Source organism: Jatropha curcas, chromosome 11 (genome assembly GCF_041381405.1).
Source record: "Jatropha curcas cultivar XTBG-Jc1 chromosome 11, XTBG_Jcur_1.0, whole genome shotgun sequence".
NCBI lineage: Eukaryota > Viridiplantae > Streptophyta > Magnoliopsida > Malpighiales > Euphorbiaceae > Jatropha > Jatropha curcas.
In genome coordinates this window covers 18874639-18946727 of record NC_143161.1, presented here as the reverse complement: position 1 = coordinate 18946727, position 72089 = coordinate 18874639, and the positions used below count along the sequence as shown (strand labels likewise).

The following is a 72089-nucleotide window of genomic DNA, read 5'->3' as shown; positions in this document are numbered from 1 at the left end:
GCGCGCGCCTGTGCAACGGCCTGCACTGTTTGTATAGATACGTGGCAACTGTACGAAAAGTAAGCTGCGTCACGCAGCTTACGGTTGTGTTACGCGGGTTTAACCTGCGTGACGCGACTATGTTCTGTTGCCCTACCCATATAAATACAACATTTTACACTAAAAACGAGACTTTTGACAATTTTCTCTGATTTTCTCTAAGAAATATAACGTTCTGAGTTTAAGTTTTTCGATTAACGGCTAGAGTTCTTCCTCAAGAACTCAAGTGAGTAAACTTGAGGAAGATCAAGTCATAGATATTTTAGATTTAAAATCAAAAAAATACAAAAAGATAAGAAGAGGAAAAGAGAGGAAATAAAGAAAAAAGAAAACGATTTATTTTGTGAAAGAACTTAGTGACCACACTTCTAGGGTCGTGAAGCATTGTCTCTGAGCCAATCCAAGTGCATGCAATCCTCAAATCTGAGGACTAGGTAACCATTTCAACTTTTCTCTTTCATTTCTAGTCTTTTATTTCTTAAAAATCTTATTTTCATAGTATTTAGTTGGTCTATTATTGATTAGACGTGATTTTGCCCATTGTTGGACCTTTCTGAGTTAAGTTTAACTATTTTTGACCAAAAGAACATGTAAAAAGAGTAGTTTGAAAGATAGTTGCGGATCAGAGCAGCCGCGTCACGCAGCTATTACCTGCGTGACGCGACTGTTCATGTCCAAAAGTCCTTGATCTAGATTGGACCACCTGCGTGACGCAACCGTTCGTGTACTCAGTTTTTATTTTGTCTTCATATTTGTATTTAATGTTTTGCTTTAGATGAATAACCAATATGCCTGAGGATTTTAAATAAGTCACGAACAGTTCCGTCACGTAGCTAGGAGTTCCGTCACGCGACTGTTCTTCATAGAACAGCTGCATGACGCAACTATTCCAATTTCCAGGACAATAACTAGAGTTCTGTCACGCGACTGTTCTTCATAGAACACCCGCGTGACGCGACTGTTCTAAGTTCCAGAATAAATGGTAAAGTTCTGTCACGCGACTGCTCTTCATAGAACAGATGCGTGACGCGACTGCCTTTAAATTTCAAAATATTTTGTTCATCTCATTTTAATTTTATGTCATTAAGTAGATTTTTAATCTTAATTCGGAAAATGATCAATAATGGAGTCTTAATCAAACCAAATCAATTAATTATTTGTGATTATGAGATTTTAGGATTTATTACTTATTGTTTATTATTGATTATATTATTAAACTCGGTTTGTGGCCCGCCTTTAACCACAAGGCAAGAGCGGGTCTTTTAATTTTATTTAATATGTATTATGGATGAATGGTGGATGTGATGATTAATTTATGATGAATGCAATGAATGAATCTAGTTGGGACGATTAATTGATTTTCCACATAGGAACTCAGTTCGGTTTATTCGGGTTAGGTTTAGTTAAATAATTAGCTTTTTCTAAAATCAAATCAATTAGAAATCGTAGGTTAAAAGAGGTCGATTTTTTCGGGCGTCGGTTTCCAACGGGCCGACGTACCTAATTCCTTTACCTAGAACCTCGTTGGTTCGCCTGACCAGTTTTCTAAATAATTTGGCCTTGAATAAAAATGGGTTAATTGGAGTCATTTAATAAAATAAGAACGGTTCCATTGCCGAAAAAATGGGTGGCGACTCAAAATAATTTATAAGACCGATTTATCGGCATCGTACATCCAAAAAGATTTTTTATCACCTTTTTTCTAAATAAATATAATAAAATAAAATAGAGATGTTTTCCGAGGTCCTTCCGGGGTTTTAAGAGGATCTCCAATTGGGCGAAAACAGTTTGGCGACTTCACTGGGGATCGAACCCAGAATCTCTGGTTGTTTTTAATAAATAATTTAGTGGTTGCAATTAAGAATTGACTCTAAAAAGCCTACTTTTAAAATAAAATTGATTAGAAAAGTCGATGGAAAATCGTTAATCGTCCGTATGTGTTTAATTGCTTTCCTTTTCTTTTTAGGATTTTTGCATTCATTCGCACTTCTCTCTTCTCACCTCATTCTACCCATACTACCCTTCGGTACTGGTGTTAAGTTTGACGGTGGATCTAGCCTAAACCATGCGATTTAGGTGCATCCATCCGAGAATTAACATTACTACCAACCGCAAGCCTAGTACCTCAAAGGTGCGTCGAAAGGAGTAGGCCCAACAAAGCCTGAATCCTGTTTGCGGAACCCAAACTTTGTTAAGCCCAATAAGACTAAAGCCAATGCACATAGTTAAAAGCCTTAGTTACTTCCCCTAAGGAAACACCCGGTTCTATCTGCTGTTGCCATGCCGCATTCATTTCCGAGAGTTGATATCGCCAATCTCAAAACCCCCTGTTGGTTGTCGAGATTAGACCAATTCCTAGGAAACAGATGTCGAAATTTTATACCAATGGAATCCGTGTGTGGGAGAAATAAGGTTGGAAGGCATGCATCTCCCAACTCCCGTTCCCCTCTGTGTTATAAAACTATACATATGTTGTGACATTCATGCACCACGTAACACTTTCCTTTTCAGCCATGCATTAATAAGAGCTAATGTTCGGTATGGACATTTGACCTTGGCTTTGAGACTGGACCTCAAATTCGTTTTGAATAATATTATGCAATTGCTTATAGTGAATCAATACCCAAAAGAAAAGGGAGATATAAGGAGGTTGCGATTCCTTTGTATTTTTACATTTCTCGCATTATCTGAAAATAAGTGAGAGATTACAAAATTTTGTAACAAAATGAAATGAAAATCCTGCTTGGGGCCATATGTCCCAAGGCAAAAAGTAAGGATACAACAAAATAATAAATGGCAAAATCCCGCTCGGAAATTCTTTCATTCCGAGGCAAAAGTTAGGGACTCGAGAGAAAATAGTTGATCGTAAATCCAAAAGGAACGGTTGACGACAGATAATGCCCGAAATGTTTAAATATAAAATAAGTTATTGACGTGTTATTCATACCGAATTTTGGGTCCAGTCGTCGAAATCGAGATCTTATTTCCATGTTGGCCTTAGCACATTAGAAATGCATTTCTCATCCTATGTGCTTTCATTTTCACATGCATACATGCAGGACCTACTTTAACTCAGACATTTTTTGTCAGAATTGATCCTTCCCGGGAAACTGCTTCGAGAGCTTGGATCCGACACTCTGGTCAACGCTTAGTCAGAATATCCCCAATCCCCGAGTTTATTCCGGTCAGTTCAGTGAGCTATTCAAGTTTATCAGATTCAGAGCCCGATTCACATCCAGTAGAAATGGCAGATGATATAGGAGATGAGCCCGGATTTTCTCAAGCTCAGATAAGAACCATTGCTCAGATTGTGGCCGCTGCTCTCGCCCAAGATAGGGCTCAAAACCAAGCCACTCCCGCTTCGAGCAGTCAACCAGCGGTTGAAGAAAGGCAAATTCCAGAACCTGTGTCAGACAACTGGGCTTTTGTGGGAAATAGTGTTCCTGTTGAGAATGATGTAATCAAGCAACTTGCGGAGCTAAAAGATAAAATCGAGAAAATGTCTGTAGCAAAAGAAAAGGATCCGGTCACCAATTTCCACATAACTGAGTATGTCTTGCACCGACCAGCTCCACCTCATTCAAAACATTCAAGCATACCACATTTGAAGGAGACAATGATCCCCGTTCTCACCTGTCTGAATTTCTCCGGGTCTCTCAGATGAACCGGTACAATGAGGAAGATGTTTTGCGAGCATTCCCGCAAACAATACATAAGGACTATCGGAGGTGGTACGATGGTCTAGATGAGGAGATTCAGAAGAATTGGATCAAATTACAGACCGCTTTTCTCAAACATTTCAAGACTGATGAGAGCGATGAATTCGGTTTGCGTGATTTAGAGGGTTTGAGACAAGGGAAGGATGAAAGCTTTTCCGACTACTATAGGAGATGGAGAACCAAGCTGTATAGAGTTCAGACAAGGCCAAAAGACAAAGAGTTGATCAGAATCTTCAGCAGGAGCTTGTTGCCCTTCTTCAAGGAAAGGATGCTAACCCAGCCTCTCACTGATTTTGCTTTAGTTCAAAGCGCTAGTTTGAACATTGAGGAGTTGTACAAGGAAAAAAAGAAGAAGAATAGAGGGTTTGGCAACTACCAGACTTCTTATGGTGACAGAAGTGCCGGAAGTAGTAATTAGAACCAGTCAGGGAACAGTAATACAGTGGGGGCAGTTAATGAAAGAGCCAGAAGAGAGTTCACCGATTTAGGAAGACCCTTGAGCATAGTCCTAAGATCATGCATCAAGAATGGAGTGCTGTCAAAGCTGCCAGTCGACCCGACTAAGCCCTTGCGAGGGAGATATATGGACCGAAACTGTGATTACCATCAGTGCAAGGGACATTCGACTGACGATTGTTTCAAATTAAGGCACGATATCCAAGATCTGATTGACAGCGGGAAAATTACCAAGCCTTCGGAGAGGAACAAGCCAAGCACTAAGAACAACCCGCTTCCCCAATATCAGTACAACTATCCGTCCCGTAAGACTCAGTCGGGTGGATCGGTCAACGCGATCGGAAGTGGATTACCAAAAGAAGTGGTATTGGCAGAGGCTGAATGGGAAGAGCGGATGTGCGCAATGTTGAATATATGGGATGACTGCAGTAGTGATGAGGAAGGGAAAATGCCCGTAAAGATAGAAATTGAGAAAAGCATCACGGTGAAGGTGGGTGATGTACCAGAAGATGAGGATGAGCAACTCCAGCTTGCAATTCAAAAGAGCTTGGCCGACCAAGAAGAACAGTGGTACTATAGCAGTGAAGAGGATGTGAATGAGGTAGGCGTCCAGAGCTTAACCCGCAGTGGGCGAGTATACAATCCCGAGAGCAGTGTGCAGGCCAAGGGAAAAGAGATTACTGCTGATGGAACAAAGAAGAAAGTGACAGAAAAGGGCGGAGAGGAGCCAAAAGAGAAAAAGAAAGAGGAGGAGGTAGTGAAAGGGCAGAAGAAGACTGTCGAGGTTGGAGAAAGCAGTCAGAATAAGGTACCTAGTGGGGTGACCGCCAGTTCGGTACTGAGTCAGTTGCAAATAACAAGAGCAGACATTTCGATATGGGACTTGCTGATAGCATCTAAGGAGCATAGAGAAGCTTTACTTGAAGCCATGACTTTTGTCAGAGTGCCGGCTCGGATTCAAAGTGTTGATATGATCAACGTGCTACAGCGAAGAATAGGCGAAGTCACTTTCTTTGACTCCGACCTTCCACCAAAAGGAAGAAGCCACTGTAAGCCTTTGTACATCCAGATTGCCGTCAATGGACGTGATACCCGGAACGTGATGGTGGATAACGGATCAGCACTGTGCGTATGCCCGCTGAAAATGTTGTCTAAGTTTAAAATCGAAGAGTCAGAACTTGAGCCATCGAATATGGTGGTCAAAGCTTATGACAACACTATGCGGAATGCAAAAGGAACATTTAAAGCGAAGATATCCTCAGGGGCCTTGGAAAGCTGGGTAGACGTGGTTGTGCTTGATATCTTAGCCAACTATGCTCTTTTGTTGGGAAGACCCTGGCTCCATCCTTTAGGTGCAGTTCCGTCCACTCTGCACAGAAAAGTGAAAATTCCATGGGGTACAGATGTTGTGATGGTCAACTAATGCGACCCTAGCTAATTAACAAGTACTCTTGCAAATCAACAAGGAAATCTAGCGGAAAGCATGCAATCACGGAAGTACCCGTTAATCCCTTTAACCCCCAAGTACTCTTGAAGAGAGAAAAACAAGGAATTTAAAACAAGAATCAGAAACTTACCTTCAAGTACTCTTGAAAACAAATCTGAAATTCTTGGCGCAATTAATCTTGTAGAACTCACAAGCCTAATTACTAAGGAAGATTCGGTTCTATTCATGCAAGGATGAAGAACACGGTTTGTTCTTGAAGAACAAAGAAAACACGTTGGTTTTTGATTCAAAATTAATGTTGGCTGCTGTGCAGCTCTTTACAATACAATATAAATAACCTAAGCTAACCCTAATTTAGCTATTAACTTAAGTTAGCCCAGGCCTAAACCTAATGTGGCCCAAATGGGCTTAATTAAATACAAGTCCAAAGCTAACTAAGTAAACAAGCCTGACTTAAACATTAACTAATCTAGGACTGGCCCAACTCTGGAAAATAAGCCCAACCAGCCTTACACTTAATTAATTAAGTCCACTAATAGAATTTAAATAAAAGCAAGACAAATGGGCCAGAGGCCCTACACAGCCCATACTTAAGCTCATAATAAAATAACATCCTCCTAAATTTGCCTAAGTATAGAACCATGTAGAATGCATCAATGGGTTGTCTCTTTGCACGCCTCAAGCACCATAACAAGCTTTGGTGCTTCTTCAAGTTCAATCTCACATCTTGCATAATTATGATCTTGAAGCTCCAATGTGATTTGTTCTTGAGTAAATGCATTCAAGGCTGCTCGTAGCTTGGTTGCACGAGCTCTTGTGATTGGTCCCTTGGGTAGAGCTAAAGGATCCTTCATCTTGCTCCCTTGATCTGTATCATTCCCTCCCTCCTCAAAAAGATTTGTCCTCAAATCTGAATCATAATCAAATGGAGAAAGGTCAGAAACATTAAAGGTAGCAGACACGCCATACTCACCTGGTAGATCAATCTTGTAGGCATTGTCATTGATCCTCTCCAACACTTGAAAAGGCCCATCACCTCGGGCAGCAAGCTTTCCTTTCCTTTGGTTTGGGAATCTTTCTTTCCTCATGTGCACCCAAACCCAATCTCCAGGTTGAAATACCACACGCCTCCTTCCCTTGTTGGCACGGTCAGCATAGATTTTGTTCTTCATGTCTATATGAGCCCTGGCTTTAGCATGTATCTCCCTGACCAATTCAGCCTTCTTTTCACCATCTAAGTTAGCAATTTCACTTAAAGGCAAAGGAGATAAATCAAGTACAGTCAAAGGATTAAAACCATACACAAGCTCAAATGGACTATAACCACTAGAAGAATGTATAGACGTATTATAAGCAAATTCAATGAAAGGCAAACAATCCTCCCAGGTTTTCAGATTCTTACCAACCACCGCTCTAAGCATAGTACCTAGAGTTCTGTTAACTACCTTAGTCTGGCCATCCGTTTGGGGGTGACAAGTAGTAGAGTACAGCAACTTCGTACCAAGCTTACTCCATAAAACACGCCAAAAATGAGAAAGGAACTTGGCATCACGGTCTGAGACTATGGTCCGTGGCACCCCATGCAATCTCACAACCTCCCTGAAAAACAACTTAGCAACATGGACAGCATCATCACTCTTATGGCATGCAATGAAATGTGCCATCTTACTAAACCTGTCCACAACAACAAAAATACTATCCCTACCACCCTTTGTTCTAGGCAATCCAAGCACAAAATCCATAGAAATATCAGTCCAAGGCATAGTAGGTACAGGTAAAGGCATATAAAGGCCATGAGGCATAGATTTAGACTTAGCTTGCTTACATGCTATGCACACACCACACAATTTCTCTACATCTCTACGCATTTGTGGCCAAAAGAAATGTTCAGCAAGTATATCATATGTCTTAAGAATCCCAAAATGCCCCATAAGTCCCCCACAATGTGATTCTAACACAAGCAATTCACGCATAGAACATTTGGGTATACAAAGTTTATTTCCTTTAAATAAAAACCCCTCATGCCTAAAGAACTTGTTAAAGGCCCCATGTTCACATGCACTCCAAATAAGACCGAAGTCATCATCATCAACATACAAGGATTTTATATGCTCAAATCCTAATAACTTAGCATTAAGAGTAGTAATTAAAGCATACCTCCTAGAAAGTGCATCAGCCATAATATTTTCTTTTCCTTGCTTGTATTTAATCACAAAAGGAAACTGTTCAATGAACTCAACCCACTTACCATGTCTCTTGTTCAACTTACCTTGTCCCTTGAGGTGCTTTAAAGACTCATGGTCAGTGTGTATGACAAATTCTTTGGGTAGAAGGTAATGTTGCCACACCTCCAATGCTCTCACTAGAGCATATAGCTCCTTGTCATAGGTTGAGTAGTTGAGTTGCGCTCCGTTGAGTTTCTCACTGAAATAAGCAATAGGCTTTCTCTCCTGCATCAACACTGCACCAATACCTACACTAGAAGCGTCACACTCAATCTCAAATGTTTTGTCGAAGTTAGGTAAAACTAAAATAGGAGCAGAACAAAGAATGGATTTTAAAGTATCAAACGCCCTTTGTTGCGCTTCCCCCCATTTGAACCCAACTTCCTTCTTTACCACCTCTGTGAGTGGGGCTGCTATGGTAGAGAAGTCCTTCACAAACCTTCGGTAGAAGCTTGCTAGGCCATGGAAACTCCTCACCTCAGATATAGATTTAGGAGTTGGCCATTCTCGAATTGCTTTAACCTTCTCCTCATCAACCTCAATCCCCTGTGCACTCACAATAAAACCAAGAAAAACAAGCCTATCTATGCAAAAAGTGCATTTCTGTAGCTTAGCATATAACTTTTCAGCTCTCAAAGTTATCAATACTAACCTAACATGCTCAACATGGTCATCAATAGATTGGCTATAAATCAGTATATCATCAAAATAAACCACAACAAATTTGCCTAGAAAAGCACGTAAGACATGGTTCATTAATCTCATGAAAGTACTAGGTGCATTAGTTAGACCAAATGGCATAACCATCCACTCATATAAACCATATTTAGTCTTAAAAGCAGTTTTCCATTCATCACCTAACTTCATTCTGATTTGATGATATCCACTCATTAAGTCAATTTTAGAAAAGTACTTACTACCATGCAGTTCATCTAGCATATCATCTAGCCTAGGAATTGGATGGCGATACTTAACTGTGATTTTATTGACAGCTCGGCAGTCAACACACATCCTCCAAGAACCATCCTTCTTAGGCACAAGTAATACAGGAACTGCACATGGGCTCATACTTTCCCTCACAAATCCCTTAGACAACAGGTCATCAACTTGGCGCTGCAACTCCTTAGTCTCCATGGGGTTGCTCCTATATGCTGGCTTGTTAGGAATTGTAGCTCCAGGCACAAAGTCAATCTGATGCTCAATGCCTCTTAGGGGTGGCAGTCCGCTAGGCATTTCATCAGGAAACACATCAGAAAACTCCTGCAATAAAGAAACAAAACTAGAAGGCAAAGCAGAAGTGTCAATGTTAGTCAAATTAAGCAAAATTTCCTTAAACCGAATCATTAAGATTGGTCTACCCTCACTAACACTACTGCGAATCTCTCTCTCTTTTACATACATGTTTTGTTTCTTTCTTCCCTCTCTTGTTGTTTCACTCACCAATGGGCCATTCAATTGTTTCTTTTCACTCTTGGCCTCTTTTTCCCCTTTTTCTTTATCTTTATTTTCTCCCTCCCCCTGAATACAATTCTGCCCCTCACTTTCTAATATCCTCTTTTGGTCCATATAGACCTATGGTGGTGTCAAAGGAGCTAGAACCACATGTTTACCCAAATAGGTAAGAGAGAACCGGTTGGTGTACCCATCATGCTGGACTCGCCTGTCGTATTGCCATGGGCGGCCTAGAAGAATATGCCCAGCTAGCATAGGTACTACATCACAAGTGACCTCATCCTTGTACCATCCAATGGAGAATGGCACCTTCACCTGCTTGTTTACTCTTACAGAACCCATATCATTGAGCCATTGAAGCTTATATGGCCTTGGGTGCTGTACACATGTCAAACCCAATTTCTGCACCATGCTCAAACTAGCTACATTAGTGCAACTTCCACTATCAATAATTAAAAGACATACCTTGTTAAATACCAAGCATCTAGTATGGAAAATATTCTCCCTTTGTTTTAAGCTCTCCTCTTGAACTTGCATGTTGAGAACTCGCCTGGTAACTAGTAACTGTCCCATCTCAGGTTGTAAAACTTCTTCATCAACCTCATCATCATCATCATGGCAGTCCTCAAGTGGCGGCATTGGGTTTTCTTCATCCTCAGATTCAGAATAGGTGTAGCCATCTCGAATCACTATTACCCTCTTGTTAGGGCATTGAGAAGATATATGGCCCTTCCCAAGACATTTGAAACATTTGATGTCTCTACTAGGAGTAGTGGAACTTGATCCCTTTGAATGAGTTGGGGCATTAGGCGTGAATGCCTTAGACACTGAATCTGCCCCCTTTTGTGTAGAGCTTTGAAACTCCTTTTTCTCTTCCCTTTTAGGCCATCTAGCACCCCAAGAGTTGCTGTTGTTGTTGGCAGCCCTATATGATGTGGTGCTCTTCCCTTTTCTCTGCTTCTCTAACTTCATAGCCATATTCAGCATCTCCTCCATGGAATCATACCTGTACATTTCTAGTGCATCAGCTATGTCCTTATTAAGGCCACCTAGGAATCTAGCCATAGTCACCTCCTCACTCTCCTCGATGTGTGCTCTAGCCATGCACATCTCCATATCTTTATGGTAGTCTTCTACTAATTTGGCTCCTTGGACAAGTCTATGAAGTTTCTGATGTAACTCTCTAAAATAATGCTCAGGAAGAAAACGTTTTCTCATTACCTCCTTCATATCCTCCCAATTGTGGATAGGTCGTCGTCCCACTTTTCTTCGGCTTTGATTAAGTTGATCCCACCAAAACAGAGCATAATCTTGGAATTCTAAGGCTGCAATCTTCACCTTTTTCTCCTCAGTATACCTATTGCATTCAAATATCATCTCAACCTTCCTTTCCCATTCCAAGTACTCGTCTGCATTGTTTCGGCCTTTGAAAGGTGGCACCTTGAGTTTGATGTTACCCAAGTTACCATCTAATGGCGTATCAACCTCTTCTTCATCCTCCCTATAGTAGGTTTCATTTCTGTAAACACGGCCTCTACCAATCCCTCTTCCTCTTCCTCTGTTATTTCTACCTCCTCTTGCCCACGGGGGCTCTCTATGCCATTCATCATTCTCTTCTTCATACTCTTCATGCCAAGGTTGTCTAGAGTGCTCTTTGGAAGTGGTTGCACCCCTCCTTGTGGCATTAGGGTCATGTCTTTCTGTCCTTTGTTCTTGAAGTTCCAGTCTATCATTAAAACTCTCCATAAGCCTAGTGATTCGTCCCATTTCTCCAGAGAAAGCATCTAGAAAGGCTTGTAGTTTTGGATCTTCAACTTTGAGAGGGCTGTCATTCTTATCTCTAGATGAATCAGACATCCTGAAATAGAATAACAAACACAAAAACTAAAGGAAATGGTTAGTTTATCACTCCCTCACGTGTTTCTCTCTTTATTTGGCTTTTTCACAATATGTGGGTTTCACTCTAGCCTTTTACCACTCTTTCCACTTGAATAATTGCACTTCAGAATCCCAAAGTTGCTACAAAAGTCAAGAGAAAGTTAGGAAAGCAAAGAATATAATCAAGTAATGCACAAACTCTAACAAGAATTCACAACGTTTTGAATGGCAATACAAGAACAAGAAGGTGTATTGCTTGAAGTTAATAAACTAAAGTGAAGGAACAAGCAAATAACACTTTAGCAATGAAAAGAGGCAAAGCACGGGCGTGCTGGAACGGCACGGGCAAGTTTTGGACTTCCAGAGGCAAGCACGGGGTGTGCTATGTTTGGCACGGGTGTGCTTGGACTTCCAGAAGCAAGCACGGGCTGATTAGAGAGGTAGCACGGGCGTGCTTCTCCCAGCCTACAGAATCGCCTGGACTTCCAGAGGCGAGCACGGGCAGGCGCACGGGCGTGCTTTTGGGCGTGCTTCTCTCTGGACGTGTGAGGTCCAAAATTTCCTAACTACTAAGCTCTAATTGTTCCACACAAACAAATAATAGATTACTAGAATCAACAAATAGACAATTCTGGACAAGATGCACGAAGTTAATTCACTACAAAGTAAAATTAACTATGGACCTAATCAATCTAATTATCAAAGCTAGTATTCAAGAAAAATTTCCCAAGGACAATATGTAACTATAGCAGTGCTAGGTTATCAATTCACTTCAGTGCACAATTTCAGGTTGTCACAAGTCAATTCTCAAGCTTCATACAAGCACATAGTTTGCTAGCATATAATTCTCAGGTCAAACGAATAACAATTCTTTTTTTTTTTTTTCTTCAATGCGAATTGGCAGCAAGATATAAACAAAAATTCCTTTTTCTTTTCGTTTTTTTTTTTTTTTTTTTTTTTTTTTTTGAAGTCCCTAACCCTAGGATAGATTGAAATCCACAACCACAATGCTCTGATACCGGATAATGCGACCCTAGCTAATTAACAAGTGCTCTTGCAAATCAACAAGGAAATCTAGCGGAAAGCATGCAATCACGGAAGTACCCGTTAATCCCTTTAACCCCCAAGTACTCTTGAAGAGAGAAAAACAAGGAATTTAGAACAAGAATCAGAAACTTACCTTCAAGTACTCTTGAAAACAAATCTGAAATTCTTGGCGCAATTAATCTTGTAGAACTCACAAGCCTAATTACTAAGGAAGATTCGGTTCTATTCATGCAAGGATGAAGAACACGGTTTGTTCTTGAAGAACAAAGAAAACACGTTGGTTTTTGATTCAAAATTAATGTTGGCTGCTGTGCAGCTCTTTACAATACAATATAAATAACCTAAGCTAACCCTAATTTAGCTATTAACTTAAGTTAGCCCAGGCCTAAACCTAATGTGGCCCAAATGGGCTTAATTAAATACAAGTCCAAAGCTAACTAATTAAACAAGCCTGACTTAAACATTAACTAATCTAGGACTGGCCCAACTCTGGAAAATAAGCCCAACCAGCCTTACACTTAATTAATTAAGTCCACTAATAGAATTTAAATAAAAGCAAGACAAATGGGCCAGAGGCCCTACACAGCCCATACTTAAGCTCATAATAAAATAACATCCTCCTAAATTTGCCTAAGTATAGAACCATGTAGAATGCATCAATGGGCAGCCTCTTTGCACGCCTCAAGCACCATAACAAGCTTTGGTGCTTCTTCAAGTTCAATCTCACATCTTGCATAATTATGATCTTGAAGCTCCAATGTGATTTGTTCTTGAGTAAATGCATTCAAGGCTGCTCGTAGCTTGGTTGCACGAGCTCTTGTGATTGGTCCCTTGGGTAGAGCTAAAGGATCCTTCATCTTGCTCCCTTGATCTGTATCATCAACACGCAAGAGGATCTGAATGTGGCAACAGTGGAAGGCTTAGAGTTGGCGGTACCATTATTGGGTTTTCAAGTGGCAGTAATTGATGCGCCCACCACCAAGAGCAAGAGTGCAGTAAATAGAATGAGTCCTTTCTCAAGGAAGATGATGAAGAAGATGAATTGGCAGTACGGCAAAGGTTTGGGTTGGGAGCTGCAAGGAATGTTTGAACCTCTCTCATCGGCATTGGGACAGCAAGACAAGTGCGGATTGGGATATTCTGAAAATAGAAAGAAGGAAAGGTACGAGATTCGGTCTCCAATCAGAGGGTCAAATTTGAATCATATCTTTTTTGTTCCACAAGCCGAAGGAGAATTCCAGAGTAGGGGGAAGACCTACCCCGACTTGGAGATATTTATGACTGATTATGAGGAGAAGCTGATCAAGTCGCCCGAACCTTCCTTGGAACAGCTGGTGGATGGAAATGAGTTTATGATGTGTATGACAGAAGAAAGCACTGAATCTGAGTGGTCAAAGAAGATATCAGAGTTTGAAGACTTTTTGGGGATTGGGGATGAAGCTTCCAAGCTGGTGCAAGAGCAGAAGGCTAAGACACGGATCCTCCAGTCGGTCCTAGCTACTGAAGATGCCGAAGAGGCAAAGAGGAAGGTATTGAAGGTGAAGCTAGCCGAAGAGAAGGTGGGAGCTACCCCGGAAGAAGAAGAAGATGCAGATGCCGATGAAGTAATCCAGGCAATTAAGAACACTTGTAATGAATGTATTGAGCAGGCAATTAATCCTGTGTTTTGCTTTTCTGATGCTTGTTTTGAGAACACTACGGATGGTTTTCCTCTTTTATTTCAATCAATGGAAGTGAACTTTGACTACTTGTTTTCTTGTTTTCCTGATTGTCATGTTCATGGCATTGATTATACCACACGCATATTTGACATAAATGCATTGCATCATTTTGCATTTAATTTAAGCACCACTGAAGATCCTAAAATAATCGAAATCGGATCAGACTTTAAACCTGAGCTCAGACAGGATCTTTAAGAATGCATTAGAAAAAATTCAGAGGTATTTGCCTGGAGCTATACGGACATGCCGGGAATCGACAGATCAACAGCATAGCACTTCATTCCTACTGATCTGAGTGTTAAGCCAGTAAAACAGAAAAGGAGAAGGGTCAGACCAGAGTGGCAGGATAAGATCAAAGCTGAAGTCCAGAAGCAGTTGGATGCAGGATTCTTGGAAGTAGTTCACTATCCAGAATGGTTGGCAAATATAGTCCCGGTGCTGAAGAAAGACAGGAGGATAAGGGTCTGTGTCGACTACAGGGACCTGAATAAAGCCTCGTCTAAAGATGACTTTCCACTTTCGCACATAGATGTTTTGATCGACAGTGCTGCCGGAATGGGATGTTATTCTATCATGGACGGATTCTCCGGATACAACCAAATACTGATGGCCTTAGTGGACAAGCACAAGACAGCCTTCACCACGGATTTCGGAACGTTCTGCTATAGGGTAATGCCATTTGGATTGAAGAACGCCGGGGCAACATACCAGAGAATGGCTACAACGTTATTTCATGATATGATCCATAAAGGGTTAGAAGTATATGTGGATGACATGGTGATCATGACAAAAACACAGGAAGAACACGCAGAAATGCTGGAGAAGTTTTTTGCACGGGTCAAGCAGTATAACTTGAGACTCAATCCCAAGAAGTGCGTATTCGGAGTAACAAAAGGGAAGTTGTTAGGTTTCGTTGTAGGACCTAACGGGATTGAGGTTGACCTAGACAAAATAAAAGCCATTCAGGATATGGAACCGCCAAGAACAGAACATCAGGTGAAAAGCTTCTTGGGTAAAATTCAGTACATCAGCAGGTTTATTTCAAGGTTATCCATCACTTGTGCTCCAATTTTCAAGCTACTAAAGAAGAATCAACCAGTTAAGTGGAATGAGGACTGCTAGAAAGCCTTTGACCACATAAAGAAATACTTGATGAATCCACCGGTGCTTAGTTCACCAAGACCAAGAGAACCTTTGATCTTGTTTCTGTCTGTAGAAGATGCAGGAGTTGGAGCAATGTTGGTATAGCCAGATGCCGCTGGAGTAGAAAAGGCCATTTACTACATTAGCAAGAAACTACTGCCTATACAGGAGAAGTATAACTTGGTAGAGAAAACATGCATGGCAGTAGTATGGTCAATAAAGAAGTTGAGGCCTTACTTTGATTCCTTTAAGGTCACTTTTGTCTCCAAAATTGATCCTTTGAAGTATTTGCAGAGAACGCCTACTCTAGAAGGACGGTTGTCTAAGTGGTTAATTCAAATGTCTAGCGTGGATGCAGAATTTGTAACGAAGAAAATGATCAAAGGCCGGGCTGTAGCAGAATTCCTGGCAGAGAATCCAATTACAAGTGATGAACCTTGGGAATTGGAGTTTCCAGATGAGCACTTACTATGTGTCGAAACAGGAGCTTGGAAATTGTACTTTGATGGATCAGCCAACAGAAATGGAGCTGGAGCTGGTATTATAATAGAAGCACCTAATGGCGAGGTTACCACGATGTGCAAGAGATTGTTGTTCCCGGTCACTAACAACATGGCTAAATATGAAGCATGCATCATGGGAATGGAAGCTCTCCTTGCATCCGGTGCTAAGAAGGTCGAGGTAATAGGAGATTCGTTACTAGTTATTGAACATGCTAACGAAAGATGGAAGGTAGAGGAAGAAAGATTGAAGCCCTATGTTGAGTACTTGTTGAAAAAGGCAGCCTATTTGACAAGATCACTTTCACTCACATAGGAAGAACCTATAACAGAATTCCAAATGCCTTGGCAAACTTAGCATCGGCTTGGCAGGACTTGAGTAAAGTTTCGAAGAAGCCGTTTATCATTACCGCAGCCAATATCCCGTGCTATAAAGAACATTTTGTGAACCAGGTAGAGACAGAGGAAGAACCATGGTTTACGGATATTCTGAGGTATATGAAAGACGGTACTTTTTCTGATGATGCGACGAAAGAAGACCGTGCGGTTCTCAGAAAAATGGCTTTGAATTATGTTCTAGCCGATGGTGAACTCTACAAAAGAGCTTGGGATGGGATGTTGCTGAGATGCGTGAGTAAGAGAGAGGGAGAAGACATAATGAGGAAGGTGCATGAAGGAGTTTGCGGTACTCACCTAAGCGGCATGAGCCTAGCAAGAAAAATCATGAGGCAGGGCTATTTCTGGATGCAGATGGAAGGTGACTGTGTTCAGTATGTGCGTCATTGCAAAGCTTGCCAATATCATGACAATAAAAGCCACTTACCTGCTGTTGAACTCCATCCGACAACTCCTTCTTGGCCTTTTTCTGCATGGGGTATAGACGTCATCGGCAAAATCTCGCTAGCAGCATCGAACGGCCATTAGTATATATTGGTTGCAGTTGCTACTTCTCTAGATGGATTGAGGCTCAATCTTACAAAACCTTAACCGCCAAACATTTGGCTAGATTCATTGAACAGAACATTTTCTGTCGCTATGGTGTTCCCCATCACATAGTTACAGATAATGGTTCTCATTTTCAAGCAGATGTTGGCCAATTGCTTTATAGATATAAGGTTGAGCATCACCATTCTTCTCCTTATCGCCCTCAGGCTAATGGTGCAGTAGAAGCTGCGAATAAGGAGATCAAGAGAATCCTGTCGAAGATGTGTGAAAGGTACAGAAGCTGGGCTGAGAAACTTCCTTTCGCGCTCTAGGGGCATCGCACTACATTCAAATCAATAAATGGAGCCTCTCCTTTTGAACTTGTATACGGAATGGAGGCAGTGTTACCGATAGAGCTCGAAAAGAAGTCTCTCAGGGTTGTGGTAGAAGCTGGTCTGACCGAAGAGGAATGGATCAAGAAGAGATATGAAGATTTGGCGCTCTTAGACAGAAAAAGACTGAATGCTCGATTCCAGGATCAGATGAGAAAAAGAAGAATTGCTCGTTTCTACAATAAACGAGTACATCCAAGGGCATTAAAGAACGGAGATTTGGTTTTGATCAGATTATTAGATCACGAAGCCCAGAATCACCCTGGTGGAAAATTTAAACCCAACTGGCATGGACCGTTCAGAGTTCACAAATTATTAGCAAAAGGCGCCGCTGAATTAGTCACCATGGAAGGTGAGCCTGTCAATCGAATTGTCAATCAGGACCAAATGAAGAGATTCTATGCCTGAAATGATGATTTCGATTAAAATATATATATATATATATATTTTTTAGCTAAGTTGAAAACCCAAAAGGGCAGCTTAGGCAAAAATTAAGCTCGCTAGGTTGAAAACCCGAAAGGACGACATAAGCAAAAGTTATAGCACGAATAAAAATGAAAATAAAATAAAATTTTCGGGATTGACGTGCGGTGCTTAGTTTAAATGCAGAATCCATGCCATGCGTTCGTGATAAATTTGTGATTGGTTACTCAACACCATCAACTCGACTCGAAGGAGAACAGGAAACCGAGTAGTTAGAGCAAATGATCATTGTATTAAAATAAATTCGTTTTACTTCTGTATAACGTCGAAAAGAAGTAAGATTAATAAAGGATGTGAATTTCAAAATTTTTCTTTTTGTTCCGGGGTTTTGTTCGAAGAATGCAAGACCTTCCTCTCTGCTTATTTAAACAAAGATCGACTCATTTGGTCTAAAATGTTCCAGCTGTTGATCCTGCCTAAACTATGAATTCTTTTAAGACATTGATCAGAGGGACAAGCACCACTTTCTTAGTGATTTCCCTGCAAAGATCAATATGAAACTATGAATAAACCTTAGTACACATATAGGTTCATGCATACATAAAGAAGTTACATTTGTTATTTTTGTCAGATTTGTGCAGGTAATAAAACAGTCACCCCATTCTTAGTTATTTCCCAGTGTAAGCTTTTGTTTTTGCATGATAACCTCTTTCTTATGAGCTTTCATTTATTAACCCAAGGGCAGGAGGCCCAAATAACTAACGCAACAAATAATTTCGAAAGAAAAAGTTTGTTGTCTGTTGTTGATTCATATCTGCAGAAAACAGGAATTAATAAAGACAGAATTGTCGGGATCATTAATCAAAAGGAAAGCAGATACATTTAAATAAAAAGTTCATGACCTGAGTACAAAAGAAAAGCAACAAACAACAATTTATTCTAGTAGGGCCTATCAGCAGAGGCCAATCTTCATAGAGCATGACATCATTACGGGGTAAAGAACCAATTGGCATATGCGGGTGTCACGGTATCCTGTATCGTTCCTTCATCTAAATACATGGTGTTTCGATTTCGCCAACGATCAGCCAAATTGGTCAACAGATGTGGTGTTATCAGACCACTCTCGAAGTTATGGACTCTGGGAACACGCTGTATCATCTCATACTGACGGTTGATCCTATCGGGGAAATAGGCCATGGAACGGTCTAGACTGGCATACAACACATAGTTGAGATTCATACTTTCGGTCGTGACCAGTCTAATCCTCCACCAAGGACAAGTCCACCGAATAGTAGGGTTACCCCTAAAATCGAAGCGTCTCTGAGACCGAGATTGAAAAATGGCAGCCCCATAGGTTGGAATTAAGCGAGCTGGAACCAGAGGAATCAGGCTTAATTTGTCCAGAGCCCAGGCTTGCAATAGCAGTGGACAACCGCAATGATGAACATTGAAGTCGGTGATGTGAAGGGCAATATCCCTGACCCAACACATTGTTTCTCCCATGACCATCATAAAGACAGTATGATGGTGCAATTGCATGTCACGAACAACGGTCAGAAGTCGGAAATCTCCAATTCCGGGCTGACGATTCTTCATGGCATACACATTCAACAACAAGAAGCAGCAAGTTCGGATCCAAGGGAGATCTAGGTTGGTGGACAAAACCCTGTTCGGGAAAGGTTCAAAGGGAAGGCCTTGATCCATGTTTATGCCATCAGGGAGGTAAACCGGACACAAGGCCGCAATCTCAGCTGGATCATACCTAGGACCTGGGGGTAAAGCCGGAGTCTCGTCTTAATCAGGATGATGATCCATCACGGCACACATTTCCTCGTAGGTCGGAGTCACTTCAGAGTCTTCAAACCGAAAAACCATGGTGTTAGGATTAAAATGAGTAACGAGCCAAGACAAGAAACCATAGTCAGGTTTTAAATCTTTGAAATATTTCAGCCAAATGAGTTGGTTCATAAGAGGAACTTGCCATAAATCGTCCCGGATGGATTGGACGAAAGATGAGACTTGGTTTCTAAAGGCCATGAAAAAAGATTATTCAGGAAACTGATTTGCTTTGAATGCTGGATGTGAAGGAGATGTGAAGTGAAACCCCCATTTATAGAAGGGTAAAAGCACCGATGAACGAAGCATCGTCTTTATCCGACATGATGTCCGCTGTCAAGGGTAGTTGGAAAGGCATTCATGTTTGGACTGCTTGGTTTGGTGAGCATTTAAACCCGCATTAATCAATAAGAAGGACGGTTAGTACAATTAGACGGTCGAATCTTTATGACCGCGTTAATCGCCCTGTCAGGTAAGTACTACGATCCACTGTTATTTGGTAATTGATTTTTGTAGTATTTTGTTTTAAATCCATTATTTTATTCTTTATTTATTTCATTTTATTTCATTTATTCATTTACAATAAATCGGTCCATGTACCACTAACAAGGTGGACCGCTTTTGTAAATAAATGGGACACCGTTGTTTCGTGTTTTTGTATTTGTGTTTTATTTTTGCAGGAATAAAACTTCACAGTTATAAAACATGAACACATACGACAATGTAATAAAAGCAAAATATTATAGAAATATAAATAATGTCATGAAAAATAATGATATAACTGTACAGTCATCCTAAAAATAATAAAATAATATAAAACTACTAAATGTTCAAAATATTCAAAATATCCCAAAAATGGCTGAGACACGGAGCAGGACTACCGCTGCCTACGGCTCGGACCAGCAGCCGCCTGAGGGGGTGGAGACGGTGGAGCATCATCGGAAGAAGAGCCGTCCTCATCCTCCTCGGAAGAGTCGAGCGGGATGCCCTCAACCTCCAACCTCGTCCGAAGCCGCTCTACCTCCGCCTGGAGTCGGCTCACAGCGCTAGACTGACGAGACTAATGCCTCCGCAGCCTACTGATCTCCAGGTCCTGAAGAACAAAGATGTGTAAGGAAAGATAAAAATAATAATAAGGAAGAAGGATAAGACACAGGAAGGCTGTACTTACCCGCTCATGTACATCAGAGTAGAGCCGACTGATGTATGATCGGGCAAACCCGAATCGCTGGCAAATCTCCTGGTACCTCTGGGCCGGCACCTGCAAACAAGAAAAATCCATTAAAAGGCTATTAAGGTAAAGTGCTCTTAACTTTGTAAATTTGGTTTATAACTTACATGTGTAGTGTGCTCAGGATCCAGCTGCACCGGAGGAGGGGCCTGCCGAAGATCAGCAGGAATGATGCCCGACCCTAAGCCTAGACCAGGGTCCAGCACCACCTCCATGCTTGGTGGGAACGGGACATCACCCAATACTACACCGGTCGGTCCAGCCAGAGCAGCCGCAGCGCCCGCCCCAGTCGCTGCCTCCGCCCTGTAGTGAGCCGCAGTCTTATGCGTCTTCCGCTCCTGCATTAAGTTACAGAGAAAGTAATGGTATCAGTGATCTGAAACAGTGAAAACAATAATGAAAGTAAATAAGATCGAAGATCAAAAAAGTCACCTGAGTGTACTCGAGAATCTCAGGAAGCCGTGCCTGCATCCGAGAGGAGAAGTAGGTAGGGAAATCACCGGCGGACAGAAAATTGTTCGCCGAGAAGCCCCTGTACTCCACCTCCAGATCCTCCCGGGTCAAGCCCTCCAGGAGACACATGTGACGAGGAGGGGCATGAGGCACCCTCCGCTGTGCTGGGGCCACCGGAGTGTCGAAAACTCTCTCTCCGAGGAAGTACTGATCAGCCCAGTACCCTCGCATCAGCAGCCTCGATCTGATGTGCAACTCAGCCACCTCCCGGCCCGGGTAGGTCCTCCAGGCCTCGCAATCCCACAGAGTCAAGAACAGCTACAAAAGAATAAGAAATCAGTAATTGTTGTGCATTAAAATAAAAGGGGAGAAAGCTAAGCTAAGTGTTCAGAGGTTCTGTTTGTACTTACATCGGACAGCTCCCGGTCGTTAAGGAAGCTCCTCCAGTACTCCGGATCCTCGCCACTGGCATAGGTATGATGGCAATGGGCCAGGTAACGAGGGATCCTCCTAGACTCGGCAGGAGAGTCACCGCTCGGACCCCCTAGGTAGATACAGTACTCGTATGACCATACCTGCAACAGAGAAAGAAATGATGTTAGTTGGTTGAACAGTTGTGAACCCCTCCCCAAAATATCATAGCATAGTGAATGCATATGACTAAAGGAAGAAATGCGCGTGAATGTATGAGTCGCCACCTTGTTTAATTATTTTAGGGTAAACTAGGAAAAACCCTAAGTGACTCCAATTTTAATTAACCTAAGTCTAGGCTAATTATCCCAATGTTTAAGGCATGGTTTGCAAACCCGAGATGGATCCCGAGACTATGTCATGCTGATAAACTAACCAATGAATGAATGCTTTGCAAGGTAATTGGACCAATGAAAAATGTTTATGTGATTTCGACTTGCCGCCCGGGGTTAAATCCCGAACGTGCCTACGTACTTCCGTTTGAATGGAAGATCAAAGTCAACGTAGTTCGATAGGCCTTCTTTGAAGGGCTTTGAATAGATATGCTTGATGCATGAGTGTGTGTATGCTTTGTGCATTTTGTTTAGGCATTTTGCCAAAAAAAATTTGATTGATTTGATTTAGGCGTTTATCGCCAAAAATGTTGATTTAAGGCTTTTAGCCAAAAGGATTGATTTAGGCAATTGTTGCCAAAAATTGATGTGATTTAGGCGATTGTCGCCAAAATGCTTGATTTTAAGGCTTTTAGCCAAAAAGAGTGATTTAGGCAATTTGATTGCCAAAATGATTGATTTTAGGCGATTGTCGCCAAAATGATTGATTTTAAGGCTTTTAGCCAAAAAGATTGATTTAGGCAATTTATTGCCAAAAGTTGATGATTGGGCGATTGTCGCCAAAATTGATTGACTTAAGACAATTTATTTGCCAAAAGCAATAGTGTGAAGGCTTTTAGCTAAAAAATTGTAATTTAAGCGATTTGTCGCTAAAAAGTGGTTAATCTAATTTATAGGCAATGTATTTGCCGAAATTCGGTTAACCGAATTGTAATGTAGGCAATTTATTGCCAGGAAAAACGTGTTTGAATTAAAGCTTTTTTAGCCACAATTATTGATTAATTGGACTTAAGCCAGATTTGTTCGAAATAAAGGCGATTATACCATAGCTATTAATTAACTAGGTATTTTAAGCCAATATTGTCGGGTTCAGGCTTTAATACCACGATTATTTATTAACCGGGAATTTAGCCTAAATTTATTTAATTGAGGCAATTTACTTGCCTAAAGATGTCATGAATGCATTTATGCAGTTATAGAATTATTAGGAGTAGAAAAGAAGCATGCATGAAGTGCTAAAATTGAATAGGCAGAGTTTAGTTCGTGTACCTGATTTAATCGTCGACCGCTTCTTAACTCCAGGTTAAGCTCCTCGTTAAGGTAATATTAATTAATTTGATTTTTAATGACCACTTAAACAAAGCAAGAAAGCAATTAAAGCTAAACTAAAATGCAGAAAAGCAGTAAAGAATCGCAAGGAGCGTAGGGGAGAAGGAGCGTCCGTCAACACAGACTGAGTGTCTCAAAACGGAGCCTCAGAGCCGTTTTTTATAGGAAAAAAATGCGACCCCGGGCGCCCCTGCCCGCCTTTGAGGGCGGGCGTGCCCGCCCTAGCTGGGCGGGCATGTGTGCCTTTTCCCTCTCTTTTTTTCTTTTTTCGTTCCGGAGGCTTTTTCGGGAGTTCCGGACCTCCAAAAAATATTCCGAGACCAGTTCCGTGATCCTCGTAATTTTTCGGACATTTCAAGTACCATATTGGCACACTTCCGGTGAACTTTTTGAATGACCTCTGTTCCGACCGGACTGTTTGCAGTCCGGGAAAACAGGCTCTTTGAGCCTCAAAAAAATGGGTATTCACAGGCGACTGCAGCCGCTGTCGCCGGCGGCTGACGCCGCCGGCGATAGCTGCTACCGTCGCCTTTAAGGGCGGCCGCCACCGCCGCGGCCGGGAAAACTGGCTTTTTAGCAAAGTCAAATTAATTGGCACGGCACTGTAGCAGGCGTGCTTTCCTCCATTTAAAGAGTTTCACATGCCACCAGCAACATTAAAAGCCTCAAAATTTGAGTATTCATAGTTGCCCCCCACTGGCTATCATAAAAATGATTTATGAGAGCCAGTGGCTGTCTGAAGGAGCAAATTTTGAGGATGGGCAGAGGAGGAAACCCAGCCGTGGGTTTCTTTTTATGCAATGAAATGATCAAATGCATGGATTTATGTTTGCAACTTAAAGATGTTTTTGCCTCTTTGAGGACTTAAAAAGAAATTTTGCCTCTTAGAGGACTTGAAAAAGAGGTTTTCTCCTTAATGAGGGCTTGAAGAGAGATTTTGCCTCTTAGAGGACTTGGAAAGATGTTTTGCCTCTTAGTGAGGGCTTGAAAAGATGTTTTGCCTCTTAGAGGGCTTGAAAAGAGATTTTGCCTCTTAATGAGGCCTTGAAAAGAGATTTTTTTTATTTTGTTTTTTTCTTTGAGAACCAAGGGTCCACCTAAAGTCGAAATGATCAAATGGCTTGGTTTTGGATGAAAAATGGTTGGTTATTGGTTAGGGTTTCACCCTAGGTTTTATGTAGAAAAATAAGGTAACCATTAACCGGGTTCTACCCTGGGTTTGTGTAAAAGAGGTTGACGATGGTTGGGTTCCACCCTGGGTTGTGTATGTTTATAACACTTGCCCCTGAATCCAACTTGGAGGATTTTGCCCCCTGCTTGAGAGAATTGATGCCCTTATTAGCCGAAATAGAATTTCTTCTTAATGAAAGACTAAAAATTCCGTGATTACTTCTGTGATGGGAGAATGGTGAAGGTTCTTATCACTTCTTGCCCCCAGAATGGTGCTGACCATGGAACACTTCAAAACATTGGTGTTGTACTTGTCCAATCGATTGAGGAATCAAAGAGAACAAAGCCACTTATATGACTCGAGGAAATGAACAATGTGGATGACATCGCTCGTCTGAGAGGATCGAAGAAACGATGGTCCGAGTGGAGACGAGATATTAAAGAATTACCTCAACGATTATGTTTGACATTTTTTTTTAGGGTTGTTTTGGAAACCCCGGGGATTGAATTGACACTTTCCTCTCTCTCTTTCTTTTCAAGGAATGACTCAAAGAATGATGCTTTCAAAACGAACCTTTTTTTTTTTTTTTGAGAATGACTCGATTTTTGTGACTCGTTGTGGAATGACCACTGGTGATGGAGACTTGATTTTAGAGACTCGATTTAGAGACTCAAATTTTTCTTGTAGTGAATTTTGACTCGAAGGAACTCAGTGATTCCTGGAAAAAATGATTTATATACTCCCAAGGAGACCTTTGAAAGCACTTTTTTTTCTTTTTTTTTTCTTTTTTTTTTTTTTACCTTAACTTTTGCCTAGTAGCCGCCCTTTCGGGTTTTCGACTCTAGCAGGCTCTTTGCCCTAACTTTTGCCTAGACCGCCCTTTCGGGTTTTCAGCCTAGCGGGCTCAATTCTTGCCTGAAGCCGCCCTTTCGGGTTTTCAACTCCAGCTTTTATTTTTCTTTTCTTCTCTTTTTTTATTATTTTTATTATTATTTTTTTTATATTGGCAAAGAGAAAATGCTTTTTATGATGCAAACTTATGTTTGTGACCGTGCCTTTGTGGCTGCCAACGTATCTCCAAGAGCTCTTCGGGGGATGGGGAGAATCAGGTCTTTCGTAGTTCCTTTCGGGATGCAAACTTCGTGCTCGGCTGGTGCGGAATTCATCTCCGACTTGATGTTGGTGCGGAATTCCTTTCCGACTTGGTGCGGATTTTATTTCCTACTTACTGTTGGGGCAAAATTCAATTTCGCCTTAATGCTGATTGTGTAATTCATTTCCGATTTGATTTCTTCGCGGGATTTCTTCCCGGCTTGATGTCTTTGCGGGATTCCTTCCCGACTTGATGTTGATGCAGAATTCATTGCTGCCTTGATTTCTTCGCAGGATTTCTTCCCGGCTTGATGTCTTTATGGGATTCATTCCCGGCTGGATGTCTTTGCGGGATTCCTTCCCGACTTGATGTTGATGCAGAATTCATTTCTGACTTGATTTCTTCGCGGGATTTCTTCCCGGCTTGATGTCTTTGCGGGATTCCTTCCCGGCTGGATGTCTTTGCGGGATTCCTTCCCGACTTGATGTTGATGCAGAATTCATTGCTGCCTTGATTTCTTCGCGGGATTTCTTCCCGGCTTGATGTCTTTATGGGATTCATTCCCGGCTGGATGTCTTTGCGGGATTCCTTCCCGACTTGATGTTGATGCAGAATTCATTTCTGACTTGATTTCTTCGCGGGATTTCTTCCCGGCTTGATGTCTTTGCGGGATTCCTTCCCGGCTGGATGTCTTTGCGGGATTCCTTCCCGACTTGATGTTGATGCAGAATTCATTGCTGCCTTGATTTCTTCGCGGGATTCATTCCCGGCTTGATGTCTTTACGGGATTTATTCCCTGGCTTGATGTCTTTACGGGATTCCTTCCCGACTTTGATGATGTTGAATCAACTTATTGACTCGAGCTCTAGGCGAATCTGACTTTGTTGTTGTAGTGGTTTTACCACTGGTTGAATGAAATATGACTTGTATTCATCACAAAGAGTTTTGAATACCCACATTGTGGTGGTAACTTGAGTGGCTTGAGTGTTGAAGAAGCTTTTATGCTTTGAGTTTGTGGCTTCGCCATGTTTGAATTCTTGAGGTTAATTTGATTCCTTTTCTTGAACTTTATCTTCCTCCAAATTTGAAACTTATTTCCTCAATGGTTCTCCTCTCCATAAGGAATTTTGAGGAGACTCTTCCTTTTCCTTGTTTTGAGAAATGGTCCTTGTTTATAAGGGCACTTGTACTTGTGCCATGCTTGGCGCTTGATTTTCAAGGTGTTTGTTGTCATCCAATTTGTGGAAATGATTGCTTCTTTTAACTTGCTTTTTTTTTTTTAAATATGAGCAGCCGCTTGGTCTTTGTCCTTATGGCTGAAATGATTTGTCATCTACCCTTGATGGGCTTGAATTTAACGGAGAGCTTGCAGTTGACCCGTTTTTGACAACTTGATTTCCTGTAGCTTTGTCCTTGATTTCTTTCTTTTGTACAAAGGTTCCTTTTGACCCATTTTTTTTCTTTTGCTTGCTTAGAAGCAACCTCTCCATAAAGAATTTCGAGGCAACTTGATCCTGAGATGACCTGAGTAGTGTATGGATAGCATTGCGACTTCGTGCAGACCCAACCCAATTCCAAACATAACTTCTTTATTCTGTCGCTTTCAAGCTCAAAATTCAGACACCTCTCTGTCGGAGCATCTTCCATTCCTGGGTTTTCGGAGAAACCATTCTGGCCCTAACCCCTTCAATCGGCTTTGCCTCGGTACTATTTGAAGTCTTGCGTGCCCTTTGCTGGATCCTTTCCATGATTTCCCTTCAAAACTTCCCCTTTGATGGTGCTTCTTAGGATGCCCCCAGCTTTGATTGATGCAGAGCAAATGAAAGGATGAATGCATTTTTCTTTGCCAATTTTTATTATCTTTTTTTTTTTATCATCATTTTTTTTAATTATTTTTTTTGATTTTTTTTTTGCTTTCACAGGAAAGGATAGGGAAAGAGTATAAAAATGATTGGAACGTAAACTGATCCCTTTTTATTGATAAGACAAAATTTGTGTACAAAAAACACTTAGATTTACAAATTTGAATTGAATGAAGACTTGAAAAGAAACTAGACCCTAAAAGATAGACTCTAGGTGGACTGTGATGGACTAGGATTGGATTGACTGTAGTGACTTTGTTCTTCTCGATGCTTCAATCGATCAGACATGTTGTTGTTGGTCTTGAACAATTCCTTTGTTCTTTTGGAGGTTTGATCTCAACCTTCTCAGACACAAACTTCATTCATTTCTAAGAAAAGTTCGAAAGGATCGAACGATTCTTGTTCAGCAATTTTTTGCATTAATCCCATGGTTACGCAAGGGATTGGTTGATGTTCAGCTTGCTCTTGGGGATGATGGTCCTATTGTCAACCAGGTCTTGTAGACAGTTTTTCAAAGTCCAGCAAGATTCTGCTTCTTGTACGAGTCTTCTTTGAGTTGACCCAACTGGATTAAGTCTTCCACCTTAGTTGCAGTCGCAATGAGCGATTGGAACGTAGGCAAGTACTGTGTTTGAAGCTGTGACTGGTAGACAGGCAGTAAATTCTTGATTATTATGTCAACTTGTTCCTATTCAGAGGGTCGGTTGATCATTTGAGCAGCTTTGGCTCTCCACCTCGAAAGGAACGAGGAGAAGGGCTCATTGTTCTTTTGTTTAGTGGTTTCCAGCTCCCTCCGGGTAACATCCACTTCGATATTATAATGGTACTGCGTGTTGAAAGCATTGCATATGTCCTCCCAATTCTTCATTTTGGAACGATCCAAGCTTACAAACCATCTTAATGCAGCACCAGTGAGTGATTGCTGAAACAACTGAGCAAGGAGCTCGCTGTTTAGTCCGAACGGGTTGAGGGCACCCACATACATTTTCAGGTGCGTTTTGGGACAGGTGGTTCCATCAAACTTGTCCATATTGGGCATTTTGAATCTTGTAGGCAGTCTTGCTTCGGGGAACAAGGACAAGAAGTCCATGTCCACCACTTCCTTGTGTGTCTTAAGAGCAGTAATAGACCTTTCCAAGAGTTCTAGTTTCTCTCTCATTTTCTGAGCTTCCAGCTCAGAAGCAGTTCTGGAGGGCATGTCATCCAGGTTAAGGGCAGGGTTTGTCGGTTCAGCAGCAGGTCCCTGATTGGAGGTAGCAGGTCCACTTCCCCCAGCTGAAGCCCCATTTCCATTACCACCACCTAGTTCAGCTATTAGGGCAGTCCTCTAGGCAGCCAATGCCTCATTCATTCTGGCCTCCATTCTGGCCTCCAGTTGTTCAATGAGGTTTTGGATATCAGCAAGCGATGCCATTGGTGCAGTCGGGGTTGTTGGACTTGTGGGTGAGAGCTCATTTGGTGTTTCGGGTACAGGTGATCTTTGGAGGGGTACCTGTAAAAGGACATAGTCAAAATGATTAGACTATCCTATATAAGGTGTTTTCATAGGGTATGTGAGATAGTGTGAGGTAGGGTAGTGTAAGGGTAAGGTATTTGGACTTGACCCTTGTGATGTGGGGTGGTATGACCAAACAATGTAGGGTAGCGTTGGTAGGGTAGGACACCTCGACTTTTCGAAAGGCCCTAAGTTCTCAAAAAAAAAAAAAAATTTGGGCCTTAGGGGCCAAAATGTGAATTTTTGGGCCTTAGGCCAAATTGGGAATTTTTGGGCCCTTGGGGCCAAATTGGGAACTTTTAGGCCTCTGTGGCCAAGAATGTGAACTTTTGGGCCTTAGTGGCCAAATTGTGAACTTCTGGGCCTTATGGGCCAAATTGAGAACTTTTGGGCCTTAGGGGCCAAATTGAAAATTTTTGGGCCTCTATGGCCAAATTGGAAATTTTTGGGCCTCTGGGGCCAAATTGATAATTTTTGGGCCTCTATGGCCAAATTGGAAATTTTTGAGCCTTAGGGGCCAAAGTGTGAACTTCTGGGCTTTTGGGGCCAAATTGGGAATTTTTGGGCCTTTGGGGCCAAGATGTGAACTTTTGGGCCTTTGGGGCCAAATTGGGAATTTTTGGGCCTCTGTGGCCAAAATGTAATTTTCCAGGTCTCAGGGACCAAAATGTGATTTTCCAGCTTTTAAAATGGAATGTTTTTTTTTTGTGAAGTGCGGGATAAATGCGTGAATGCGCACAACATCACAACATAATTCATTTTAATGGAATGATTCAGCATCATTGGGTGCATACAGTCCTAAAGGGTAGGTTCTATAGGCTATGACACAAATAGAGGATTGGCTTATTAAGGGACCCTTGAACCTTGAGTAAGGATATACCTAACCACATATGAAACAAAGAGTTTCGCGTGGGTCCAACGGTACGCATACTCATGGGCCACCCCCAAAAGGATTAGGGGCGGTTTGCGGTAACGGGGAGGACGCTTTGGCTATCCGTCGACATAATCAATGAGACTTGCCGATCAGCGCTACTTGCTATCCAGACTCAGAAGTTTGAACAGAGAGAGAAGAAATTCATTTGAAATTCATTTTTTATGCAATGGAGAAAAGGATTCTCAATCGTGCAGATAAATCAACAAATTTAAAAGTTTTCATCAAATTTTTCAATTAAGTTCAAATCTCCTCCTCAAGCATTCTTAAAGAAAAAACACCTGATTCGTGCTAGGGTACCCTGCAAAACAAAGCTTCGTACAATAATGCCCTAAAGAAGAGAGGGTTAGTCTATGCAGCAATTGTAGTCCACTTTATGCAAAAAGATTTCAATTATCCCCAGCAGAGTCGCCAAACTGTGAACTCCTCACCAAAATACCATAGCATAGTGAATGCATATGACTAAAGGAAGAAATGCGCGTGAATGTATGAGTCGCCACCTTGTTTAATTATTTTAGGGTAAACTAGGAAAAACCCTAAGTGACTCCAATTTTAATTAACCTAAGTCTAGGCTAATTATCCCAATGTTTAAGGCATGGTTTGCAAACCCGAGATGGATCTCGAGACTATGTCATGCTGATAAACTAACCAATGAATGAATGCTTTGCAAGGTAATTGGACCAATGAAAAATGTTTATGTGATTTCGACTTGCCGCCCGGGGTTAAATCCCGAACGTGCCTACGTACTTCCGTTTGAATGGAAGATCAAAGTCAACGTAGTTCGATAGGCCTTCTTTGAAGGGCTTTGAATAGATATGCTTTATGCATGAGTGTGTGTATGCTTTGTGCATTTTGTTTAGGCATTTTGCCAAAAAAAAAATTGATTGATTTGATTTAGGCGTTTATCGCCAAAAATGTTGATTTAAGGCTTTTAGCCAAAAGGATTGATTTAGGCAATTGTTGCCAAAAATTGATGTGATTTAGGCGATTGTCGCCAAAATGCTTGATTTTAAGGCTTTTAGACAAAAAGAGTGATTTAGTCAATTTGATTGCCAAAATGATTGATTTTAGGTGATTGTCGCCAAAATGATTGATTTTAAGGCTTTTAGCCAAAAAGATTGATTTAGGCAATTTATTGCCAAAAGTTGATGATTGGGCGATTGTCGCCAAAATTGATTGACTTAAGACAATTTATTTGCCAAAAGCAATAGTGTGAAGGCTTTTAGCTAAAAAATTGTAATTTAAGCGATTTGTCGCTAAAAAGTGGTTAATCTAATTTATAGGCAATATATTTGCCGAAATTCGGTTAACCGAATTGTAATGTAGGCAATTTATTGCCAGGAAAAACGTGTTTGAATTAAAGCTTTTTTAGCCACAATTATTGATTAATTGGACTTAAGCCAGATTTGTTCGAAATAAAGGCGATTATACCATAGCTATTAATTAACTAGGTATTTTAAGCCAATATTGTCGGGTTCAGGCTTTAATACCACGATTATTTATTAACCGGGCATTTAGCCTAAATTTATTTAATTGAGGCAATTTACTTGCCTAAAGATGTCATGAATGCATTTATGCAGTTATAGAATTATTAGGAGTAGAAAAGAAGCATGCATGAAGTGCTAAAATTGAATAGGCAGAGTTTAGTTCGTGTACCTGATTTAATCGTCGACCGCTTCTTAACTCCAGGTTAAGCTCCTCGTTAAGGTAATATTAATTAATTTGATTTTTAATGACCACTTAAACAAAGCAAGAAAGCAATTAAAGCTAAACTAAAATGCAGAAAGCAGTAAAGAATCGCAAGGAGCGTAGGGGAGAAGGAGCGTCCATCAACACAGACTGAGTGTCTCAAAACGGAGCCTCAGAGTCGTTTTTTATAGGAAAAAAACGCGACCCCGGGCGCCCCTGCCCACCTGGGCTGGGCGGGCGTGCCCGCTGGCTTGGGCAGGTGTGCCCGCCCATGCTGGGCGGGCGTGCCCGCCTGGCCTGGGCGGGCCTGCCCGGCCCCGCGGGCGGGCATGTGTGCCTTTTCCCCTCTCTTTTTTTCTTTTTTCGTTCCTGAGGCTTTTTAGGGAGTTCCGGACCTCCAAAAAATATTCCGAGACCAGTTCCGTGATCCTCGTAATTTTTCGGACATTTCAAGTACCATATTGGCACACTTTCGGTGAACTTTTTGAATGACCTCTGGTCCGACCGGACTGTTTGCAGTCCGGAAAAACAGGCTCTTTGAGCCTCAAAAAAATGGTTATTCACAGGCGACTGCAGCCGCTGTCGCCGGCGGCTGCCGCCGCCAGCGATAGCGGCTACCGTCGCCGGCGGCTGCCGCCGCCAGCGATAGCGGCTACCGTCGCCTTTAAGGGCGGCCGCCACCGCCGCGGCCGGAAAAACTGGCTTTTTAGCAAAGTCAAATTAATTGGCACGGCACTGTAGCAGGCGTGTTTTCCTCCATTTAAAGAGTTTCACATGCCACCAGCAACATTAGAAGCCTCAAAATTTGAGTATTCACAACAGTTAAGAATGGCAAAGAAGAAGCCGAAGAGTGAAAGAATGTTACCTCCAGAGGCCGGATGAACAGCCAGTTTGACTCACCGCTACCTCGAGTCCAGACATCCAGACCATGATACAGATGAGCCAAACCTAGTGTGGCCCAGTCGAAGGACCCGACCTGGCTCAAATCCCTCAGACATGCCAGCACCGCCGGGTCTCCCTTATTCTGGGAGGTGCATAGCAGCTGGGATGATATGATGTAGAACAAGAAGGACCGAGCAGCCTCGTCCCTCTCCTCCCGAGTGTATGCAGGAGCAGCAGGTCGGGCCTCCACCGACAACTCTCTCCAAGCCGCTAAACGGGTCCTGATCCTCTCGGCCCAGAACTGGAAGACCACCTCATACGACACGCATCCCTGCACGGTGTACCTAGTCTGTGTGGTCACACCGAGCAGAGAGCGGACTAGCTGGGCTCCGAGAGTAGCCGTCTGGTACCGAGCATCTAGTGGGGGAACTGGACCGGTGAAGCGCAGACCGGTGATGGCAGCATAGTCTATAGGCGTCAGGGTTATCTCGCCGAACCCGAAGATGAAGGTGTGCGTACAGTCGTTCCACCGCTCCATCAATGCATATCGCATAGCGGGTGGAAAACGAGGCTGTGTGCGGCGCAATCCGGCAGCATAGTCCCCGAAGCCTGCAGCGACGACCCGAGCTCGCATGGGCGGGTCCAGCAACTCCTAGAAGGCAGAGGCATCAGTGGCTGATCCATCCGAGCGGGCCTTGGCCAAATCAACCTGTAAGAAAAATTTCCAATTTCAAAAAATATGGTACTAACGATTATTCATTTTCTTCTATGACAGGAAAAATAAAAATCCAAATCTCGGTTTGAACCATAGTTGCGTCACGCGACTGCACAGCCGCGTCACGCATCTACACAATTGCGTCACGCAACCTTGCCCAAGTTGCGCACCCTGAAGCACAGCTGCATCGCGCACCTCAGCACTCGCGACACGCCACTCCACAGCTGCGTCATGCAACTGTTTGAAGTTTGCTGCCCTAAGAACAGATGCGCCACGCACCTACGCAGATGCGCCACGCATCTCGACAGCTACGTCACACAACTGCTCAAGGCTTTGCCTCGCTGACGAACAGTCGCGTTACGCAACTATTCTTCCAAAGAACAACTACGTGATGCAACTGTCGAAGGTACGCAGTAATTTAAATTACGCCTAAATTCACTATGTTTGTGTTTTTCTCATGCAATTTTCAAGGCAAAATCAAGTCGCGTAGAGATGCCAACAAGCAAATATGAATAAATCGAGTTCTAACACAATAAAGGGGGATAAATCCTAAGTTCAAGGCAAGCTAGGGTTTTTTGGCACCTCGAACAGTTGCGTCACGCAACTGTTCACGCAGGAACAGCCGCGCCACGCAACTCCTACCTGCGTGACGCGACTGTTGGCGCATGCACAAACTACAAATTTAACCACGCCAATAGAATTACGGATCAAAAGCGGTAAAAACGAAGAAAATTTTTTACTTACCTCAGCCTGAAAGCCGCACATCCGGCTCGTCTCGTATCTCACCGGGAACTCAGTGCCCGGCAATAGAAGGAGCTGCAACAGTCGCGTCCCGAGGGTCAGTGGGTTCCGGCTCACCGGCACCGGCTCGCCATCAAAGGTCGAAATGTCCAGTAGCGCCCCGAGGGCCTCCATCTCCGGAGTGTAAGCGGAAGCGGGGATTTCTGAGATCTGAGACATCGCTTTCAGTTGAAAAGTTCAGAGAGTTTCCAATTGCTTAGGGTTTGTGAATAAGTGAAAATGAATCGGTTAAGAAAACAGTTACTTATAGTAAGCGGCTGGGCCCAAGCCCACTTCTCCAAGCCCAAAAAGCAACGGACCTGTTATCTTCTTCCAAGCCCAATAAGCCTGTGCGGCCCATTTAAAAGCCCGCGACGGTCCACTTCAGCAATTTGACGTCGATGTGCGGCTCGTACACTTCAGCAATTTTCGTCTACTTACCGCACAGGGGGCAGAAACACCAAATTGCCCAAATTACCTTTAGGTCAGTTTTCTTTCAACCACTATATCATAAAGGGTATACTTGAAAATTCAGATAACAAATTTTTGTTAAATCTTTTATGCCGAAATTTTTGCTAAAATTTTTGCAAAATGATTAAAATATGCCTACAAAAGTGGATATTTTTTGTCTTAGGCCGGAATTCCGGACTGGGGGCAAAAGTATAACCTTTTGCCTTAATGTGAATCCTTTTTCATAATTAATGCATGGGAACATGTGATGTTCCAATATTTTTCTAACAGAAGGCAAGGTCTGTTTGTACGCAGATATTGCCCTTTTTCTTGTGAACAAATTTTCAGGCCAACCGGTGATGGTTTTTCGAAGCCGATAGGTCTTACTGATTAGTGATGGTGCATTACGAAGCTAATCAGAACAATTTCAAAACAGTGATGATATATTGCGAAGCTGTTTGAAATCTCTCCCCCAGTCAATGATGATGAATTGCGAAGTTGACCAGGGTAAAACCGACATCTTTCGGGCCGATCAAATCGAGCCTCGAGGATGCCTTTTCTAAACCGACTGGAGCCGACAGAGCCGATCAAACCGAGCTGAGTAGGTGGCCAGATCAAAGCCCTTCAAGCCAATCAAACTGAGCTTTGAAGACTTTTTCATCAAATAAACGTCTTTCAGGCCGATCAAACCGAGCCTCGAGGATGTCTGTTCAAATTCAACGGGAGCCGACAAAGCCGATCAAACCGAGCTGAGGAGGTGACCAGATATTCAAATCCTTCAGGCCGATCGAACTGAGCCTCGGAGGTGTTTTCAAAGCCAATCAAACCAAACTTTGAATTCATTCACATATTTGATGGAAGCCGACAAATCCGATCAAACCGAGCTGAGAAGGTGTCCAGATGATTAATTCAGCATCTTTCCAAGCCGATCAAACCGAGCTTCGGGAGTGATTGCCAGATAGAAGGCGCATCAATGGACCACTTTAACATTAATCGTTTATACAATTAATGATAAAGTGGGGGGCAAACTGTTGACGCGTAATTTTATGCCCTCACCTAACCCAATGATGATATGAGGATAAAAGATAAGGCATCACGATCAACCAGAAGTGTTTAAACCAAAAAATTGAATCAAACCAGCCCGAAGGAGTCTGACCCGCGTTAGGGTTGCGTCACGCAACTATTACCTGCGTGACGGCACTCTTAGTTGCGTCACGCAACTCTAACGAGGCTGACACCTCTGGCGCACGCCCGTGCAACGGCCTGCACTGTTTTTATGGATACGCGACAACTATACGAAAAGTAAGCTGCGTCACGCAGCTTACGGTTGCGTTACGCGGGTTTAACCTGCGTGACGCGACTACGTTCTGTTGCCCTACCCATATAAATACAACATTTTACACTAAAAACGGGACTTTTGACACTTTTCTCTGATTTTCTCTAAGAAATATAACGTTCTGAGTTTAAGTTTTTCGATTAACGGCTAGAGTTCTTCCTCAAGAACTCAAGTGAGTAAACTTGAGGAAGATCAAGTCATAGATATTTTAGATTTAAAATCAAAAAAATACAAAAAGATAAGAAGAGGAAAAGAGAGGAAAGAAAGAAAAAAGAAAATGATTTATTTTGTGAAAGAACTTGGTGACCACACTTCTGGGGTCGTGAAGCATTGTCTCTGAGCCAATCCAAGTGCATGCAATCCTCAAATCTGAGGACTAGGTAACCATTTCAACTTTTCTCTTTCATTTCTAGTCTTTTATTTCTTAAAAATCTTATTTTCATAGTATTTAGTTGGTCTATTATTGATTAGACGTGATTTTGCCCATTGTTGGACCTTTCTGAGTTAAGTTTAACTATTTTTGACCAAAAGAACACGTAAAAAGAGTAGTTTGAAAGGTAGTTGCGGACCAGAGCAGCCGCGTCACGCAGCTATTACCTGCGTGACGCGACTGTTCATGTCTAAAAGTCCTTGATCTGGATTGGACCACCTGCGTGACGCAGCCGTTCGTGTACTCAGTTTCTATTTTGTCTTCATATTTGTATTTAATGTTTTGCTTTGGATGAATAACCAATATGCCTGAGGATTTTAAATAAGTCACAAACAGTTCCGTCACGTAGCTAGGAGTTCCGTCACGCGACTGTTCTTCATAGAACAGCTGCGTAACGCAACTATTCCAATTTCCAGGATAATAACTAGAGTTCCGTCACGTGGCTGTTCTTCATAGAACACCCGCGTGACGCGACTGTTCTAAGTTCCAAAATAAATGGTAAAGTTCCGTCACGCGACTGCTCTTCATAGAACAGATGCGTGACGCGACTGCCTTTAAATTTCAAAATATTTTGTTCATCTCATTTTAATTTTATGTCATTAAGTAGATTTTTAATCTTAATCCGGAAAATGATCAATAATGGGCAAATTAAGTCTTAATCAAACCAAATCAATTAATTATTTGTGATTATGAGATTTTAGGATTTATTACTTATTGTTTATTATTGATTATATTATTAAACTCGGTTTGTGGCCCGCCTTTAACCATAAGGCAAGAGCGGGTCTTTTAATTTTATTTAATATGTATTATGGATGAATGGTGGATGTGATGATTAATTTATGATGAATGCAATGAATGAACCTAGTTGGGACGATTAATTGATTTTCCACATAGGAACTTGGTTCGGTTTATTCGGGTTGGGTTTAGTTAAATAATTGGCTTTTTCTAAAATCAAATCAATTAGAAATCGTAGGTTAAAAGAGGTCGGTTTTTCCGGGCGTCGGTTTCCAACAGGCTGACGTACCTAATTCCCTTACCTAGAACCTCGTTGGTTCGCCTGACTAGTTTTCTAAATAATTTGGCCTTGAATAAAAATGGGTTAATTGGAGTCATTTAATAAAATAAGAATGGTCCCATTGCCGAAAAAATGGGTGGCGACTCAAAATAATTTATAAGACCGATTTATCGGCATCGTACATCCAAAAAGATTTTTATCACCTTTTTTCTAAATAAATATAATAAAATAAAATACAGATGTTTTCCGAGGTCCTTCCGGGGTTTTAAGAGGATCTCCAATTGAGCGAAAACACATGGCAGGAAAATAAAGTATTCAGGCCTCGGGCCAAACACAGCTGCGTCACACAACTATAGCTGCGTCCCGCATCTGCGAAGCTGCGTCACGCAGCTTCCCAAAGTTGCGCCTCCTGACAAACAGCTGCGTCACGCATCTCAACAGCTGCGTCACGCATCTCAACAGCTGCGCCACGCAACTGTTCAAGGCATGACATCCTTGACGCACAATCACGTCACGGAACTGTTCTTCCACAGAACAGTTGCGTGACGCAACTGTCGAAGGTAGGGCAGAAGCTAACCTACGTTCAATTTATTCGTGTTTGTGCTTTTTCTATGCATTTTCAGGGTCTAAGTACGTCGCATGGGAGATAGCATCAATTCTCAATCAGCAAATAAAGCATTAACACATGCAAAGGGGCTAATTCAAAGTGTTCAGAGGTGCTAGGGTTTGCGGCGCTTCGAATAGTTGCGTCACGCAACTGTTCACCCAGAACAGCTGCGTCACGCAACTGTTCACACAGGAACAGTTGCGTCACGCAACTCCTTCCTGCGTGATGCGACTGCCGACGCACAAACAGTATACAATTTCAACAATTCATCCACAATGTATAATCGACAGCAAGAAATTCAAATGCAAAATTACTTACCTCGGTCAGGAAACCGCGCATCGCGCCGGTCTCGTGTCGAACCGGGAACTCGATGCCTGGCAACGGGAGGAGCTGAAGCGGTCGTGTCCCGGGAGTCAGGGCATTACGGCTGACCGGTACTCGCTCGCCCTCAAAAATCAGGATGTCTGGGATCGCCCCCAGAGTGTTCATCTCTGGTGTGTAGGCAAAAGCTGGGATCTCTGGAAGCTGAGACATTTTGGCTGAAGTTCAGAGTGTTTGGAAAGCTTAAGAGTTTTGAAAGGTAAAAGAATGAAAGGTTGAACAAAGCTTACTTATAGTAAGCGATGAAAATGGGCCCAAGCCCATTACCACATCTTGAAGTCCAAAAGGGGGCCCATTAACTCCCTTTAAGCCCAAACGGCCCGTTTAAGCCCACAATGACCCATTCAAGCAATTTGACGTCAGTGTGCGGTTCGTATACTTCAGCAATTTTGTCTACTCACCACACAGGGGGCAGGAGCATCAAATTGTCCAAATTGCCCTCAGGTAAGTTTTCTTTTAAACACTGCATCAAGAAAGGTATATCTGAAAATTCAGGCTTAAAATTTTTCTGGCCTAAATTTTTGCTAAATTTTTGCAAAACTTTTAAACCAAAGTTTGACAATAAACATTAAAGGTCTGCCTAAAAAGCTGATATTTTTTATCCTAGGTCGGAATTCCAGACTTGGGGGCAAAAGTATAATCTTTTGCCCTGATGCAAAATTTCAAAATTTATGATTATTAAATGCATGGGGGCATGTGACGTCCCAACATTTTAACAAAGGCAAGGTCTGTTTGTACACAGAAATTGCTCTTTTTCTCTTGAATAATTTTTCAGGTCAACCGGTGATGGTTTCTCGAAGCCGATAGGGCCCACCAAGCAGTGATGGTGTATTACGAAGCTATTTGGATCATTTTTTCTCGATTAGTGATGGTGCATTGCGAAGCTGATCGAGTCAATCCTCTTACTGATTAGTGATGGTGTATTGCGAAGCTGATCAGGACAATTTCAATGACCAAACGGTGATGGTTTCTCGAAGCCGGTGCGATCTCATCAAACAGTGATGGTGTATTACGAAGCTGTTTGGACTCTCTTCCCGGTTAATGATGGTGAATTACGAAGTTGACCAGGGCAATTAAAACCCTTCGAGCCAATCAAACCGAGCCTCGAAGTTATCTTCATATCCAATCAAATCGAGCCTCGAAGGTACCATCATTTCAACAAAAAAATATATATATATTTCCATTAGTTTTATCTATAAATGAGCCCATAGACTTGGTCTAAGCAAATGATATAGTGATGTTTGAGTACTAAATTGATGAAAAAGATTGACTAATATAAAGTTTTATGATATTCCTCTGCCATGTGCACGTCTTATCTGCCATGTGCAAGCCTAGGATGCCTTGAAACAATGAATCTTTGTCTTCCACTCACACGCCTTGGATACTGTCCACTATGTGCACGCCTTGTTCTTTGTCGCCATGAAACCATAACCATCTTCCATCTTTTCCAGATCTTCAAGTTTCCATCAACCCAACGAAACCATAACTCTTTCCTCTTGCCTGAATTTGTTTCCGCCTTAGCCATGGCAGATAATTTTGCTAACCTTTCTATAGATGAGGAGGACGAGACTGGGCTTTCCCTTCCTACTCCAACTAATAACCCTCCAGATGATCCATATAGTTTTTGTTTGGTTGGCATGTTTCTCACTTATAACAGAGTCAACTTTGAGGCTATGAAACACACGCTAGCAGATCTCTGGCATCCTTTAGGCGGAATGGATATTCAGGAAGTGGGAGCCAAACGTTTTCTCTTCCGTTTCTACAATGTAGTTGATATGGACAGGGCTATCTCCGGTGGTCCTTGGTTCTTTAATAAAATCTTCTTGTTTGGCAACAGATCCAAAGTGGTGAAAACCCTTTGGAGATCCCTTTATTGTTTGCTGACATTTGGGTCCAAATTAGAGATGTTCCGAATGGAATTGTGGATGAAGGAACAGCTAGAGCGGGGTGATTTCCTCAGATCTTATCTGGAATATGATTTTAAGACATCTATGGAGGCCGTTTTTGAATTCCTTCGCATCAAAGTGAAACTAGATATTAGGAAGCCTCTCAAACGTAAAAAGAAATTAATTGCCTTGTCTGGAGAGGTTTATTATGTTCGTTTTCAATATGAGAAGGTTTTCACGATTTGCTTTCTCTGTGGCCGCATTGGTCATACAAAGTCATTCTGTGATCTTCGGTTATCTAAACCAAGAGAGGAACTGATTTTGGCCTGGGATGATAGTATTCGTGCTCCGGTGAGGCGTGGAGCGAGACAACAGAGTTCCTGGATCCGATCCTTTGGTGTCGCTGAAATTTCAGCAAATTGGACACTTAGAAATTCGACATCCGTTTTGGAAGGAGATAACACTATGGTGAGAAATTTTCGTAACTCCTTTTATGGTACATCTTCAAATCTTGACGAAGGCAATAACTCCGATAAAATGGAAGATGATTTTTTTGAAGAGGGCGGAGTTGAAGATGTGGCTTTATGTATCAGTGATGAGACTAAAAAAAGACAATGAATTATTCCTACAACTCCTAGCACCGCTGCAGTTTCTAATCAAAATGATTCTGCATCTGGTACCACTTCGACCATCAATCAGTCGGAGAAACATAAATCGGTCGATCCTGTGAGGCAGGATGGCCGGAAGCAATGAAGATCCTTTCATGGAACTGTCGAGGACTTGGCAACCCTCGGACAGTACAAGCTCTATGTGACTTTGTTGCAATTTACCGCCCTGTTATTTTGTTCCTTTGTGAAACTTTAGTTCATAAAATGAAGCTTGTTGACCTTTGTTCTCTGTTGCGTTTTGATTCTTGCTTTTCTGTGGATTGTACTGGGAGAAGTGGTGGTCTTGGTTTGCTTTGGAAGAGTGAAGTTGATGTTTCCATATCTTGTTACTCAAATAATTTTATTGATGCTATGGTTCTTTATTCTGGTATTCCATGGTGCCTAACTGGTTTCTATGGGTTTCCAGAAAGATGTAGAAGGCAGGACTCCTGGGACTTGATTAAAAATTTATCCCGTAGACATAATGGTCCTTGGTTATGTGTTGGGGATTTTAATAATCTATTGGCTGATTCAGAGAAGATTGGTGGAAACCAATATCCTAGATACTTGTTGAATCGTTTTAAGGAGGCGGCAGTGGAGAGTGATTTATGTGATATTCCTGCTAAAGGCTATAAATTTACTTGGTTATTAAAAAGACTTGGCCGAATTATCACCCGTGAGAAACTTGACTGTGCTATGGCTAATAATTGCTGGTCCTGTTTATTCCAGGAAGCTTCTACGACTACGTTTGTTTCACCAACATCGGACCATGACCCATTGTTGGTTTCGACAATTGAGGGTGAGATACCTCATAGGAAGGAGAGGAGGTTCCGTTTTGATAATGCATGGCTTCATGACAAAGATCTGGTTGGAGTAGTTCGAGACAGTTGGTCCTCCTCCATGGGGTCTGATATAATGCTCTGTAAAAAATCTTGTATAGACGCACTGCAAAGTTGGGGTATGGACAGGAATTCAAGATTTTGGAAGAAAAAGAACAGCTTGAAGCGTGCTATCGATTTTTCTCGAGAGGTTGATCCTTTTGCCAATACCACAGGTTTAATTAGAGAGTGGGGCAATATTCTAGCGCAGGAGGATGCTAGACGAAGACAACTCAGTAAACAATTTTGGCTGCAGCATAGTGATAGAAACAGTAAATATTTTCATGCTAAAATCAAAGCAAGAACACGCAGGAATTTCATTAATAAACTACAAAACGCTGCGGGGCATTAGATTGAAAAGGAATGTGAGAAGCAGCAGCTGTTTGTTGACTATTTCACTCATCTCTTTACGCATAATGCCACGAATTTTCAGCCTATTTTGAGATTGGCACGCAGTACAATAAGCGATGAAGATAATTGCATGTTGACAGCTCCCATCTCACTTGACAAAGCAAAAGCAGCAGTTTTTTAAATGGGTCCTGATAAAGCACCCAGCCCGGATGGTTTGAACCCTGCTTTCTATCAGAAATTTTGGCCTTTAATTGGTGGGGATTTGGTAACTGCCTGTAACCATTGGCTTCAACAAGGTATTTTTCCGGACTCTCTAAATGATACCTTAATTGTTTTGATCCTTAAGAAAGATAGACCAGAATTTATCACTGATTTTAGACCTATTTCATTGTGTAACGTGCTCTACAAGATTATGTCTAAAATCCTAGCGAACCGATTAAAATTTGTGTTACCAAATATTATCTCTTGCTATCAGTCTGCTTTTATACCTGGACGGCTTATCACTGATAATATTTTAATCTCCTTTGAAATGATGCATCATCTTAAGAAGCCTAGTAAAAGTAGATGTGGAAATTGTGCACTGAAAATTGACATCAGTAAAGCCCATGACAAAGTTTGTTGGGCGTATGTTTGTGCCATGCTTGAGAAAATGGGGTTCTGTGCTATGTGGGTAAATTGGATGAAGATGTGTATGACTTCTGTAAAATATTCAGTTATTGTTAATGGGAATATTGTTGGATCTATTGCCCCCGGAAGAGGTTTACGGCAAGGGGATCCTATATCGCCCTACTTATTTTTGGTATGTGCAGAAGGTTTGTCACTACTCTTCTCAGAAGCGAAAAGGTGTGGTAAGATTCATGGTGGTAAAGCTGGTCGAGGGTGTCCCAAAATCTCTCATTTATTTTTCGCAGATGACTCACTTTTCTTCTTCAAAGCATCCAATACTGAAGCCACTAATGTTAAAGGGATCTTAGCTACATATGAGAGTGCTTCTGGTTAATCGATTAATTTTCAGAAGTCTGGCATTACGTTCAGTCCGAATACTAGCATGACTGTGAAAGCCGATATCAGCCATATTCTGGGCGTGTTTAACCCCTTTGAGGGTGGTTCTTACCTGGGGTTACCTTCTCTGATTGGCAGGAATAAAAGACAAGTTCTTGGTTTTCTCAAAGACAGAATGTGGAAGCATATAAATAGCTGGTCTAACAGATTTCTTTCCAAAACGGTGAGAGAGATACTTATTAAGTCCGTGATTCAAGCATTGTCGGCTTATTGCATGAGTGTCTTTGAATTGCCTCTGTCTATGTGATGAGTTGGAAAAAATGATGAATAGTTTTTGGTGGGGTTCGAAGGGTAGTGAGAAGAAGTTCCATTGGTTAGCTTGGAATCGAATGTATGGGAGTAAAAAAGATGGGGGCATGGGTTTTAGGGATCTTCATTGTTTCAATATGGCTATGTTAGCGAAACAGGGGTGGGGTCTTTTGACTTCGCCTAATACTCTCCTTTATAGAGTTTTCAAATCTAAATATTTCCGTGACGGGAGGTTGCTTGATGCACAAATGGGTCATCACCCTAGTTTTGTCTGGAGGGGTATAATGTCTTCTAACATGGTCTTGAAACATGGAGTTAGGAGGAGGGTTGGCAATGGTAGGCGTATTTCTGTTGTGAAGGACCCTTGGTTACCCATTGATGGAGCCTTTTATGTGGAGGATGATAGTCTCTTTATTGATAATAATCTCCTGGTGAAAGATCTTTTGGTGGAGGGGGAGAGGCAATGGGATATGGCAAAGATTATTAATCTTTTTTCTTTGAGGGATATCCACACTATTCTTGATATTCCCCTTAGTGTAAGAGATTTGGAGGATGAGTTGATTTAGCATTACGATAAGAAGGGTAATTTTAGTGTTAAATCTTGTTATTATCTTGCCTTGAGGGTGTTGGGAAGGGGTGATGAGAGCATAGAAGGTGAGGGGTGGGGGAGTATCTGGAAGTTGAATGTTGCACCAAAAGTTAGAGATTTCATTTGGAGAACCTTGCGTAACTTATCGCCTACTCGTCGGGGATTGAGCAGGCGGGGTGTGAATGTGGACACTACATGCCCTTATTGTGATTTGGAGGAGGATATTAATCATGCATTATTATTGTGCACAAAGGTGTTGGAGGTTTGGAGGGTGTGTAGGGTGGAGGAAGCTTTTACTAACCTTTCTTTTAAATCTCTTTATTTGCAGGTCTTGAAGCAAAACAATAACAAAAAGTTAGCTTTTATCTCTTATGTCGCATGGAGTGTGTGGGATGCTCGAAACAAATTTCTTTGGCAACAAATGGATTGGACTCCCTTGAATGTTAGTGCTACTGCTTCTATTCTTTTTCAAGACTTCAAGAATGCCTTGGTGAAACCGCAAATACCCCAGGTACAAATTTTGCACGTAACACCTGCTATTACCGATCTAGGAGAGTGGACTTGCCATGTGGATGCCCCTATTTTTTCTAATATACGATCGGCGGGTATAGGGGCTGTTTTTGAAGACAATGAAGGCCATTTTTTGCGTGCTATTTCCAGCTTCTATGAAGGTCAACCCTCTCCACTTATGGCAGAAGGTTTGGCTCTGCGTTTCACTTTACAGTTTATAGCTCGGCATATTCAGAGTGCGGGTACTATCCTCATAGATTCTCAAAGTATTTTTAATGCTCTTTTGTCTAAGACTAGAGATATGAGTGAGTTGGGTATTGTTATTTCTGATTGTATATTGTTATTAATCTCCATTCCACTAGTCAAAGTTCGTTGGATTAGAAGACACGATAATATAGGTGCTCATTGTCTAGCTAGAGCGTCCTATCGTTTTAATCGTGTTCATATTTGGGACTCAGTACCTGACTATTTGATGGATTATTTTTCCTTGAGATAATATATGATACTTTTTCTCTTTCAAAAAAAAAATTGATGAAAAAGGACATTTTTATGAAAATTAAAAATGAAAAATTATAATGTCTCCCTATAGAATGCCAAAATTAACTACTTTGTCTTCTTTTTTTTATTTAAATATACTACATTATCTTCTTATTTTACCTTCATTATACTAATATACTTCCTTTAACTTAGTTCATTTTGGACGTTAAATGAGAAAATAAAAGCCCTTCTACAACTGTAAAAAAAAATTTGAAGTTTTGTTTTTAGGTTTCCTTGATCATTGTCGCCAATGCCACCTTTTTAATCAATCTATACGAATCCTTGTAAGAGCATTCAAGTTTTGCTTCCTTCCACTCCACAAAACCCCAATCAGGCAAACCTCCTGGCTATCTCTGCACCCCTACCTCTTGATAGTGTTAGATGATAAACCAAGTCAGCAATCAAAAAGGAAAAAGGGGACCAAAGTCAGTTAGAGAAAATTAGTTTGTTGCAACCAATTGTACAGCTAAGCAAATTAGTTAGCAGTAGCTTGTAATTTATGTGATATATAGCTGTAAATAAACATTAGTGTAATTATTCTTTTTGGTTAATCAATACACATAGCCAAATTCAGTTTCTTCTTTTCTCTGAAACTTCACATGGTATCAGAGCTCTTTCTTTGATTTTCTTCCACTTCCTTTGATTTTCTTTCTCTTTCTCGCTTGCCGAACACCATCTGGTTTGCCATTTCCTAGATTTTACTTTATTAATCTTTGATTTCTTTACAACTTAACAGATTTCCTCTGTCAATTTGACTGATTCACTCGATGACGACTCCAACTTTGCATCTAACACGAGATCCGATGCATCACTTTTATCTCCATCCAAATGAGAATCCAGCTCTTGTTCTGGTTTCACCGGTTTTGACAGGAGTAAATTATCATAACTGGTCTCGCGCTATGAAGATGGCGTTTCTTTCCAAGAACAAATTGAAGTTCGTTGATGAACTCTTACAATACCTGCTGTAGGAGATCCACTTTATCCTGTTTGGGAACGATGCAACACTATGGTACTCTCTTAGCTCATTCATTCTTTATCGCCTTCACTTACATAAAGTGTCTTATGGTTAGACAAAGCTGTTGAGGTTTGGAATGATCTCAAAGAAAGGATTTCACATGAGATATTGTTAGAATTTCTGACTTACAGGTGGAGATTTATGCTCTTAAACAAGGAGAGAAGTCAGTTACTGAGTATTTCACGGAACTGAAAATCTTATAGGATGAACTTCTTAATTTTAGAGCTCTACCTGTTTGTATATGTCAGAATCCTCGTACTTATGGAATTGTGAAAAGAATTAAGCAATATCAAGAGAATGATCAATTCAACACAGTTAAATCACAGATTTTGTTACTTGATCCTCTCCCAGCAATAAATAAGGTTTTTTCCTCTAGTTCTGCAACAAGAAAGACAGATTAACTATGGCTTTTTTCATAGTATCCATGACTTAACTCTATCAAAAGCCAAAGCATTTGTAAACAAGAGATTTCTTACTGATGCTAAAAGCTTTCCTAAGCCAAAACAATCTTTCCAAAAGTTTAATTACAAAGGATCTACGGTTGATAAAAGGTTTTGCACCTACTGTGGTCAATCTAGACACAATTGATACCTGTTACAAGAAGCACGAGTTTCCACCTGGTTATGGCTCTAAACAGAAGCTTCATATAGTCTCTGCGAATAATGTTACTAATAATGCAGATTTCTCCTCTGCATCTCGAGACAATGTCTATTCAGTGAATTTTGCAAATCAAGAAGCCTTGGGATTGAGCACAAATGTGGCATTGACCTTAGATCAGTATAGCCATTTGCTTAACTTGCTGCAAACAATTCGTGTGAGAGCTTGGCCTTACCAACTTAGCAATAGCACTTGATTTTCCAGCAGTAAATCTAATTAAATCAGTGACCAACAAACATTCAGTCACTAATATGGTTTCTTTTACTGCACCAGAGAACATATCAAGTAATCATTTTGTTCTTGCTTATTGTGCTGTTGTGGATCAGTGGGTCGTTGACATAAGTGCCACTGACCACATTACTTTTAATCTCAAACTTTTCATTACTTATTGCCATATAAAACCAATACCAGTTGTCTTACCTAATGGAACTAGAGTGCACGCTTTAATTTCTAGTACTATCAGTATATCAGAATATCAGAATTTTTAGGTCAACATACCTCAGTTTACCTTTAACTTGCTTTCCGTTTCTAAACTTATCAAAGTTCTCTTTTGTTGTTTCTCCTTTTATGCTCAATATTGTCATATACAGAACCGAACACTTGGAGACTGATTGGTACACTGAAGTAAAAGAGGGACTATATGTGCTTAATCCTGCTCACTCCAACAAGCAACAACCACTTTCTCTTCCAAACTAGTGACAGCAATAACAAATTCATCTTTTGACCTTTAGCACTTCAGATTAGGCCATCCTTCTCTTACTAGAATAAAAGCTTAACAGAGCTTAGATTCTAATATTTCATACAAAGCAAATGAATGTTGTGATGTTTGTCACTTTGCAAAACAAAAGGCTTTGCCATTTCCTGTAAGCAACTCAGTTTCTACTAATGCTTTTGATCTTATACAAGTTGATATATGGGGTCCTTTTTCTACTCCTTTCATTCACAATCACAAATATTTATTAACCATAGTAGATGATTGCACTAAAGATACATGGTTGTATCTTTTAAAACTAAATCTCAAGCTAGATCATCTCTTCAAACCTTTTTCCATTTAGTTGAGACCTAATTTAACACTACAATCAAAACTGTTAGGAGTGATAATGGCTATGAGTTTTTATGCTTCAAACCAATCACTAAACCAATCAATAAAATGGCATTGTGAAGCCCCTCTTATACTATTGGTCTTATACTGTTATACATCTTGTGTATGTGATCAATAGACTACCTACACCTCTTCTCAAAAATAAATCTCCATTTCAGCTGTTGTATAAAGTTCCTCCCTCTTTTGATGATCTTAAAGTCTTTAGCTCACTTTGCTTTGCTAATACACTTCCTACAAACAGATCTAAATTGGACCCTAGAGCAAGAAAATGTATTTTCTTAGAATTCAAACCTGGTACCAAATGTTTTTTACTTCTTGACCTTCAAACCCACACCATTTTCATTTTAAGAAATGTTTCATTTTATAAGAACATTTTTCCATTGCATTCTTCAAATTTTCCTGCATCTGTTTCTTTGCCTACTAACTTTACTATACCAGATTTAGATCTTTCTTATCCTGATCCTAATGTTTCACCTCCACTAATCATTCCCACCAATCCTCCACTTGCTCCCTCGACTTCTATTTTACCTATTCCTAGGCAATCAAACAGAACCAGGAGACCTCCAACTTACCTACAGGATTATCATTATAGTCTCTCCTCTGTTGCAGATTCCTCTCAGTCCTTCAAGCAATCAAAATGTATTTCTTATCCTTTTTCTTCTGCCATCTCTTATTCTAAACTGATCCCTCATTATTTGGCATATATTTTGAATATTACTATTGATAAAGAACCCACAACATATAAACAAGCAGTTAAGTTTGAGTATTGGAGAGAAGCAATGAAAACTGAACTTTTGGCTCTCGAACAAAATAATACCTGGACTGTGATAGATTTGCCTCAAGAGAAACAACCAATTGGTTGTAAGTGGGTATTCAAGATCAAAAGAAAGGATGATGGGCCAATTGAACGCTATAAGGCAAGATTAGTTGCCAAAGGGTATACACAAATTGAGGGAATAGATTACTTTGATACATTTTTTCCTATTGCAAAAATCAGTATGGTAAGACACCTTTGGCCTTAGCCTCATCCAATTCTTAGTATTTGCACCAATTAGATGTTAATAATGCATTCTTACAAGGTGATTTACATGAGGAGGGTGTATATGGAATTGACTCAAGGTCTTACTTCTAAATCCAACCAAGTAAGTCTACTTAATAAGTCACTTTATGGCTTGAAGCAGGCTGGTAGGCAATGGTTTTCAAATCTCTCTACTGCATTGGAGTCTTTGGGTTATAAACATTGGTTTTCAAATCTAATTCTGTCACACTACTTTTATTGTATGTAGATGATAGCATCATGGCTAGAGTAGATTTAATTGAAATTAACAAAGTCAAGCATTTTTAGATACTACTTTCAAGATCAAAGATTTGGGAGAACTTAAATTTTTCTTGGTCTTGAGGTGGCTCGATCCCCTAATAATCTTTTTCTTAATCAAAGAAAATACACCTTGGATATTCTTTCAAACACAGGTTTGTTGGATTCCAAGCCTGCAAAAACCCCATGGATTCCAAACTTAAACTACTGCTGGCTCTCCTTTATCTAATATTCCTCAATACAGAAGACTCATTGGCAGGTTACTTTACCTGATCTCCACCAGACCAGATATCTCCTTTGCAATACAGCAACTCAGCCAATTTTTAGATTCTCCTATTTCTATTCATTTTGTTGGCTGCACATAGGGTATTACAATACCTTAAGGGATCTATAGGGGCAGATTTTTTTTTCTTCAAGCTCTATTATACAATTATTTTTTTCTTGAAGCTCTATTATACAATTAAAGGGCTTTAGTGATTCTGATTGGGCCGGTTGCATCGATACCAGAAAATCAGTTACTGGTTATTTGATTTTTCTTGGTTCTTCTCTAATTTCATGGAAAGCAAAGAAGCAATCCACAGTTTCTAAGTTCTCTTCAAAGGCTGACTATAAAGCTTTAGCTACAACTACATGTGAATTGCAATGCATGATCTCTTTGTTAGCTGATATGCATGTGTTACACCCTTCTCCTGCCTTGCTTTACTGTGATAATAGATCTGCCCTTCAAATAGTAGCAAGTCCTAAATTCCATGAGTGCACTAAGCATATCGAAATTGACTGTCACATAATAAGAGAAAACGTACAATCTGGTTTACTGAAGTTGCTCCCTCTCAAATCTGCAGATCAACTTGCAGATGTGTGCCCCAAACATCTTCCTGTTCTTCCCTTTAATACTCTAATTTCCAAGCTGGGAGAAGTTAATATCTACTCTCTAGCTTGCGCCGGAGGGGGGCGGGGGTGTTAGATGATAAACCAAGTCAACAATCAAAAAGAAAAAAGGGCACCACAGTCAGTTAGAGGAAATTAGTTTGTTGCAACCAATTGTACAGCTAAGCAAATTAGTTAGCAGTAGCTTATAATTTATGCGATACATAGCTGTAAATAAAAATCAGTGTAATTATTATTTTGGTTAATATACACAAAACCAAATTCAGTTTCTTCTTTTCTCTGAAACTCCACAAATAGAGCTTAGAGTTTTGAGATTAAAAGAGATGAAGCTTGTCATAATCTTATTTCTTTTTGTTTGTTGTTTTGTTATTGAGAAATGCATGGAAGATGAAAGAAAATTATTTCGTCTCTTCAAATCTCTTTACTTGTTTCTAGGTTTCCTTTTTTAATTGCATTGATTTTATTTCCTATTCTTCTTTTGATTTTCCTATTTTGCTTCCATTGATTTTTTTTTTTTTTCTGGTTTCCATTTAAGTTTACTTCAATTGTAATAGTTAATAATAAAAGAAGAAAATTTGATTGGGTTTTAATTAAAGACTAAGAAAATTAATAATTAAAAAGGAAAAGAAAAAAAAAATTTGGAAAGTGAAGGAAAGTTGATGGAGAAGGATCAGATTGAAGAGAGAGAACTCCGCCACAAGAAAGAACAAGTCTGTTCGTTATATGCCCTATAGCCAATTCAATTGGTTATATTTTGAATATAATATTTCATGTAATAAATATTTTATTATTAGTAAAATACATTTATTTATCTTTTATATTATATTGGTTGAATCTTAGTAAAAAATAAAGTCCATGAGACAATATGCTTTGTGAAATAAATTATAATGGTATTTATAATTATGAATTTTATATTTGCATTAAAGCAATATCTCTAAATATTTCTTGTCAATATTCTTCTCATTATTATACGATGATTAGAGTTATTGAGACTAATACATATTATGTTCTTTCCTTAAGGAAGTAGTTGTTCTCATAAGTTGAGATGTATGTGATATCTAGAACTAATATGTAGTTGCTTGTTATTCAAACAAGTCTACTGAATTGACCTACATGAAAATTCCATATGGAGAGTTACCTGTATTTATGGAATACTCCAATGATAGTTGTATTTATGGAATACTCAAATGATAGTTGTGTAAGTGATCTTTTGACTTGAAATTACTAAGCTATCTTGTATGGAGATAATTATGTTTTGATTATTCGTTCATATTATTCATGAATGAATAATAAGCAATGATTTTTTTGGACATAGTAGGAACCGTATGGAGATACTTGTGTAATTAAGAGAGGATTTATCACCTTAGGTAAATCAGGAAAAATGTTCTAATTATTCTCTACTAGTATTGATTAAGAAATCTTTGCGCAAGATAGAATGAAATTAGCAAATTAAATTTGAAATTTCATTCAAATGATCAATGGTTAAGGTTACAAGAACTAACATGATTTAGTAAAGCAGACATACTTCATGTCTAATTACTAAATTAGAACATTAATGATGAAAGTATATTAATTACACTGATAAATTATGCACTGAAAGGTTAAATCAAACCACTTTGACTTTTCAAATATTTAGATAGTTTTAACATGTTGCTGGACAATGTATTTGACCTTTAAATATTAATTAAATAATTTAATTTATATTTATTGTCAACATATTTAGAACCTATAAGGTCACACGTATAAGAATGGATATGAGAAAGTGAAAACGAGAAATATAATCAAGTGTGACTTGATTACAAATTAATTTTGGGATATTAAGGGTAAAATTGTAATTTATATTTAATTACAATTTGACCTAAATTATTAATTATTGACTTAATTGATTTATGTCTAAAATTTATTAAGATAAATTTTAGATTAAATAAACATAATATTTTAATTATGATTTATTTATTTAAATAGTTAAACAAATAAATATAATTGATTAAATTGAGAATCGTATTGCTATATGCATTATGATTTATTTATTTAAAAGGTTTAAATAAATAATTATAATTTATTTATTTATGATATAAGGTTTTCATATATAAGGTTTAAGAGACGGTTTAAAGACGGTAGTTGTTGCTTATAGCCACAAAACTAAACATAGAGCGTAAGATAGCTAACATCATTATACACTCTAACCTCTCAACCTTCTAAAACAATTTTAGAGTTTTTCGATTGTCTATTCGTATGAATACTACTAAAGGCCGAACACTTAGACGGCTTGTGGTTTACAATAATTTTTAAAATAATTATATTATTTCGCTACATATTTTTTATATTGAAACTCAGTAATAGTATCAGAGCACTTATTGAGATTAATTTCGAATTAATTCATGTGCTGAGATTTGATATTTGATAAAATTAAATCTGGTGTTCTTTAAAATTTTCACAGATTTGATTTCAATTTATTTTGATTTAATTAAAAAAAAAGAAATTGAAAAAGGAAAATTTTATCGAAGAACACTGATGTTTATGTCGTCGCCGTTGCCGGACCGCCTGCCACCGAGAGCCGCGGGCGGCAGGGCTGCGTCTGGCTCGCCTGGACCCGCGCCGCTTCCCTGCAAGTGCTCTGGTGCGGAACGGTAGCCTTCTCTCTGTTTCGTTTTAATTTAAAAAAAAAATTTTTAGAAACCCCGTTTTTCCGGCGAAGCAGCGCCGTCTGAGCCAAGGCAGAGAAGGACCACGGTGTTCCGACCACCGAGGCACTGTCTCTGGCAGAGATAGCATCGTCGAAGTCCCTGGCCATAGCTGAAGCGTTGATGCTGCGGCGGCGAGGGTTTTCAGTTGAAACCACGATCTGATTTTTAGAAGATGACAGCACAATTGCGTTTTGATCCCTGAAGGTTTTCCAGATTTCACCAGGGTCTGAAATTGTTTAATTGTTTAGTAATTCTAATATGATTAGAATTAGTAAAATTGATTTATGAAACAATTTTATAAATTCTAAAATTAGTTTTAATAAGATTTGATATAGGAATAAAATTTTTTATTCATTAATTGATATTGAAAAATATCAAAAATGAAATTTTAGTAGTTGAAATTTTATTTTCAGCACATGAGACCAATAATTAATATATATTTATATTAGATAATATTTAAATGCATTTAATATGATTATTATGCATGATGGGTCATTATAAACATTAGAAAGACCTATGTGATTTGTTTTATTATATTTGGTTGAATGGTTTATGTAATTTTAAATAGAGCCTGCGTGTTCTATTTCTCTTTTATTTTGGGTTGTAAATTTTCTTATTTATTTCATTCAATTATGTAATAGTTAGATAATTAGAATATGTAAATAGAATATCATTTTGTAACCCAAGAAGAAAAGAAAAATTTTAGAAATTACATGGAGCACTGAAAAATCCGAGTCAAGGAGCTGCTATTGAGCCTTATGAAGATCTAAGAAGCTACTACCTAGGATTTTTTTACCATCTACTTTCCTTAATGGTCCAAGGAAATTAGTTTTAGAAATGTCCATAATCATCCAATTAGAATGGCATGCTAAGGGAATATGTTATGTATGTATGATATATGATATGACCATCATGCCAAAACATGAAACCTGCGATTAAATTTTAATTAAAAATCCCTTAATAAAATTTTAAGTACATATTAAGAATATGATTTATTGTCACCCATTATTATAGCATGAAAACCAAAGCTCTATTACATTTGGCTTGTTGGAAAATCCAAGGTCATTTTTAATCAAACATGTTTAATGCTATCAAATAATCTGAACAATGGTTTTACTTAACCAATTTATATGATTTGGATGAGAAAACTCATGATCATATGATATTAGGGCAAAGGTTAGGCGAAACATATTTGATATGCCTCGACAAGAGTTGTCACTTAACTAATCTAAGAGTCATATAAAGATGTGATTGATAAATTGTATTATCTACCTAAATTAATTCAATATAACTTGTTGGGAAAATCCAAGATTATATGGGTTAATAAGGATCTTAAGCCTACTAGGAGATGTAAACGCTGGATTTCCCGAATTAATAGAAAGGGCTATTAATTTCAATAAAATAGTGAGAGACCTAAATTAAAATTAAAGATCTTATTTAATTTAGTATTGCATGAAATTAATACTTGATATCTCTATAGTTGTAGATCAATTATCACTATGAGTAATAACCTATGTTTGCATAGCATACCTGATGCTAATAAATTGACTGGACCAAACTTTATTGAGTAGTATCGCAATTAGAGAATTGTTCTCATGCAAAAAAAGAGGTTATATTGTCCTTGACAAGAACAAACCTGACATTCCCACTGATGATGCTACTGAAGAAGAAAGGAATAACTTCATTTGTCATACTGATGATGATGAACATGCGGCATGAGTGATGTTAGCCAGCATGAGTTTTGAACTTCAAAAGCAACATGAGAATATGGATTCTCAAACCATTATCTTGCATCTTAGGGAGCTATTTGACTCCCAAAGTAGGTCTGAGAGGTATGAGACCTTTAAGGAATCGTTCCGTTGTAAGATGGCAGAAGGCTCTTCAGTTCGTGTACACGTTCTGAAGATGATGGCTATATTGAAAAATTGGGTCAATTAGACATTGTCATGGACCATGAGTTGAGTATTGACTTAGTCTTACAGACCTTACCACCCAATTATTCACATTTCATTTTGAATTTTAATATGAACAAGTTGGATGCTTCCTTACCTTAGTTGCTTGGTATGCTTACAACCGCTGAAGGAGCCTTTAAGAAGGATATAACTCCTATACTTATAGTTCAGTCTTCTAAGGATAAGAAAAAGGGCAAGAAGAAGCAGAATAAGAAAAAGGCACTAAATTCCAAATGGAGGTATGAGTAAAGAAAAGGGTATCTGCCACTACTGTGGCAAAGATGGCCACTGGAGGAGGAATTGTAGGAAATATCTTGCGATTGTGGAAGCAAAGAAGCTTGAAGAAGCTTCTGCTTCATGTATGTTTATGATTGAAATTAATCCTTCTATTTTAGTTTTGAGTTGATTTGAACAAGAAGAGCTTATTCCATTTGGGTATTAGATACCTAATATGATAGTCATATTAATAACGTGCAGGAACTAAAGAAAAATAGAAAATTGAGGAAAGATGGATCTATGTGTAGCTTGTGGAGCAAAGGTTGCTGCATTAGCTATAGGAACATATTTTGGCTTAGTATTAGAATTAAATAATTGTTATTTTATTTCAATACTTAGTAGAAACATTGTTTCAGTTTCATATTTAGTTTTGAATAATAGATTCAAATTTTGTTATTAAGAACAATAGTTGTTCTTTTTATAATAAAGATATTTTATGAAACTGGAATCAATACATATGATTTATATAATGTTTCTATTGATAAACTCCTCATCAACATAAACAGCAGGAAATCTAAAATAGATAATAAAACTTATCATATCTTCGGCATTGTAGACTTGGTCACATTAATAAAACAAGAATCACTAAGTTGCATAAAGAAGGTTACTTTGAATCTTTTTTATTATGAGTCATATGAAACTTGTGAATCATGTTTCATGGGTAAAAAGATTAAAATACCCTTTACATGAAAATGTGAAAGGTTAAAAGAATTATCGAACCTAATACATCCAGATGTACATGGACCAATTACTGCCTAGGCCATAGGTAGACGTGAATATGTTTCATTATATTTACTGATGACTATATATGGTTATGTGTATATATAATGAAACATAAATCTGAATTTTTGAAAAGTTCAAGGAATTCAGAAATGAAGTTGAGAAACTAACTAAAAGTATTAAAACACTTTGATTCGATCGAGGCAAAAATACTTAAGTTAAGCGTTTTGAGATTATCTATTAGAAAATGTGAATCGTACCTTATTAGATATAGTACAATCCATGATGAGTATTGTAGAATTTTCTTCATCCTTTTAAGGTAATGCAATATACATTCTAAATAGAGTTTCATCCAAATCTGTTGATAAGATTCCATGTGGGCCAACACGCTTATGTGAAGCGTTTGAGATCTGATAAGCTATGAGCTAAATCAGATAAATGTAAGTTTGTGGGATATCCAAAAGAAATTATTGGATATTATTTCAACCATCCTATTGAGAGAAAAATGTTTATCTCAAAATATGCTACCTTTCTAGAAAAGGTATTTATCCTTAAAGGAAGCAGTGAGAGCTAGGTAGAACTTGAAAAGTTCAAGAACCTCAAATACACATTAAAGATGAAACTAGAACAATAGATTGTTACATTAGATTAACACTCATAATACATTAGTTAAAGAACCACTGCGTAAATCTGTTGGGATGAGCCGTGCTCTTACAAAGGTTGGACCTTCTTATGGAGACTCGAACCTAACAAATATAAGAGAAATGTTTGACATTTTACATGCAATTGCAGCATATCGTGATTATGAAATTTATCATATTGATGTCAAAACTGCATTCTTAAATAACAAATCTAATGATTTTTGAATCAAAAGAATTTCCTAATATAGTATGCAGACTGCAAAAGTCCATTGGTAGACTTTAGCAAGCCTTTGTGGAATGAGAACATCTGTTTTAATGAAATAATTAATTAGTTTGATCACATTAAAAATAGGGATGATCTTTATGTGTATAAGAAGGTCACTGGGAGCAGAATGATATTTCTTATTTTGTATGTTGATAACATATTAATAATAGGAAATTACATTCTATTACTTTAAAATTTTGGTCATGTCATCCAAGAACTTCTCCATTTGAGAAATGGCTTATATACTTTGTATTAAAATCTATAAGGATAGATTCAATAGGCTGCTAAGATTATTTGAATCCACATATGTTGATAAAGTATTAGCATTTAGGAATCCAAAAGAGGATACCTACCTATATATCAATCTAATCTGGATGAAAGTCACTGGACTGTTGTTAAAACTATTCTTAAGTATTTAAACATAATTAAGGATATTTTTCAGTTGTGGAGAAACTGATGAACTAAGAGTTTATGGATACACTGATGCATAGGATAAAACACATGGGTAATTGGCTTTAGTGCAAGTAGGAGACTGTTAGTTATATACCCTGTAGCCAATTCAATTGATTATATTTTGGATATAATTTTTCATGTAATAAATATTTTATTATTAATAAAAGACATTTATTTATCTTTTATATTCTATTAGTTGAATCTTGGTAAAAGATAAAGTCCATGAGACAATACTGCTTTGCGAAATAAATTATAATGTGGTTATAATTATGAGTTTTATATTTGCATTAAAGTAATGTCTCTAAATATTTCTGGTCAATGTTCTCCTCATTATTAGACGATGATCAGAGTTGTTGAGACCGGTACATATATGTTCTTTTCTTAGGGGAGCAGCTGTTCTCATAAGCTGAGATATATGTGATATGTAAAATTAATATATAGGTGCTTGTTATTTAAACAAGTCCACTAAATTGACCTGCATGAGAATTCCGTATGGAGAGTTACCTATGTCTATGGAATACTTAAGCGATGGTTGTGTAAGTGATCCTTTGACTTGAAATTACTAAGCTATCTTGTATGGGGATGACTATGTTTTGATTCTTCGTTCACATTAGTCATTCATGAATAATAAGCAATGATTTTTTGGACGTAATAGGAACCGCACAGAGCTACTTGTGTCGTTAAGAGAGGATTCATCACTCTAGGTAAATCAGGGAAAATGTTCTAATTGTTCTCTACTGGTATTAATGAAAAAAATCCTTGCACAAGATAGAATGAAATTAGCAAATTAAATTTGAAATTTCATTCAAATGATCAATGGCTAAGATTAAAGGAACTAATATGATTTAGTAAAGCAGAAATACTCCATACCTAATTACTAAATCAGAACATTAATGATGAAGAGATATTAATTACACCGATAAATCATGCAGTGAAAGGTTAAGTCAAACCACATTAACTTTCCAAATATTTGGATAGTCTTGACATGTTGCTAGACAATGTACTAAACCTACAAATATTAATTAAATAATTTTATTTATATTTGTTACCAACATATTTGGAATCTAGAAGGTCACACAAATAAGAATAGATATGAGAAAGTGTATTGACTTAATCGATTTATATCTAAAATTTATTAAGATAAATATCAGATTAAATAAACCTAATATTTTAATTATAATTTATTTATTTAAATAGTTAAATTAATTAATTAAATTAATTAAATTAAAAATCGTATTGTCATATGTATTATGATCTATTTATTTAAATTGTTTAAATAAATAAATAGGTACATATATATTTTAGTTATAATTTATTTATTTAAAAGTTTTAAATAAATAATTATAATTTATTTATTTATGACCGAAAGTTTTCATATATAAGATTTAAGAGACAATCTAAAGACGGTAATTGTTGCTTATAGCCACAAAACTAAACATATAGCGTAAGATAGTTAGTCCCATTATACACTTTAACCTTTCAACCCTCTAAAATAATTTTAGAATTTTAAATTGTCCATTCGTGTAGATACTACTAGAGGCGGACACTTGGACGACTTGTTGTTTGCGACAACCTAGCCGCGTAGATTGAAGTTTCAAAAAAACTGCAAAAAATGTATTCTTTTAAACAATTTTTATTGATCTAATCGTTTAAACAGATCCTTATTGGTATAATTATATTATTCCGCTACGTATTATTGATATTGAAACTCAACATAAAAGAGAGGTAGAAGAGAGAGCGAAACTTAGGAATAAGAAATTCTTATCTTACCTCAAACCTTTTTTTTTTAGATTGACTAACGTTTATAAACATAAGAATAGAAGAATTGAAAGGAATAAATACATAAAGATAAAATAGTATGTTTTCTAAAAAATATATACAGACTAGTTATTTTTATATTTTATAAGGACATGATTATAATTTTTATAAATTATAAGTCATTTCTATTGTTTGAATGTGCAATATCTTATATTAGATTAATAGAAGCCACATTACTAAAGTGTTATATATTCCATATTAATAGACACTAATAATACTAAATCGGTTTTAGTAAATCGTAATAACAACAGAAAATAATGTTTATATTAAAATTCTATTTAATTATTATTGTACCGCATTTTATTAGAATATATGTATTTCATTAGAATTCCCTACAGAAAGTGTAATGATAAACCTCAGTTTGCTAATTAAATGTAACACAAAATTTTTTAATAAAAAAAAAGAAAATTTGAGAAGCAGAAAAACCAAAAAATACTTTTTTTTTTTTTTAATTATAAGAGCCAGTTTGTAGTTTTAGCTTTTTTTTATTTTTATTTAGATAATAAAAATTGGATTAGGTGGAGTATTATGCAATTAGCTCAAGTCCGATATGTCATGGGCTTCTTGGCCATTTGGGTCCCAAAACGTAGCTGGCCTCATCTCAAGTGAAAGTTTCCTTACAATTTCAATAGCCTAGCTTGATTTAACTTGGTCCCAAAAGTGTTCAACTGTGGGCTCCGGCCGGACTTATAGGAGTCGGTTTGTTTCTAGAAAATAAGTTATAGAAAATATTTTTCTTTCTTACAAAAGGATTTTTCAAAGTTCATTATTTCTTTCTTTTTTTTTTTCTTTTTTCGAATAATCCTTAAATTTGTGTCTTGTGATACAGATATGAGTTATTGTTTCCTGTATTTTGAGATTATTGTTACCCATATTTTTTACGATTTTATTCTTAGATCTAGTCGTTTGAGAGTTTCTGAGTTTTTTAATGGTGATTTTGTTTATGGTATTTTATTATTTGGACAGTTATGTAGAAAAAAGTGTAGATCTCCTTTTTGATAGAAGGAAGAATTTTGAAGATAATCATATCAGACTTGTAAAAAAACCATGAAGTCGAACAATAGTCATGAATCGCCACCAAGTGGAGCGAGCGATCGCCTACAACACATGTATTATGCTCTGTCAACTTGATCAGATACTTCAAATCAAGATTGTCTTTTTTAATTTTTTATATGAGTGGTTTATTAAAATATAGAAATTTATTGATATGTATTCCACATATGTTTATAGATTCCTCTTAACAAAATTTCCAGTTTGATTTCGTCTCAAAAAAACTTCTTCTGAGGTAGGAGATCCATAAACCGCTTATATAAACTATAATTAAGTGGCTAAAACTAAAATCAATCATATGGTACATGTAAATAAATAATTAATTTATTGAAAGATACATATCCCCTAATCTTTCATATGTAACCTTTTAAATAATATATTATTATATCGTGTTCAACTGAAACATTATTTAAGTTATTTATAATTTTCATGTACATTATATTTTGTATTTCAAGTAGTAATAAGTTATAAAATGTAATGTCATATTTAAATATTCATGGAAGTAAAAAGTTATTATTAAAATATAAGAAGAAACGCGTAAAAATAATAAATAGTGATAGTGATCAATGATTCATGATGTGACCAATGTTGGCCGGCACGATTATTATGGTGGATGGTGATCAGTGGCTAGTGATAGTGGTTGCTATTGATTAATAAATTAAAAAATATATATATTTATAAGATTATAATAAGTTTATTATTGTCCAGAAAATATTTTCCTCCCTTAAAAACAAAAAGTCATTTTTCTTAAAAACTTATATAGTTTTTTTTTTCGCCAAGAAAATATTTTCTATTGACTGATTTTACTGAACACTCCAAATGTCGAAAAATTTTAAAAATATTTTTTCAGTACTTACTTTTAAAAAACAACCGTAGCCTTGATATTCCTTTTCATTTAAAACCTATTATTAGGTATTTACTTTTGCTACTACCAGCTTTTGGAAAATCAAAATAAACCTATTATTAGGTATTATTAGGTATTACGTGTTTTCCATAGAAATAATGTGAATGCAAGACTTAACGATAAAGGAAGACTTCTTTTTTGTTAGAAAACTACACTTTTGTTGCAACAATAAGTCCATAAACCAAATGATACGATTGCTTGACCACAAACAAACAAACAAATATAAAAGTTTTTGAAAAACAATACAACATAACTTATAGTAAGGGTTGGTGTGACACATCACACATCACATTTTTGAAGTCTTTTTCTGCAAGACTTAATGTTAAAGGAAGACTTCTTTTTTGTTAGAAAAGTACACTTTGTTACAACAATAAGCCCATAAACCAAATAATATGATTGCCTGAGCTAGACCACAAACAAATTTTTCCCTCGGTCCCATTTTGTTTCCTTGTTTTCTTTTTTTAGATATTCCAAAATATTTACAAGTTTTTAAATTTATATATGTAAATAATTATTTTTTTCATGATAATATTTATGATTCTTCATTAAATGAAAGATATTTATTAATATCTAAATGAATTAAGGATTAAAAAGAAAAAAATAACTTTTGTTGACTAAATTCTTAATATACGTGATTTGTCAAATCATGTAAACAAAATGAAACGGAGGGAGTATATTTTCATAAGTCTAAAGTTGATTTAAAATATAAAATTATATTTCAACTTATTAACGGTATTCTTTATGCTTGATTAAAGACATACTTTGTACTTAAAAAGGAATTAAGTGGAAGATTTACATAATATTATTCAACTGGCGCACACTCAAGGGTTTCTCTCCTCCTCTTTCCTCTCTAATCTATTTATTCCAAATTTTTATTTGGGGCTACTGCTGTTAGTCAGCGGTAGGCCCATACTTAGGCATTTAGAGAGTTATATGTTTTTCTATAGAAATAATGCAAATGGAAGACTTAAAATTAAAGAAAGACTTCTTTGTTATTATGACAACTATGTGAGTCAAGTAAACCAAATAATACTTTTGCTTGACTTAAATCGACAATGACATCACGACCACTTAAATACTGACTGCATTGGCCGTCATGGTCAATCAATTGGTGGCTTGATTGGTCTTTTTTCTTATATGAGAAGTAAAAAGTTTCGAGTTTGAATCCTCTTGACTACAACTGTTTTTACCAATATCGTCAGTCAAGGGTAGGGGTACCCCTAGTTGTATAGCTCGGAATGTTATTTCTGCTCATAAAAGCTTCTAATGAATTTTAAAAAAATACTGATCGCATTTAAAATTGAATATAAACTTTATAAAATTATTTAATAAATTTATAATTTTAGAATCATCCATTTTTAATCTTTTACTTATCAAAATGAAAAGTAGAATTAATTTTGCAATTGATATTGAAAAAAAAATTGAAAGTAAATGCTATTGAATTTGTTTATACTTTCACCTTGATTAATTGAAATGGAAATAAAATTTAATCTTCCCATTGAACTTGGTAGCAATATAAAATTCGCTAATTTGCTCAAAAATTATTTTTTTGTACAATTTACACCTTAAATTTGTACAAAAAGAAATAAAAAGCTCATTTTTTTTGAAAAAATAATATTTTATATTTTTAAATTTTTAAAAATTGTAAAATTAATAAAGAAAAAATATTTAAAAGTATAAAAATGATTATAAAAAGTTACATTATTTTATGTTTGATTTAGAAAATAATGAAACAAAATATTTGATATATAAAAATTATAGAATTAGAAAAATATTTGATTATAAAATATTTATTATTTTTTTTTTGGTTATTTTTTTAATTATATATGATCTAGATCAAATATTTAATTATTTTTAATTATATTTGATTTATATCAAATAATTTATTTTTTGGATAAAAAATCACGCATTTTATTCTTTTGGTGTAAGTTTAGAGGGTAAAAATATATAAAAAAATAATAATTTTTTGACAAATTAGATATTACTCTGAAGCACTTCTAAATAAATATTAGAAATTTCAACAAGCACTAGAATAGAAGATTCAAATTAATTAGGCCCTTGTGATTTCTTTTGATTAAAAAAGTATACAAATTTTTAAACTCACAGTCATAACTCTATTAAAATTCTGTTCTTTCTTTTCCATCAGAGCACAATTTCAAAGCCCTCAACTAAATATATGTTACCTTTAAAAAAATACTTGAACTTCAATTCTTTTTTAGTTTTTAATTAACCAAAAGAAATGAAGTTTAATCTCTCTTATTATTTAAATCGATTTTTTTATTGGTATCTCACTTAAAAGGAGAAGAGTGTTAACCATTCATCCATACACTCATCGGTTATTATTTAAGTCAACTTTATTTTTAAGTCTCCTCTACAAATAAACAATACACCAGAACTTAGAGTAAATGATTGATGTGACACATTTTGGAAGACTTTTTCTGCAAACGATTATCTTTATAACGAATGTTAAATTATGTAATTTTATGGTTCTAATATAAAAGTTTTTGCAATATAAGGGTTGCCTTAGCTAGAATTTTGAGAGGAAATATTTTTTTCTAAAAAACAAAAAATCAAGAACTGAGAGAATAGAATTTCGAAATGGAGGCCTCTCATTGATTTTTCAAATTTTAATTTTTTTTTTCAATTTATAAAGTATCTAAAAAATTTAGAATGGTTAAATTTTAGGAGTCAAAAATATTCAAAAAGAAGAGTTTTTATAGAATGCTTAGTTTAACTTTTTGTAATTTTTTTAATTAAAATATAAAAATGTAATTGGATGGATGGAGGAAACTTCGCTTTACTTTGCAACACCTTTTTTCACGTCATGGACCATTTTGCTACTCCTCTCTATATATAACAAGCTAGAGCGAGTTGAAGATAAGTATTAAAAATGGATATTATTAAGAGGTATTGTTGGATATTAGTGATTTTAATCTTCTTAAGAGAGAGTTGTGATGGGTGTTTAGAGGAAGAAAGAGTTGCACTATTGCAAATAACGTCTTCCTTCAATCCTTCTTTTCTTCCTTATTTTTGGAGGATAGATAGTGTTGCCTGTTGTAATTGGGAAGGCATTGAGTGCGATGAAATTACTGGTCGAGTTACAAAATTCTACCTTTCATTCATGAGGGATCGGTCTTTACAGAATGATTTTTACCTAAATGTCTCTTTGTTTCTTCCATTTCAACAATTGAAGTATCTTCATTTAAGTGGAAATGGTATAGCTGATTGCGTTAAGAATGAAGGTCCTTTTATCTTATCATTAATTAATGATTCAAAATAATTAAATTTATGTACATTTTTAAAATGTTGTTTCATATATGCAGGTTTTGAAAGGTTGTCAACACTTTCCAATTTGGAACTTATTGATTTGAAAGAGAATTGATTAAGCAATAGTATCTTATCATCGCTGGGTGGTCTTTCATCTTTGAAATACTTAAATCTATCTCACAATAGATTGGAAGGAATAATTAATATGCCAGGTGATAACTTCACCTTTTTTTTTTTTTCTTCTTTCCATTTTGCCTCAAACTATTAATAAGAGGCAGCAGAATCGAAGGCTTTAATTATTTCTTTTAATTATTAATTTGAAGGACTAACTTTTTGTTTTCGTCTCAAACTATTAAGAATATATATATACACTGACGTGTGTTGAGATGTGCAGAATTAAATAATTTGATAGAATTGGATATAAGTTACAATGAAATCGATGGCTTCAATTCTTACCATGGTACAATATATTTTGTTTTCTTATTTACTAATATCTAACAGTTTGATCTCTTAATTAACAACTTTCTATTATTCCTCAAAAGTGTTTGACCTGAGTTATAATTTCTTTACTCTATCATTCCTAAAAGGGCTTTCATCTCTCAAAAAGCTGCATATAGGAGACAACCAGTTGGAAAGAGCATTCGATTTGAAAGGTTATTTTCCTCTCTTTATGATTTAATTTCAAGTAATTTAATTTAAAATTTATGTAATTCATGACGTAATTAGTTTTACTTTCTTATTAAGCAGAATTACATATATCTATGTGAAAGTAATTTGTTTCTCAATGCTTATTAAATATTCATTTGGTGTTTCATTTGAATCAATAGGTAATTTCACTAATTTGAAAGAGCTGTACCTGGATTATTCTATTAATGTGGATGACAACTTCCTTCAAAGCCTTGGAGCAATGATGCCTTCTGTTAAGCTTTTGTCTTTAAGGTGGCTGAATGGATCCGTACCTACTGGAGGTGATTAAATTAACTACAAAAGATGTCTCTCTGTTCAAAGACACTTAAAAAAAAAAAAAGAGCTTAGATCAGTAAAAGAATCTCTCATATTTAAAATTATCAAAAAATTCCAATATATTTTCACACACTCCTTTTTGAATTTTTATAGGTTTACTTAATTTCAAAAATTTGGAGTATTTGGACTTGAGTTATTCTGCTATCAACAATAGCTTTGGTCTACAAGACATTGGAATAATGAGGCATCTTAAAACTTTATTATTACCTGGTTGTCGACTTACTAGACCCATACCTACTGATCAAGGTATGTTCAACAGTCTCTGGCTCTCCCTTGTATCATCTCTTTCAAATAAATTAGAATTGTAACTAACCAAAGTTTTTTTTTTTTTCTTTTTTGTTGCAAAATTTCAAATATTCAGGTCCTTGCAAATTGAAGTTTCTGCAAGAGCTAGATATAAGTCACAATTATCTCAATGGTAGTTTGCCATGGTGTCTAGCAAATTTGACATCCCTCAAAAAATTCTCTCTCTCATAATAACTTTATTGGAGACATTGCTTCATCTCCTCTTACGAGATTAACATCCCTTGAATATCTAGATCTCTCTGATAATATCTTCCAAATCCCAATCTCACTCTCTCTATTTTTCAACCATTCAAATCTCAATTTTTTGGATTGTCAACTGAACACCATATATGCCATAATAGAGGCTCATAAGTTCACTCCAAAGTTTCAATTAGAGAGTCTCTACTTGTCTGGCCATGGATATGGTAGTGTAGAAATTCCCAAGTTCCTCTATTATCAGTATAATCTGCGATATGTTGATCTATCAAACAATAAAATAAGAGGAGAGTTTCCATTCTGGTTATTAGGCAACAACACAAAACTAAGGGTACTCAATTTGGCCAACAATTCTCTTTTAGGGCCATTCCAGTTACCTATTCATTCTCTTCCGAATTTGTTATTCTTGGATATTTCTGACAATAGTCTGTATGGATCCATCCCAAACAAAATTGGGACATATTTGTCAAGATTAATGGGTTTAAACATGAGGGGAAATGGTTTGAATGGGAATATTCCCCCTTCATTTGGAAATATGAGCTTTTTGGTACGTTTGGACTTATCTGACAATAGATTGTCAGGAAGTATACCTGAGCAATTGACCGTAGGTTGTATCTCATTATAAGAACTCAAACTTTCAAAGAACACTTTGCAAGGACAGATATTTTCCAAAAATGTTAATTTGGAATTTCTTGAATGGTTACAATTAGATGGCAATCTGTTCAATGGAAATATACCAAATAGTTTGTTTAATGCAACTTCATTGAGTATATTGGATGTCAGTGATAACCATCTCTCTGGAAGCATCCCAAAATGGATGGGAAGTATGTCGTCTCTTGAAATTTTAGATCTTTCACTAAACAATATTTCTAGAAGCTTACCATCTAATTTTTGCCCTTCGAAAATAAAAGAAATTCACTTGTCAAAAAATAAACTGCAAGGATCTTTGAGTGATGTATTTAATGGTGACTCTTCATTACTTACGTTAGATCTTAGCCATAATAACTTAATAGGAAAAATTCCAATGAGGATTGCCAACAATTCTAAATTGAGGTACATTCAGTTAAGTAGTAATCATTTAGAGGGTGGAATTCCAACTCAATTATGCAACTTGTATAACTTAAGCTTCATTGATCTCTCTCATAATAATCTTTCTGGTCATATTCTCCCTTGTCTGAGACTTAGTAGTGCTTGGTCTAAAGGACCTGCAAATAAAACCCTTTTATCTATGGCTATTCCTCCTGACTCACAACCTTTGGAGTTTACAAACAAGAAAGGATTCTATTCTTATCAACCAAGCACACTCCAATATTTTTCGGGGATTGATCTTTCTTGTAATAATTTTTCTGGAGAGATTCCATTTGAAATTGGAGATCTTGATACAATTCAAATGTTAAATCTATCACACAATAGTTTGACCGGATCAATTCCACAAACATTTTCAAATTTGAGGCAAATCGAGAGCTTAGATCTTTTTGACAACAATTTGGAGGGGGGAAATTCCTTCTCAAATTACTCAATTACATTTTTTAGAAGTTTTCAGTGTAGCACACAATAACTTATCTGGTAAGACACCTACAAGAGTTGCACAATTTGGAACATTTGATGAAGGCAGCTATGAGGGAAATCCTTTCCTCTGTGGATTACCACTGCCAAAAGCTTGTTATGCAACAATACCTTCATCACCAATGCCCATAAATTCAATTGATCACAATAGTGGGTTCATCGACATGGATATTTTCTATGTGAGCTTTGTGGTATCTTACATCATAGTTTTGTTGGGAATAATTGCAGTTTTATATATAAATCCATATTGGCGACAAGCTTGGCTTTACTATGTAGAATTGATATCCACCAATTGTTACTACTTTCTTGTTGACAATATTCCTTACTTATTTAAGTTTGGAGTTTCATAAGATTGTATATTATGTTTCTACATTGTCTATGGTTCATAATTCATAGTGTAACTCTTATGAATAATGAAATGTAAGGTAGAATAAAGGAAGTACTAGTAGATGCATTTAGAGCTGGAAATAGAAAACTGAACAGAAGATAGAAACAGAGTCTATGGAGATGGAGGCCAACCATACAATCCAGCATCCTCAATTCCTTCGTAGAAACAAACACAGATTTAATAAACTCTTGCTAATATCATTCCATTCTCATAAACTCTTGCTAATATCATTGCATGTTTGCTAATTGCAAACAAACACAGATTTTCAAATTATGAGAAAATGCAAAGAACATAGATTATGAACAAAATAAAAGAAAAGAGGCTCTGCATGTAAAGAGACCTCTACTAAAGAGAAAAAGGAATATTTTCAAACACAGATTATAAACAAATTCAAACACAGATTTTCAAGGCGTTTACTAAACAAAGAGGAAAAGGGAAAAAAGGGAAAGTAAGCTTACCAGTAAAAAAATGGCGATTTGCTGCTTAAGATGGATGGAGAACTAGAGCTCTGTGATTGATAAGCAAGCAGGGTCTCTTACTTGAGGGAAGTCACATTCCTATTACTTCTGAACAAAGATGGGAAGTCACCTGACATCAATCGATAAGAAGAACGATTAGAAGGACCTAGGGATTTGATAGATAGGCTAAATGACGCAGTTTTAAGTTCCTTTTTTTTTTTTTTTTTTTTTTTAATCAAAATAATTAAGGCTTTGATTACTTTTTTCCTTTTTACAAATATCAACAAAAATAAAAATTATCATTTCAATTAAGATTTTTTAAGTTTTTATTTTATTTTAAAAATTAAATTAAGATGAGCAAATTTTTGGATTACTTTTTCCCTTCATATAAATACCAACAAGAGTTAAAAAATATTTAAAAATTAAAAATAAAATTAAAATAACTTGAACTTGAAAATAGTACCAAATTTTTCAATGCAATATTGGGTTAAAGTATTTATATTTTTACTCCAACTATTATTTTCAAAATTTTACTTAATTCATAATATATTATTTTTAAATAAATAATAAGAAATTTAGACACAGATATAACAAAATATGTGGAAAAATATTAGCAACTATACAAAATGGGTTTCTATTTTCCGTTTCTACTTCGTACCTAATCTGTAGAAGCATGATACTTTTCAATGAAATTTTACAAGACCTCTACTAAGGATTGGAGGATTATTGCACTATTTGACTAATTAATGGGCTATTAATGTCACAATCCATTTTCATGGACCGGACTGGCATTAGGACCTGGGTGGGCTTAAGGCCCCCGAAGCCCGTAGTAAGCCTGTATTACTTAAAAACTCGCATTCTATTCACAATTGTGGATTCATGCCCATTAATTTATTTCATAATTATATCCAAAGTACAATCCAAATAATAAATGTCTATACTCTATTTATTCATTTACAACCCAGTTGGAATACAATTGCGGAACTCTACTTCATAATTCACTATTCTTTGCATTTACATATTCGATACAATGATTATTACTCCTATCGATCCGTATCTCGTTCGTTTGATTGGACTCCAGGGTTCTTCTTTCCATCTATTACCTGGGGAGGTTGGAGGGGGAGGGGGTGAGTACTAGACTCAGTGAGTAGGATTAGATAACCCTCTCACCCCACACAATCATACAAATGCTAAAATATTTTCATGTGGTCACCCGTTTAATTATATGATAATGCAATTTGTCACACAAATGGCAATACAACAGCAATCACAGTTATTATCACCTTCATATAATCATATCACGTTGAAATTAGTCAGTGGAGTCACTTAAACTCGATGAGCCGTCCTCCCACATGGCCCATTCACTCACATGTGCACCAGGGAGCCAATTCCCTATTCTGGCTGATCGGTATAATCCTCACACTGTCGGTCCTCTGATTACTTTTCTAGTCTCTCTCTCTCTTTGTTTTTGTTTTTAAAAAAAAATGCCAACAAGAGGCAACCCGGTGGTCTCCATCCAATCTAGATTATCAAGTGCTCACAACAGGAGGCCACCCTGCGGGCTTCAATCAAATCTAGATTATCAGGTGCCAACAACAAGAAGCCATCCTGTGGTTTTTCATATCATACAGATCATAACAGTAGGTGCACACGGGGGCGCCGATCTCCCATTTACCCGGCCAAATTTCATATCATAATCAGGATCCATATCACATATACCATTCTCACAAACCCATGGTGACCCACTTCATCCCAATTCCACACAAACAAGGCACAACAATATCACATCACAAGTAATCAAGCAATATTTAATATTAACAAATAGTGCATCACAATATGGCACTTATGCATGATAACATTTAGCCGTGAATGCATGAATGCAGGCGGATGAGGCGAATTATCTAACACTACTCACAGTTTATTATTGTCCTTTAAAGGACTATCTTGATTACTGCCTGCTCTCAGCTTTGATTTTGATGTTCTGGAACTTCACAAGCATCTAGAAGGAAAATTCTAAGTCAGAATTCTAATTCAAGAAATTAAATCCTTATTCGCTAAATAATTAAAGCCGGTATTTACTTTATTATACTATATAAATTCAGTACTCTTGTTTATTGGTTTATTTGTTTATCTCTTTCATATAAGTGTCGTTAGTAATTTAATGTTCCATAATAACGATAATATGAGCAACATTAGTCAATGGTATTAGTTATATTAAAAATTTTAATTATTCCCATTTAATATTTTAACTAGTCCAGTTCTTTAATAATTATTTTTTTCGAAAATTCCAACATTACTCATCTCTACCTATCGGACTGTCCTAATAATCACACATTACAATATAATCGACTTATACCACCAATGTACTTTAATTGTTATTTTCCTTTTATAATTTAATTAATCATAATTAACAATATCTACGTATTAATTTGATTGCTAATTTGTAATTTAAGCATTTTTATTTTCTGTGAAAGTCTTTATTATCCATTAACTACCTAGAAGTCCGATTCTACATACAATGTTCATATATTTCAATTATTTGTATTTAAATTCATAAGTCTCCAATTTTTGACTAATTCAATTAATCTTATATCCAATTAATTAATTAATTCAAGTTGTAAATTTTATACCGAAAAATGGACAACTAAGCCTTACAATGTACCGATGGAAATTCGGATTTGATTTCCGTGACCCGTGCGAAGAGGAGATCATTCTGCCTCTTAAAGTCCTCCCCGGACCGCCGCCGTGCACGGTGGCCGAAAAAGCTAAACCGCCCAGAAAATTGCAAGGTCACCACCACCCGACTCCAATTTTCATGAGGAATCCAAATCTGCTATCACTTTGTTGAGCCAGTGGCTCGTTTGGCCGGATTGACCTCCACAGCCACCTACAAGCTGCCGTCCATGGTGGTTCATCAAAACGCAAACAACATCACAAATTAATGGAGGGGAAAGGTTCATATGTAGGAGAGGAGTCGTTTGAGACTAACCCCAGCACTTGAAGTCGACGAAATTGATGAGATTTCGCCGGAAAATGCCATTGAATGGTGACGCGGCCTGCTAGTCGCGATCTCTCTCGCTTCAGGCTCTCATCGCTCAAACCAAGGCCACTAGAGTGATTGTCTCGTTGAGCTCTTGTGATTAGAGTGCTTGCTTGCTTGAGACGATGGCCGTTTGGCCGGCAAACGGAAAGGAGAGGAGGGAGAGCTGTCGCGCGCTGGAGAAGGAAGAAGAAGAAAAGAAGAAGAAAAGAAAAGAAAGAATGTCGGTTTCTAGATCATTCCGGTTCGATTCGAATCGATTTGATCTGATTCAACGATTTGGCTCGATTCTTGCTCGGTTTCAGATTTTTCACTTATTTTTCAGAGTATTCGTGTTGTTTCCAAAAAATTAATTGATTTTCAGGCCCAGTTCGATTTATTTTGAGTATTTAGTTCGGTTCCATAATATTTGCTCCATTTACTCAATATTAATCAAATATGAACAGTTAATGATTTTTTTTTTTTGATTTTAGGATAATTAATTTCTATAATAGTTACATAAATATACATACATTTATAATCTATTAATAATTAGTGTTCCATTTTATTTCATCAAAATATTTAGTGTTCTCTAATCGAACATTCCGGATAATCAGTTTTTCGGCTTGGCCCAATTCAAAAATTTGGGCTCAAATTTTGACTGTGTTACATTTGCAGCTCACGTGGGCAAAATTTGCGATTTTTGATTTAATAAAAATTTAAAAGTTTCGAAAATAAAAATTCGGGGTATTTCAATTAAGGATTTAATCATGTAAATATAGGATTTAATTAAAAACATCTAAATTATGGACATGTGACATTTGTACAATTAAGTATATTAATGGAATTGGGACCTTAAAAATGGATTAAATGTGGACTATGGTTAATTAATTATATCATACGTCTATTTATAGTGAGACTCAAATTTATAATTAATAAAAAATCTAAGGTTATGTTTGGTTGGATGTAATGCAATGCAATATAATCAAAGATGTAATGCAATGAAAAATATAAAGGAATGTAATATAATGTAATTAAGATTCTATTAATATGTTTGGTAATGTAATTGAGAAAATTTATAGAATGTAATTACCATTCCATTTTATGTTTGTTTATAAATATGCAATGTAATGTAATTAAAATACTACCACCACCAAACATACCGCCACCACTTCTTCACCACTCTACCACCACTCGACCACCACAACCACCACTCCACCACCACCACCACCTCAAACACCACTCCACCATCAGCATCACCTCAAATCATTTTTTCATATTTGACAAATGAAAATATTAAATAATAGCTATATATATATATATATATATATATATATTCAATAAATTTGAAATCATTCAGTTCATACTTTATTTTATTTATATGAAAACAATAAATTATAGAATTTGATTTGACATAATAACTTATCATTTATTTGTGGAATCATATATTCGGTATATGAAACTAACGTCAGCAAGATGTGAATTACTACAAGATAAATAATTTATTTCATTTTATTTGGTCAAAGCAATACACAATAATTTTTTTCAAACAACAAGTTTGATAAATAACTGAGTTCCAAATTGCTCACTTCTAATCATAGCCTTTTTAATTTTTAAAACAATAGAAATTTATTTCAATTTTCATGCAGATTTAGAAACAATAATCACACAATGTAATCAATTATGTAATGTAATCTCCATTCCATTACATGGTTGATTACATCAAACTAAACATGGCCTAAGGACGTAATGATAATTTGACCTTAATTAAGATGATAA

The 72089-nt window shown here is 37.5% G+C and overlaps 5 protein-coding genes and 1 long non-coding RNA gene across 8 annotated transcripts in view; 4 read left to right on the top strand and 2 right to left on the bottom strand.

Moving 5' to 3' along the window:
• LOC149492682 (uncharacterized) overlaps positions 1-10715 on the bottom strand; it is an 11371-nt gene extending 656 nt beyond the window's left edge. The window contains exons 1-3 of the mRNA XM_089715913.1: positions 9677-10715; positions 7724-8266; positions 7502-7612 (exon numbers count right to left, since the gene is read on the bottom strand). Of these exons, the coding sequence (XP_089572039.1) occupies positions 7502-7612; positions 7724-8266; positions 9677-10715 (1693 nt within the window). The remainder of the gene's footprint in view (positions 1-7501; positions 7613-7723; positions 8267-9676) is intronic.
• Positions 10716-19926: 9211 nt separating this feature from the next.
• Positions 19927-64343, bottom strand: LOC119371004 (uncharacterized). Of its 3 annotated transcripts, XM_089716138.1 has the most exons (7): positions 64212-64338; positions 49238-49365; positions 21297-21461; positions 20866-21204; positions 20541-20771; positions 20374-20463; positions 19927-20295 (listed from the first exon to the last, which is right to left on the bottom strand). In XM_089716138.1, the coding sequence occupies exons 4-7, from the start codon at positions 21115-21117 to the stop codon at positions 20263-20265; spliced, it is 606 nt and encodes a 201-aa protein (XP_089572264.1). In that variant the 5' UTR covers positions 21118-21204; positions 21297-21461; positions 49238-49365; positions 64212-64338; the 3' UTR covers positions 19927-20262. The 3 variants fall into 3 exon arrangements, with proteins under 3 accessions (XP_089572264.1, XP_089572263.1, XP_089572265.1); XM_089716137.1 differs by lacking the exon at positions 49238-49365 and having other exon boundaries at positions 64212-64343; XM_089716139.1 differs by lacking the exons at positions 49238-49365; positions 64212-64338 and adding an exon at positions 22740-30040.
• Positions 39160-40140, top strand: LOC149492681 (uncharacterized). Its single transcript, XM_089715912.1, has one exon. The coding sequence runs from the start codon at positions 39160-39162 to the stop codon at positions 40138-40140; it is 981 nt and encodes a 326-aa protein (XP_089572038.1).
• On the top strand, positions 40272-41399 carry LOC149492680 (uncharacterized). The gene has a single exon (XM_089715911.1). The coding sequence runs from the start codon at positions 40272-40274 to the stop codon at positions 41397-41399; it is 1128 nt and encodes a 375-aa protein (XP_089572037.1).
• On the top strand, positions 44568-49034 carry LOC149492679 (uncharacterized). The gene is made up of 2 exons (XR_016318770.1): positions 44568-45354; positions 46608-49034. It is a non-coding gene; the product is annotated as an uncharacterized LOC149492679 (long non-coding RNA).
• Positions 62744-66846, top strand: LOC105629882 (cuscuta receptor 1). Its single transcript, XM_089716136.1, is given in 9 exon segments — positions 62744-63330; positions 63412-63567; positions 63750-63815; positions 63943-64008; positions 64183-64323; positions 64472-64624; positions 64740-64842; positions 64844-66371; positions 66373-66846. Coding segments are annotated over 9 exon segments (2988 nt in total). The 5' UTR covers positions 62744-62978; the 3' UTR covers positions 66796-66846.
• The last annotated feature ends 5243 nt before the right edge of the window (positions 66847-72089 follow it).

Bases quoted from the DNA above. Each gene is read 5' to 3' on its own strand.
- LOC149492681 (XM_089715912.1), top strand. From the start codon at position 39,160: ATGGCAGATAATTTTGCTAACCTTTCTATAGATGAGGAGGACGAGACT.
- LOC149492680 (XM_089715911.1), top strand. From the start codon at position 40,272: ATGAAGATCCTTTCATGGAACTGTCGAGGACTTGGCAACCCTCGGACA.
- LOC119371004 (XM_089716137.1), bottom strand. From the start codon at position 21,117: ATGCGAGGGTACTGGGCTGATCAGTACTTCCTCGGAGAGAGAGTTTTC. The intron at 20,772-20,865 runs GTGACTTTTTTG...AACTTAATGCAG, and splicing joins AGATTCTCGAGTACACTCAG to GAGCGGAAGACGCATAAGAC. The intron at 20,296-20,373 runs GTAAGTACAGCC...TTTGTTCTTCAG, and splicing joins ACTCTGATGTACATGAGCGG to GACCTGGAGATCAGTAGGCT.